This window comes from Thamnophis elegans, chromosome 7, assembly GCF_009769535.1.
Source record: "Thamnophis elegans isolate rThaEle1 chromosome 7, rThaEle1.pri, whole genome shotgun sequence".
Taxonomy (NCBI): Eukaryota; Metazoa; Chordata; class Lepidosauria; order Squamata; family Colubridae; genus Thamnophis; species Thamnophis elegans.
Window position 1 is genome coordinate 7,651,979 of NC_045547.1, and position 71,912 is coordinate 7,723,890.

Here is a 71,912-nt window from a genome sequence, read left to right on the forward strand (position 1 = left end):
CCAGCAAGGGCCACACATCAAAAGTAGGTATTAGCGAGAGGGTGAAAAGAAAGAGGTAAGGAGAGGAGGATGGAAAGGAGAGAAAGAGGAGGAGAGAGGGTAGGAAGGGGAAGAGGAAGAGTAGGAATAGGAGAAAGGTACAGGAAGAAGGAAGGGAAAGGAGAGGAGGAAGGAAGAAAGTAGAGAAGGGAGGGAGGGAGAAAAGAAAGGGAAAATAAGGTGGTTTTACAACAGGAGGAAGGGATGGTAAACAAAGCAACCCAAACAATATATCATAACCTATTAAATGAAATAATAAATGTATAAGAATGATAAATGTTAAAACACCTGTAACCAAACGACATGCTGCATGTGATGATGGTTTTTTTTGTTTTTGTTTTTGTTTTTTTATTGTGTGTATGTGTAGTCTATGTAATAAAAAAAAATTTTTTTTAAAAAAGTAGGTATTAGCCACACCTCCCAGGTTGCCGTGATGCTGGCTGGGGAATTCTGGGAGTTGAACTCCACAAATCTTCAAGTTGCCAAGGATGGACAATCCTGGTTTAAACTTTCTCTTCTTCATTTGCTTCTTCTATAAAAGGGACCTCTGGTTCTTAAATACAGCACCCTACTATATCTAAATTGGAGGGGACAACTTCCAAACAAGCCATGATTTCCAGGCCAACTTGAGACTCTGATTTCACATGTTGACCTGCTGGGCAGCTGTGCCTCGATTTCCTGGCTTAGAAATTACAGGCCTTGCATTGCAGCTTCCTGGAGAGTTTGCCGATTTGCACAAAAGTGGAAAGCAACAGGTGGCATGCGAGATAATCCAACGATCGGGAAGTCACCTCAGAAATACATATTTCATGCACTTTTATGTACGACGGGGGGGGGGGGAGAGAAGGCTTCCCAAAAAGATCTCTGTTTGGTGCCAATAAATTCTTTGGGGAACTGCCAACCTTTCAGGGACAGAGATCTCAGGATATTGATGGCTTTCGATGGAAGGGAATATCTGAAGTTCAGGGTTGAACTGTAGAATCCTTGGTGCTCGCCGAGCTTGGCTGTTTTCTTGCAGACATTTCATTAACAAACTAGGTAACATCATCAGTGCTTGTAGGAGTGGGGTTTGAGAGCGAACTGCACTCCCTACTAGCAGTGATGTTACCTAGTTTGGTAATGAAATGTCTGCAAGAAAACAACCAAGCTCAGAGAGCATCAAGGTACCCATGAAATTGAAACCAACTTTGAGCTGATACAGAGCTGTAAGCTCTCTAAGTCAGGGGTATCAAACTCAGGGCCCGGGGGCCACATTCAGACCACGGGATGCTTAGATCTGGCCCATGGGGCCGCTCCGGAAACAGTGAAGGACTGGCCCACGGTACTTCTGCCAGCAAAAATGGGAGCTCGGGAGCCTGTTTTCACTGGCAAAGCACTTCAGCCACCACCTGCACCCTCAACATGAGTAATGTCAAGCTGGCCATGCCCATCCTGTCCATATCTAACCTGACCCCGAGGTCAAACACAACCTTGATGCAGCCCTCAATGAAATCAAGTTTGACACCGTGCTCTAACGGGTACCTGTTTATTTGAAAGGATGGACTACCAATCCTTTAATCATAGCATCCTCTTATGTCAGAATTGAAAATAATTTATGGTACTTTCAGTGGTGGGATTCAAAAAATTTTACTACTGGTTCTGTGGGTGTGGTTTTGGGGGGGTCATGTGATTGAGTGGGCATGGCCAACTCAACATCACTGATACCAAGAGCGGATGGGCGGGCAGAGCGAGTGGACAACTGGGCGGGCAGGGGCGGGGCCAGCCAGAGGTGGTATTTGCCAGTTCTCCGAACTAGATAAACTAGAACCGGTCCAAACCGGTCCGAAACCAGAACCGGTCCGAACTAGCTAAATACCACCTCTGGGTACTTTTCCTTCAGCTACAATCACTAAACTGGATACCTACAAGAACATTAATAGGATACAACAGGGGCCATTGTAGATTATCTTACGGGCACACTGCTGAACTCTGTACTTCGACATGGAGACAAATATTTCAAAAGCCTGAAGACACTATGGGAGTAGAGATAAGAAAATTATCTACCAAAAACAAATCACACCCAATTTATACTGCAGCAGCTCAAGCTGGGACTAAGCAGTTTCTGTGGGTAGATATTCAGAGGGACCTCATTCTCCCTGTAGCTGATGATCAGAAATAGGAAGCTAGATTGGCAAAGATGTATAAAAACTCCTCCGCCAAATGTTGGAAATGCAACTCGATCCCAGGAACCTACTACCTATATGTGGTGGACATGTAGGAAACCGAGGAATTTCTGGGGTGGAAATCAGAATTGGTTGGAAACGATAACTGAGCAACATATTGAGTTTAAACCAGCAACATGCCTCTTAGGTATACTATCAGCAAGTTATGATAAAGCAAGCATATACTTAGTGTTACATATACTGACGGCAGCAAGAATTATATACGCTAAATATTGGAAAAATGTGAATACCCCATTAGATGAGGATATAATTAGGAAAATTTGGGAAATGAATAGTTTAATCTTAAAAATTAAAGATAAAGAAGACTCAAAATATTATCGGACATGGAATACATTTTATGAATGGATATAGACAAAGAGGTAGAAATGAGAGGGAAAATAAGTTTACGAATGTCAATAATTGTTAGTATGGAAAATAAAGGTATAAAACTAAAACTATAGGGAAAAATTGTAAATAAATTGTAAATTGTAAGTAGAGATTTAGTTAAAGCCCCTTTTCTTTACTCTTTTTGGTCATACTACTATAATTACGGTTATTATCTTATTGTTATAGTTACTGGCTTGTGTGCTAAGATTTACTATTAACTTTTCATTGGCTTTGCTTTATATGTAATTATTAACCTGACATGTCACTCTTGTCTTTTCAATCAAAAAAGAAATAGGAAGCTATGAATGCACACCTCCAACTGCACAGATACACCCGTGTGGTTTTCTTACCCAGAGTATAAAATGATTGTCATTCTCTTTTTTCAGGATCTCTTCTGACTTCCGAGTCCAATCCAAAGTCTGGGATGCATATTCGGCATTCAAATAATAAACAGGCCCGGCACTGCTTAGTTTCTAAGCTCAAGCTTAGAATAAAGTCATAGGCAGGAATTATCACCCACGAGGCATGGCTCTTATTGGTTACATTGATTTGCTCTTTTTCAGCAATTAAAGGGCAAATTGTTTCGCTCTAATCTCATTACAATAAACATAACGCATCTGTGTGTATCAACTAATAAAAACACTATCACTGTTTGTAACAAGAGAATGAGATGTTTCTAGATACGAGCATCGCTAATAAGGATTTGCCACAAAAACAAAATGGAAATGGTTTGTTATCTCTAATATCCTTTAACTAGTTAATTTTTCTCCTAGACCAAAAAAAACAAGGCAATCTTTTTCCAGCCCACTACTTGCTTTGTAATAAGGCAGCCTCATTAATGTCGCTGTATATACTGTATATCTTCCCACAAAATAGGTAGTTTTTAATTGAATAACACAATTAGAATTAAGGTAATTACTGCGGATGGAGCCAGTTTGGGGTACTAATTAAGGCATCAGGCTAGAAACCAGGAGCCCGTGAGTTCTAGTTCCACTTTAAAACACAAAACCAGCCGAGAATTTTTTTTTTCTCAACTCTAGGAAGGAAGCAATGGTAAGCCACTTCTGGAAAACCTTGCCAAGAAAACTACAGGGACCAAGAATCAGACACACTTGAATAACAGCAACAACAAAATGAGGTTAGTGCCAGTTAATTGTTTCATTTCTATGAACATTATTGCTAGGGGTGCTATTTTTTCAAATGAAACAAAAACATAAAACATTGTAGAACTCTACTTTTAATATACGTTTATTACTGGCATATCATGCTGGCTTCTTATAGGTCAGTGATGGCCAACCTTTTTTTGGGGGGGTTACAATGTGCGCGTTACATCATCCCCCCTGCGCCCCGCCCCCTTCCATGTTCTCCCTGCGCATGCGCATGCAACCCCCTCTGCACCCTATTCTGCCCAGCAGGCCTCCCTGAAGCCTCCTGGGACCAAACACAGGGCACAGGGGGGAGAGCACTGCCCCCCGCCCATGCAAGTGCGCCCCTCCCACTCCCTTGTGCATGCACGCACATCTCCCACATGCGCCCTGTCCCCTGCACATGCCTGGCAGAGACCTGAAAATCAGCAGGCCGGCGGGAGTGTTCAAGCTGAGCTGGGTTGACGGCGCGGGTGCCTGCAGAGAGGGTTACATGTGCCACCGGTGGTATGCGTGCCATTGCCATCAAGGTTACAGGTAATATAGGATACCAACAGGCAGCAATATAATCCCAGAGAGCTCCCTTGGTGTTTAAAAGCCTGGTTCAAAGGTTGAACTTTTAAATTCTAATCTTTAAAAGGTTTGATTTTACTGCAAACGGTAAAACTGATGCAAAACACCAGCCGCCAGCATCCCAAAGGTGCTTTTTTCAAGAGGCGACTGGACTTCCTCCTTTTTCTTTGAAGACTTTTTGCTTCCCATCCAAGCAGCTTCTTCAGCTCTTCACTAGCACCCTAGTTATGAGGGCCCCAAAAAGGATGAGAATATGATCGGGCAAGATGTTCACCGTCTAGTCAATGAGTGTTTTGTGACCGTGACCCGTCAAAACTGCGCTTGACTAACCCGCGCCCGATTAAACCGCGTCGCTGGTGTCATCAACAGGGCGACAACAGCGAGCGCGGAGAAAGAAGGGCGCTTTAAATAGCGCTTTGAAAGCAAGTCGATTCAACTTAAGGTAAGGATTAGGGTTAGGGTTAGGGTTAGGTTAAGGGTTAGGGTTAGGTTAAGGGTTAGGATTAGGTTTAGGGTTAGGTTTAGCGTTAGGTTAAGGGTTAGGGTTAGGGTTAGGGTTAGGATTAGGTTTAGGGGGTTAGTTTTAGGGGTTAATTTTAGATTTAGGGTTTACAGCGTGCTTCTGTCTCCGCGCTGTTGTCGCCCTGTTGATGACATCAGCGACGCGGTTTAGTTGAGCGCGGTTTTGTGGGTGAACCTTTTGTGGCTGGTTCGCCTACGATGACAGCCACTTCCTTTCAGGCAAGTCCGCTTTTCTGAATATCTGCTATTGAAAGTCCATTTCTGCCCCAGCTCCTAAACTGGGGGTGTCCGACTTTGGTAACTTCGAGGCTTGTGGACTTCGACACCCAGAATTCCCCAGCCGGCAGATCTTAAAAGTTGCCGTGGTTGGGGGGCCCTGCCCTAAATGATTGCCCACCCTGTTATAAACTCTAACCCACATTCTTTGGATTGTTACAAGGAGAATTTGCAGACAGGGATGAGGCAAAGCTTACTTGTTGTTGCATTATTCAACTCCACTCTAAATGTTTTCAGTTCACATTTTCGGTGTCATCTCCAGCACATTATTAAAAACACCCAAGGAACAATGCTAAATCATTTGTCAAGAGGCTGCCTTTCTGAGTCTGTATCTTAATGGCTGACCTTTCCATGCAGGAACTCTCCCTGCAAACTCCCTAGATTATTTAGAGCGAAGGGGGAGTGGGAGGGCTTAAAAGGAAGGGTGAAATTTTATTTTACTTCGAAAAAAAGTGACCCAACTTTGGCTATTCTGCTTGTGGCCTCCAGCTGCCACAAGAGAACAATACCTCATTGTAACTTTTTTCCCCAATTTTTTCCCCTGCCAAATAAGATGCCCTTTTGCCTGATTTTTTTTCTATAAAGCAACTAAGAAAGAAGCCATAAACTATTCTAGCTTTATTTGGATGGGAAACGCCTTCTGTCATTCTCTAATGATAGCAGGTGTGGGCTGCTACAGGTTCATCCGGGTTCGGGAGAACCTGTAGCTAACGTTAGGGCTGGTTCGAAGAACCTCCAAATCCCACCTCTGGCTGGCCCAGCCCACCCTGCCCATTCCCGTCCCTCCCACCCCACCACACCCCTCCCAGGAGTCTCCACTTGGCCCGTTTTGGATGCAGATAAATGCAGGGCCCGCGGGGAGGCTTAGGGAGGGGAGAAAATGGGCCTCCAGGAAGGCCTCCAGAGCCGGAAACCCTCCCAGAGGCTCGAAGAAAGTCTCCGGAGCCTGCCCATTGCTGAAATTTTTGACCCCTGGATGATAGTAAGCCAAACAGACCGTAATTTATTTACCCTGGTTTCTTCTTAAGTAGTCCTACCCACAAAAAAATAGCATTTATGGAAAGAAATAAGGGAGCCCCTCCTAAGCCAGTATGCCAATCTGGAGACAGAAACAAGCACAGGATGTCAGCTAAACAGCTGTCATTTAGATATCTTGTTCCACCTTGAACATCAAGAGATCCCTGTTTACAAGTTGGAAGCGAAGAGTAAACAACGACAAGGGAAATTATCCCATAATGATAACTTTTAGGAGCACATGGAAACTAGTAAACAGGAAAGTTCCATTTCAAGGCCACGTAGAGCATTATTTCCGGCAGGCAGTCAACAATCTGAAAGGAGCTATATCAAAATCTCCCTGCAGGCCTATACACTCTTAAATTTTTATTAAATTTATATTCTACTTTCCCCCCAGGATTTCTAGGCATTTTCCCCTACAATAATAATCCTGTGACGTAGGAAGGCTGAGAGAGAATGATTGGCCCAAGACACTACGAAACCCTCCACCACTTCGGTTAGATTTGAACCCCAGTCCTCCAATCCTAGCCCAAACACCCTAATCACTAAGCCCCCCTGTTCCTCTGCCTCAGAGAGTTGAGGATCTCATGTTAGGAAGCTGTAGGAAAACTGTGAAATTCCACTTTGACGGTGACCCTCATTCATGCTAGATATTCCCAGTTCAGTTCTCAAGATACTTATATCGATTATGGTTTCACACAGTTCCCAATCGCTTGATGGAGCATGAGCCATTTAGTAACTGGGAGGTAAATAGGAATCTTCTCACTTGTAGTTTCTGTTGCAAGAGGTAATTCCCAAAGACTCTCTGAGATAATGACCGAATGCAGAATGCGCTTTGGGGGACATATATGGTAGAGTCTTTAATGTCATTGTACAAAATAAATACAATGAAATTGCTCCACGTGAATGAGCAACACCCAGAAAGGACTGCAATTAATTGGGTACCATCAGATCAGTGTTGGGTTCCTACTGATTCAGACTGGTTCGGACGAACCGGTAGCGGTTTGGCGGCCTGGGTCACTGGAACTGGCAAAGACCCAGGCCTGCCACGCCCCCAAACCGGTTCTCCTACGGCGGCACCATCTTGATTTTCAGCTCTGCACATTCGCCGAGCAATTTTCATTGCACAATTTCATTGTTCTCATGCGCAAACCTATTTATGTGCAAATGTGCATGTGCGCACCAAATTGGCAGTAATGTCGGCAGCAGCCCACCCCTGCATCAGATGGTCCCGGGGGCGGTGGGGCAGGGAAGAGCAGAGGAAGACCAAAGAAAACCTGGCACCAAACATTTCAGGAAGATCTGAAAAGCATCAACCTTTGATGGAAGGATGTGGTGACTGTAGCGGTGGACTGAAAATTGGGGAGCATGCTTGTAGCCCAATGTGCTTAGCATCAGACCTGGAAGCCATCTTTTTTACATTGGGCCTTCCGGCCTGCCACATTTTCTGTTGTGGGAAAATAGGAGTGGGGATTATATGGAGTATGGGAGATATATAGTCAAAATAACATTCCTTTCTCAGAGAGTCAAGGAGGTCTTGCCCTGCAGCTGTGATGGTGTGACTGGGAGGCATCTCCGGTTTTGGACGGTGCCCGAATAGACCATGTGATGGACATGTGGGTGCTGGGCAGGGACTTGAACTTTCGTTTCGGTGGGGAAAACCTGGAAACTTCGGGTTTTCCCAGATGTGGCAATATGACATCTCTAATAAAATGGAACTTTGAGGAAACTCAAGCATTCTTCTCTTTACAGATTTTGCTATCACAAAGTATGCTAGCTTTGAACAGCTACGAATATTTCCTCTTTAATACTGGACCTTGACAATTCCCTTCCCCGTTTTTTACTCACTCATGACTGGTTGTCTCTTTTCATATAGTTCCAGATAGATATAAAATTAAGGCAGCTTGTCCAAGAAGATCTCTCCGAGGTATACATGTCCTAACCAAGGGGAAACAAAAACAAATGAAAACAGTATTACTTCAAGAGTGAATCCATCTGATTAACGTTAATTCTTTTGGCAAAAATTTAACGGTCGGATCAGACAGTCCTAGAAATTGTTGGACTGAGAGCGCTAGTGCCTAATCAATCCTTCACAGGTGAGTATATTATGTAATCTCAATACATGGATATGACTTTTGGAGTCTTCTTGTTTTGTTCTGAAGGAACTAAGCACATCCAGCAGTAAATGGAACCTCAAGTATACTCTTGATAAATAACCGCGGGGTCTTTGCACAGGTGGTATTCAGCCGGTTCCAGAGGTGGGTTCCTACCAGTTCACACCTATTCGGTAGAACCGGTTTGTCAAATCTACCAAACCGGTTAGAAGAGGTTCCACCAGTGGACCCAGAAAGCAGGCCACACCTACAGAAGAGGTTCCAAACCTTTTTGAAACCCACCAATGGTCCTTAGATATGATTATTCTACACTATCAAGCTCATATTTATAAACTTAGTGCCTCTGTGAAAGGTAAGGATGACTACTGCGTTTGTGGTGCAATCAGAACATTGCGTGTGTTGAAGTTGTTTTAACGCAAACCAAAGATGCCTTTTAAGAAACAAGTTTACATCACATTCTTATGCATGCCAGTGCTGTGTGTGAGGTAGTTTAAGGTGGTTCTGACAAGTGTCATCGGCATCTTCATATCCGGTCACATGGGCGGCAAGCCACTCCCATCCGGTCACATGGGTGGTAAGCCACTCCCACAAAGAAGGCCACACCCACAGAGTAGGTTTGAACAATTTTTGAAACCCACCACTGGCCGGTTCGGACCGGTTCGCCCAAACTGGTAGCGGAAATCGTGGGTGCCCCCATCCCCAGCTCTATGCCGTCCTATTTAAGTATATTTTTTAGGCTGGACGCATGCGTGGAAGGCCGAATGGCCATGTTTAGAAGGGGTGCGTGCGCCTGCAAACCGGTGGTAACAAAATGTGAGACCCACCACTGCTCTCGAGTTTGGTTGTTTTCCTGCAGCTGTTTCATGACCCAATTAGGTAACATCTGCAGGAAAGCAATCAAGTTCAGAGAGCGTCAAGAACTCCACAAATAACCACTTAGCCTTCTCACATGTTTCCTAGGGCACAATGCAGTTTCAAACCTTCTCTTGATTTTTTCAGATTGTATTTGTATCCTGAAAGAGGATGTAGGCAGGATAATTTCAAATTTGGAGCCGAACAATCCTGGCTATTAGATCCACAAGATGTTTATCAGATCCACATGAGGGACGGTGTGATCCCCTTTTGCAACCTTCTGACAAGCAAAGTCAGGGGAGGGGAGCCAGAGCCGCTTACTAACTTAACAGCTGCAGTGATTCACTTAACAACAGTGGCAAAAAAGGTGGTAAAATGAGATAAAAATCACTTAACCGTCTTGCTTAGCAACGTAATTTTGGGCTCAATGAACCTGGACATGTCTGCTGCAGAAGAATGCTACCTATCAAAGGCACAATGAACTATGTACTGTACCATCTCTACCAGGAGTGGGTGCCGGCTGCTCCTACTACCAGTTTGCTCAGGGACCCACTGCACGTATGCACCTGTGCATGCGCAGTACTAAAAAAAAACAAGATGGTGCTGCTGAGAGAACCGGTTCGGGGGCGTGGCAGGCCGAGTTACTACCTACTTGGCCGAACCGGTCCAAACCGGTAGGAACCCACCTCTGATCTCTACTCCAATGTGATAAAACCAGAAAAGGCTTTTTACTCAAAGGGACTGCTCTGTGATTGAATTAACTCTCACACTACAGCATTTTCTGTTACGAACTGTAATTGCTGCTGTAAAGGCAAGTATGTCTTTCATTAGAAAGACACGTTTTTTGCAAATCGAGATTTTAGATAATCTGCTGGCCACTACATAACACCTGCCCTCTGTTTCTGGCATTTATTCTGCTCCAAGGTGTCTGTCTTGAGCTATAATTTTGACACAGACCCGATAAATATCCTGAGAGACTTTAACCAAATTATACGATGCTAAAAATGGGTTCTCCTGCAGAGCTTGGCTACTAAAAGTATTAATTGCAACTCCACCTAACATGAAAGCAAGAGCTATTTTAGTCCAGGTGATGTCTCTTAAGCAAAATGTAAGCTTCCACAGAAGTACTGGACCTTTTATTAAATCAGTAGAGTGCAAGGATGTGTTGGTTTTTTTAAATTACGCACAACAGCGCTTTCTAAAGTTGGGTATAGTGTGCCTTTTAAATTTGGGTTTTCAAAAAGCAAGCATGCCTTTGAAACCTGAGGTGCTCTCCATTGCAAGGAAGAATGTTATATATGTTTGTCCATGATGGCAAAACCTATGGCACGCATGCCAGAAGTGGCACACAGAGTCATCTCTCAGGGCATGCCAGCTGTCACCCGTTGCTCTTCTGGGTTCTGGTGTGCACCTGCGCGCCAGCCAACTGGTCTTCCAGTTTCTGGGGCTCCCATGTGCGCGGGCTCACGTTTCGGCACAGTGCCAAAAAGGTTTGCCAACACTGTTATACATGATAGGTTGGTAGAAAAGCCCGGGATATTTTGAGGGAGACAGTGAGAGAGTTCTTGAGTGTTGTGTTTTGTTTTTAAACCAATTATTGTATTAGATGTTAATGCAGCTCAGCTTCAATTATAACCAGAGTGCCCTGTAAGTCCAGTAAGTTAAATAAAGATAGCTGTGATCCAGCAGATGCAGAAATTATAAATTCAAAGCTGATTAAGGAGATGATTAGAGGACTGATGCCACAAATGGCAGAAGATATGACACTGTTTTGTTACTGGAAAGAAACAGGTTGATAGATGGAAGAGTATAATTTAAAACTAGCTAAACTTAGCGAAATTTAGTGATAATAGGTATAGTTAAATAAATAATTGATAATGATAATAATGTATACAATGTGTAGTGTTATGATAAGCAATAACTGGATATGAATATTGAATGGTATCCATGAAAGGAAGATTAGAAACCCTTTTGGATTATATATAAAGGTTAATAATAATAATAATAATAAAAGAATTAAGTTAGATTCAGTTAAGTCTTGATTACTAGGGGGAAAAATGATATGATAGCAATAGCAGTAGACTTATATACCGCTTCATAGGCCTTTCAGGTCTCTCTAAGCGGTTTACAGAGAGTCAGCATATTGCCCCCAACAATCTGGGTCCTCATTTTACCCACCTCGGAAGGATGGAAGGCTGAGTCAACCCTGAGCCGGTGAGATTTGAACCGCTGACCTGCTGATCTAGCAGTAGCCTGCAGTGCTGCATTTAACCACTGCGCCACCTTGGCTCTTATTGATGATGCAGGATATAGTCAAATAAAGGAGGGATAATGATAGTAACGTATATATATGTATGGGTACAATATAAGGAAATGAGATGTAAATTGTAAACAGTAATTTGGAAAGAAGGATAGAAAACTTTGTTATTAAGTATTATGGATATTTAGCTAGAATAGGACATAAGGATTTAGTGTCATTGGAGGATTTTAGAAATAGTAAATGAAATGCCAGTATGTGGTTATGTATTAAATCTTGGTATATTTTATGATGAAGGACGTTTAAACAACTATAGTCAAATGAAAATGGAGGTATGATGATGGTAACATGTATAAATATCTGAGTTAAAATACTTGAGTTAATATGAACTATGCTTGATGACTGTGGAAGAGATGCACCAAAGTCTTTTGTAATCAACTGATACACTTTCTACAGTATGTAAAAAAGGAAGATTTTATGTATTGTGCTTGTTTTGAAAATAAAAAATAAAAACAACTTTAAAAAAAAAAGAAATTATAAATTCACCTTAGCAATGGACGTAGTGGCTGGAATTCTGGGAAATGTAGTCTCAACGTATCAAGAGGACGAAACAAGTCAGCTTTTGCCCCCCAAAAAGTATTGGATTTTGTAGCCAGTGTAGAATCCATCAGAAAATAAATGAAATCTCTTATCACGCACAACTCCTTTTCACATCCAGGGCCTGAAGTAAATCCTCAACTCCTGTTTTCCCCCCCTTTTCGTACACATTTCCAGGCATCGTCCATTTAAGTACTACTCTCAGAAATACACACTATCTTGAATTGACTAAATCATTGTCATTAACACTTCAAATCTCTAGAGAAACAAACCTCCTTCGTTTCTAAATAAGGATTACTCCTATGTATAGTTCACTGCCCATTAGAGGGCCATAAATAGATTCTGCAGCTAATGATAGATTCTCTGCACTTTGAAAACTGTACCTGCCAAACATAAGAATATAGCAGACAACACCTTTTTTGAGAGAAACATCTGTGCTAATCTAATTCTAATGTGTGTGTTGATGACTTATCCGAAGTTAAATCTATAAAACGAGACCTTTTGCCCAAATTTCAGAGTCAACTGGTTAATCAGCGGGAATACCTTTCTCCAGGTATGTGTGTGGGTCCCATGAACTCTAAAACCTAAGACGTGGCCTTTCTATGGTCACACAGAATAATGTCCCCTCCAAAATTTGCACATTCCCCGAAAGGCCTGAGTAGGCTTCAATCACTGCACATCAGGGTCTGTCATCCCGAGACGGATGCACATCTCTTGCATTTATACGTCTGTGAATGTTCGTGCTGGCTGAGGGACATTCCACCAGCCAGAAGGAACATTCGCAGACATATAAATGCAGCAGGGACAGGAAGTCGGATCAAACAATCAGCACGCAAGATGCGTACAACACAGTTGGGATTTGAGAGAGGTGCGCATAGGCCCATCTGCAATCTACACTTCTCCATCAGTGTAGGTAAATAGCGATGCCTATGCAGTTTCGCACAACTCAAGCTTAATGCTGTCATTTAGGAAAACCTTTAAAACAGAGTTCTTTCTACGGTTCCACCACAAAACCGCGTTCGACTAAACCGCGCTCGACGAAACCGCGTAGCTGACATCATCAACAGCGCGACAACAGCGCGGAGACAGAAGCACGCTGTAAACGCTAAACCTAAAATTAACCCCTAAACCTAAACCTAACCCCCATAAACCTAACCCTAAACCTAACCCTAAACCTAAACCTTAACCTAAACCTAATCCTAACCCTTAACCTAACCCTAAACCTAACCCTTAACCTAACCCTAAAGCTAACCCTAACCCTTAACCTAACCCTAAAGCTAACCCTAAAGCTAACCCTTACCTTAAATTGAATCGGCTTGCTTTCAAAGCGCTATTTAAAGCGCCCTTCTTTCTCCGCGCTCGCTGTTGTCGCCCTGTTGATAACGTCAGCGACGCGGTTTAATCGGGCGCGGCTTAGTCGAGCGCGGTTTTGTCCTGCCACGTCTTTCTACATCAGGGGTGTCAAACTTGATTGACGGCTGCTTTAGGGTTGTTGTTATTGTTGTTGAACATGTGTGTGCGTGCGTGTGTGTGTGTGTGTGTGTGGCCAGAGCAGGCGTGGTCAGCGCAACATCACTTGTCTCAGGGGCGCCTGTAAGTGGATAGAGTGCTCCGCCAGCAAAAATGGGCACCCGAACTCCATTTTCAGCTGCGACGGTCCCCTGCAACCCTCCGCCCTTCTGAGCTCCATTTTTGGCTGCGATGGCCTCCTGCAATCCTCTGCCAGCAAAAATGGAGCTCGGGAGGGCTCTGCGTAGCCCTCCCGAGCTCCGTTTTTGCTGGCAGAGGCACCGCAGGCCAATCCTTTGCTGTTTTCCGGGTGGCCCAAGGGCCAGTTCTAAGCACCCCCCCGTGGGCCGGATCTGAATTCCTCTCTCCTGTTCTACACCATGCAGAACATGGCATAATGCATCCTGTGAAATTCCATCCCCATGGAGGTAAGATTTGCCTCCACTTCTAACACTCTTTCACAAGGCCTTGAAGACTCTGGGCCTGAGGACACCAGAGTGCGACAGAACCCATCAAGCTCATCTGATTGTTGCCAAGGGGTGGTGTGTTATTGCTCTTTCATCGTTCAAACCCTGGGCTTTTAACTTTCTAAGCTGCCTGGAGTCACTGCGAGTGAGTCGGGCGGCCATATAAATGTTCTTAAATAACTAATCCCGAGGCAGGAACTCTGCAAATCTGCGCTCCTTGAGATTGTATTTGCTCAGTTCTGGTATTTCCTCTCTCCCCATACAAGAATATAGCTCTCGGTTGTTAACTCATGCTTTTTATTTGCTGACTGAATTTACACAGCTGTCCATTTTACCGAAGTAAGTGTGGGCAGCTAACAAAACTTGTGGATAGGGATAACAGTACCATAAAAGCCATAAGGCAAACCAGAATGTTTAAAAAAAAGAAGTTGATCAAAGCACCTCACACTGTCTCACAATGTAGTACAGAACACACATTTTGGCCTCCAGTAATAGGGCCCGAGTGCTTGCTGTTATTGTACTTTTTTAAAACTTAGCTTAGCATGTTAATATGATGCTATAGGGCACTGCATAACAGAACAACTGGACACAAGGACAGTTTTTTCCCAATGCCATCACTCTGCTAAACAACCAATTCCCACCACACTGTCAAATCATTTACTAAGACTGTATTACTATTATTCTTCTCATCCTTCCTATTACCTATCTCCTCCCACTTATGACTATAACTTTGTTACTTCTACTCTACGATTTATATTGTTTTGTTTCCTAATATGATTTGATTGATTATAATAACCTATGGCTACCACTAAGTGTTGTATCTTATGGTTCTTGATGAATGTATCTTTTTTTTATGGACACTGAGAGCACCAAAGCACCAAAGACAAATTCCTTGTGTGTCCAATCACATTTGGCCAACAAAGAATTCTATCTATGTATGTTATACATCACCTAGAAGGGCAGGAAAGTTCGAAGCAGCTTAAAAATCAGATAAGAGCAGCCTTAAACAGGTAAAGAACAGAACATAGAAAGCTGTGGAGAAAAACCAACCCCGATCCAGTTCCATTATAATAAATGCAACAGATATTTCAAGTTACAGCTAACGCAATACGCTCGCTAGCCATTCAATAGCCATTTCCAAATACCTTACAAGTGAAACAAGTGCCAAAGATTTCCAAAGACACTCCCTCTTCTCAATTCAGTTTCAATGTATTTACACATCAAAGAGTCACAGGGCAAATCTCCTAACTGCCAGGTCATGAGCTTCAAAGAAAAAAATGAAGATCATCAGGTCTTGGCAGTTAAATTACTAAACTTTCTATTCAAATGGCAGGTGGCGGCTTCTACTAATCTTAGGGTTGAGTTTAGCAAATGACAGAGCAGAGGACACCTGCAATTGGCAGGGGCTTACACCAGGTCAACTTTTTAAGATGTCAGAATTTCAACTCCCAGGATCACCCAAGATGGTATGAGATCGAGAAACACTCCATTGAATTATCTCCAAAATCCCTTCTTATATTCTGACTTAGGACAGGTTGTTTTTGGATGAGACACCACCTGGCAATCCCAAGGCCACAAGCCAGAGCAGAAAAGCTTAAGGGACTTTCAAGAATTCACAAGGAGTCCAGTTCAACTTGAAGGATGCTTTATCTTTACAGACAGTCCTCAATTTACGATGGCCATTTATCAACTGTTCACAATTACCACGGACCTTTCAAAAGCTACTTGCAATCCGATTTCTAAGTTACAATGGCCACACAATGACTCCTATGTTGACAGCAACTGGGTCACCTTTACAACTCTTTGTAGCATCTTTTGACCACAATTTTCAATGTTTTACACCAGTTTCCGGCCAAAAAAGCCATAAAATTAATTTGCTTAACCACAAGTGTTCGCTTAATGACCAGTGTTTCCTTAATAGCCAAAAAACCCAGAGACAGTCCATTCATCAAAAATAGCCTTGTGATACTTCAATTTATGACTACAATGATTTACAACTGTCATTCCAGTTGTAAATCAAGGACCACCTTTATTGTTCAATGGTACAATAATGTGCAGTACTGATCCCATGCATGTTAATCAAAACCAGCTTTTTTTTAATGGAGCTTCCTCTCTCTCCAGGAAACATAGATGAGGCTGCAAGAGCAAAAACTAAAAATCAATCCCTTTCAGGAACACAGAATTAAGCTGAAAGAGTTCTTCAATAAACTTCACACAACGCACTCCTCTCCACTTCATTTAAGGGCGACCTTTCTTGGCAACAGAAGTTGGAAAGGCTGGATTTTTTTAAAGACACGCCAAACTTCAAGAAATGAGGCACTGGTGGCTTCTCATTCCCAAACAGGCAGCAACATATTCAACGGGCCAAATCCCAAAATCCATATAGGAAGGAAGGTCAAAAACATGAACTGTCAGCATCTTTCTAGGTGAAACCAAATAGCACCCAGAGCTAAAATCTCAAATTCTGCTGAGGATTTTGGCTGCTGTTGTTGTTTTTGAAACAGAGCCTCCCCCACCCAAAACTAATAGACAGCTCCCTTCCTAAACAAGAAGGGCATTCAGACGGTGTTAAACACAGCTCTTTTTTTTCATTCTCAGAGCCTTTTAAGATGGGGGGACTTCAACTCCCAGAATTCCCCTTTCCCCCCACCAGCCATGCCCTCTCTTCTTCCACTGACCTGCTGTCAACCCATTCATCAAAGGGCAACTCCCTGCCCATCTTTTGACGGTTTTTCCTTCTTCCTCCTCATGAGGAAGCCTTCTCTCAATAAGAGAATATTTGTAGGGTTGAAATTGGGTGGGTGGGCTTGATACTCCTTGAAATGATCCTTGAAATGGGGGGTTGTCCTTGAGGGGGTGGTTTTCTTGCAGACGTCTCTTGACCCAACTTTGTTGTTGTTAATTGCGAAGTCGTGTTCGACCCATCGCGACCCCATGGACAACCTTCCTCCACGCCTTCCTGTCCTCTACTACTATCCTCCAGAGTCCATTTAAACTTACGCCAACTGCTTCGGTGACTCCATCCAGCTTCCTCATTCTCTGCTGTCCCCTTCTTCTTTTGCCCTCCATCCTTCCCAGCATGAGACTCTTCTCCAGGGAGTCCTTCCTTCACATTAGGTGGCCAAAGCATTTGAGTTTCCTCTTCAGGATTTAGGACCTTCTAAAGAGCAATCAGGGTTGATCTTCTCTAGGACTGACTGATCTTCTCTAGGACTGATTGCCTTGCAGTCCAAGGGTCTCGCAGGAGTCTTCTCCAGCACCAGAGTTCAAAATCCTCCATTCTTTGGCGCTCAGCCTTTCTTATGGTCCAACTTTCACAGCCATCCATTGCAACTGGGAAAACCATAGCCTTGACTACATGCACTTTTGTTAGCTGGGTGAAGTCTCTGCGTTATAGTCTGCTGCCTAGATTTACCATAGCTTTCCTCCCCAGGAGCTAGCCTCTTTTAATTTCTTGGCTGCAGTCCCCATCTTGACCCAACCACCGGTAGGTAACATCATCCATGCTAGATGGGAGTGTATGTTTGTGCTCTCAGTTTTGTATCCATGCCTCAGGGTAGCACGGATGACATTACCTAGTTGGGTTCCGAAACGTCAGTCTAGACTAGTGTTTCTCAACCTTGGCAACTTGAAGATGTCCGGACTTCAACTCCCAGAATTCCCCAGCCAGCATTCGCTGGCTGGGGAATTCTGGGAGTTGAAGTCCGGACATCTTCAAGTTGCCAAGGTTGAGAAACACTGGTCTAGAAAACATCCAAGCTCAGACCTCCCCCCCACAACACCCTTTCCCTTCCCAGGAGGAAAAGGGGGAAGGAAAGCCCCCAGCCCCATCATTCCCTCTCCTCTGCACACACCCCTCCCTTCAGAACCCGACTTCCCTCCCCCCTTCTGCCCAGCCCAGCCTCCCTGTAAGGCAAGCATAGCCCCCTCCCCACTAAGTTGCCGTGGCTCCCCTGTTTGCCCCCCCCCATCCCGCACCCCGATCACCTTTGAGGATCCCCCCTGCCCGCTCCCCTCCCCCAAACCCACCGTGAATGGAGGGCAGGGGCGCCTCCCCCTCCTCAGGGCCGGAGAGAGGGGCAAGCCTCACCCTGCCCCACGCCTCCCTTGAGGGGGAAGGGCCCAATGCCGAAGAAAGGGGGGCTTTCCCCGCCCTCGGCCACGCCCCCCCGGGCCGCCGCGAGGAACCACCACGACCACCCCTCTTTCCAGGAATGGAACGGTCCACTTTGCCTCCTCCGCCCCTCTCCACACTGGCCGGATCCAAAGCACAAAGGGGGGGGGAAGCGGCTCCTCGGGGGGGGGCTTCCTCAGCTCCCCCGTCCTCTCACCTCGCCCGCCTCGGCCTTCACCTTCTCCCCGCGGCTCCGTCTGCCTTCACCGCCGCCCCGCGGTGGTGCTTTTCCCAGCTCAGCGGCCGGGACCTTGGCCTCCAACCAGGAAGTGGCCCGGTGTGACACCTACTCCTCGCTGCCATGACAACGCTCCCCCGCCCGCCGGGGCTCGGGCCAGGGAAAGCCTCGGCTCTTGGCCGCACGCCGCCGCCTGGCAGCGTCGAGGGCGTTCCCAAGCAGGGCGCCATTTTGCATTCCAAGGAGGCTACGGCGGCCGGCAGGGGTGAGACAAGCTCCCGCTTTCTCTCAGCCCCGCTGCCATCTTCGGTCAAAAGCGAGGCGAGGCTCCGCCTCTATGCGCGAAGAGGTGCAGGATTTTATTCGGTGTGGACTCCAATTCCCAGAATTCCTTAGCCTACCATGCTGGATGAGGAAACCTGGGAGTTGAAGTCCACCCGCCTTAAAGTTACCTTGTTTGAAAAAGAGTGAGCTAAATAAATGCCTCTTAAAATAAAGTTAAATAATTCTTACACAGTGATCGGAACAGCATGCAGGAAGAAAAATGATTCTAGCTAATTTTAGAAAAGGCTGGTGTTTCCTTCTGTTTTGAAACCTTATTTTATTTTTATTTATCTGATTTGTCAAGCATGTAGGAGAAAACAAGTACAAGTATGAATATAACGTATACACATATAAGCAGCAGGTATACATAAGAAATGAGTACCTTGCCTGAATGTTAATCTTTGTCTTGAGCAAAGATTAATATAATCATGGTCTTATTTAACCCACTATATCTGATATTGCATGATACACTCAGCCATCAATGGGAGCACAGTGTAAATCAGTGATGGCGAACCTATGACACGCGTGTCAGTGCTGACACGCGTAGCCATTTGGGGTGACACGCACAGGATTTCATGCGATTCATCCTCGGCTCCTGCACGGCCGCCGAGGATGAAAGAATCTGTGCTGGAGGAACGGGGGGGGGGGGGGGGACGGGTGATCTCCCCCACCCACACTCACTTACTGTATCGCCGCCGCCCCTTTCTGAGCGCAGGGGCTGCTGGTAAGGCGTGCGTGCCGTGAGCACACACGTCATCAGCGCGGCGAGGGAGGACCCGCAGGAGAGGAGCATGGGAACAGTGCACGCCTCTCTCCAGTCAGGCCGGCACAGAGAGTCTACTCCTGCTTCCAGCTCCACGTCCTCATCAACATGCCGCTCCGGCCCACCCCCGCTATGAATATTCATATTCTTCGCCCTCGCGTCACTAGGAATATTCATAGCAGGGGCGGGCTGGAGCGGCATGTTGATGAGGACGTGGAGCTGGAAGCAGCCGACTCCACAGCCCTGGTTCACGGCACCCCAAACAAGTTCAATAATATCAAGGGCAACATACGAAATCGACTGATGAACAAAGAAGTTACTAAGCAGGTATGTTAAATAATTTGTTTTTGGTTTATTAAATACAATTATATATTGCAATTATACATTTTTGTAGTTTAAACTATAAATTGCGCAAAATTATGTTTTTGTCGAAGTGACACACAACGCGAGTTATGCTCGATTTTTTGCCGATTTTTGACACACCACGCCAAAAAGGTTGCCCATCACTGGTGTAAATACAGGGGTCTCCAACCTTGGCAACTTTTAAGATTTGTGGACTTCAATTCTGGGAATTGAAGTCCACAAGTCTTAAAGTTGCCAAGGTTGGAGATCCCTAGTGTAAAACACAACTTTGGATATGGACATTTACACACTGAGCCTGGCAATAGGTAACCCCCAGAGGGGTCTATGACAATTCGCCGCGGCCAACTCCCCATAGCCAACTTGTCACTGTTGTCCCCAAAACTGGGCTCTTGCTAGGTGTCCAAGCAGATATGTCACCCGGTCACAAGGTGTGATGTAGAATTATACTTTTATTTTGGTACCAAGATATAAGGACTCCAGTTTGAAAAGCTAACCAAGGGCCAAGATTAGGATCTTCCAGCAGTTTTTATAGTCAAGGGATGGTCACATTCAACCCTTCGCCCTTCCCCTTAATATAATGCATGCATAACAGATAATATTGATTGGTTATTTGGATTTCAGCAAAGCTCCTTAATTGCCTGTAGGAAGTTATCACCCAGCCCTCTCCCAGAAAAATGAAATATCCTAGGAAATATTGAAAAGGCAGAATATTTCTCTGGATGTGAAAAGAAAGAAACATGTTTTAAAAGACAGAATAGCTGCCTGTAGCTTCCTGCCTCCACCCACTTTGTCAATGGGCCATTAAGAAGGCCAAGCTAGTCCACTTTACATAATAAAGGCTTCTCCACTGCAGCTCCAGGGAGATGGGATTAAGGCATGATAATATTGGCCCTTTACTCAACTGACCACATTGCATCTGAGAACTCAACCAAACCTGGATTCAAAACACAGCCCAGAGAGTTGCCCCTGCATGGCCCTATGGGAGTCTGACAACCAATCAGAATACATTTCTTACACAGGAACAGGAAACAGAGAGGTGGGACTGAACAGGTTATAAAAAGCCTAGCAAGCCCCTCCCTCAGCCCTTCTCTTCTTCTCCACCAACATTGAAGCATGAGATCACCTTTTCTGTCCAGGGCTCAAGCCATGTGGTCTTGTCCACCAATAAACCATCTTTCCAAGCAGCCTCCATGTGTCCAGTGTCTTTTTCCCCACTTGGAGCCGAACCCAGAAGGACATTTCTTTCATCATGCCAAAGCAAATAAATGAAGACAAGAGAAAATGTCTTATCAGAATTCATATGCCTCACTCTCACGTCCATTCCATCCACACCGGGGTCCTATCTCCTCTGCTCCCCAGGGCCTCATCAGTGCATGCATTCCATCATCTGATCCTTCACCACTGTCAACTCAATGCGGGATAACTCGCCACAGCCCACCCGCCATGCGACAACTCACCCCGGGACACAAGGGACACTAATATCGACGAAAGCATGGAATAGAATCATTAAAGAAAGCATGCAAAAGGAGGGACAGAACGAAATGTGAATGGCAAAAAAGAAACTAATTTTTATTTATTTTAAATTGTAGGAAGTTATCACCCGGCCCTCTCCCAGAAAAATGAAATATCCTAGGAAATATTGAAAAGGCAGAATATTTCTCTGGATGTGAAAAGAAAGAAACATGTTTTAAAAGACAGAATAGCTGCCTGTAGCTTCCTGCCCACTTTGTTAATGGGCCATTTAAGAAGGCCAAGCTAGTACACTTTACATAATAAAGATTTCTCCACTTCAGCTACAGGAAAGCATGATAATATTGGCCCCAACTGACCACATGGCATCTGAGAACTCAACCAAACCTGGGTACAAAACACATCCTAGAGAGTTGCCCCTGCATGGCCCCATGAGAATCTGACAACCAATCAGAATACATTTCTTACACAGGAACAGGAAACAGAGAGGTGGGACTGAACAGGTTATAAAAAGCCTAGCAAAGGCAAAGCCTATAAAAAGCCTTCTCTTCTTCTCCACCAACATCGAAGCATGTGATCACCTTTTCTGTTCAGGACTCAAGCCATGTGGTCCTGTCCACCAATAAACCATCTTTCCAAGCAGCCTCCATGTCTCCAGTGTCTTTCTCCCCACTTGGAGCCGAACCCAGAAGGACATTTCTTGTATCAAAATAATTAAGAGTGTTGTTGCCCCGTGGTGAGTTTGCCGTGGTACGTTGGCCCATTCCGGCCCCAGAGAAAGGCAATTTCTCTGCTAAGCTCCTACATCACGCTCGCAATGTTCAATCTGGAAGAGAGAGAGAGCGCACTCTAACAGTGGTTGGGGTGATGCATGTGTGAATGCAAACCAAGAGATCTGGTAGGTAGGGCGAACAGATTTCAAAGCAGCTGGAATTTGGAGTGACTGACAATGAGCAGCGCCCAGATTCAATCGGGGAGCCCAGAATGGGGGAAGCATTTTCAAGAGTAGAAATGGAGCCCCTTGCCCCTCCCATAGGGAAGGAATCCACTGAAATAAAGTCTTATCTCTTATGGAATTGCTGGAGTCCACCTGCATTAGAACATAGCAGGGCACAAAAACAGGAGGGAAACAGAAACTCCACTGACCTCTATGGATCGGTGAGTCAGTGGCAGCTAAACCTGTATAACCGAAAGGAAACAATACACCTCTGGCCGAAACTTCTGGCACCTTCCCTTGGGTATCTAAGAGCACATTCCAGAAGAAGGCGATGGCAAACCACGATTGACATATTGTTTATTTATTTGCTAGCTCATAACCCAGCGTTGCCCGGGTATTTATTTATAGGGGGAAAATATGTCCGGACCAAACATAATTTCTAATGATGGATTTTCTCCCTTACCAGAGGGAGCCCCCTTGTGGAGTACTGGGAAGCCATTACCATGATAACTCCACTGCGCTGTGCAGTAGAAGCCATTTTACGGCAGTACAGTAGAAGCCATTTTAAGGCACAACAGGCTGTATCTTAACAGAACACACTCTCCGAGGGGAGTTAGGGGTGTCTTACGCCCCACAGCATTTGTATCAAAAGAGTAAGTCATCTGCGTACCAAGTTTGGTTGAAATTGCTTGAAGCGTTCCAGAGTTGGAACGTACACACACACACACACACACACACACACACACACACACACACACTTACTTATATATGTATATAGAAGAAGATTACATTCATATGCTGTCCATTTCTCTACTCAAAGCAACTCTGGGTGGATGATAAAAAATAATTTTCATTTTTTTAAATGATAAATAATTAAAATAAAATTTATTTATATTTATATATCAAATTTGGACACCGCCCATCGCACTCACAGAGCCACTATGAGTTTGGTCTGACGGTAGAAATACTGGGGTAAAATTCATATTTAAGATTCTTAAAGTGAACATAACAAATACAAGTAGTCCTCAACTTACGACAATAACGAAGCCCAAAATTTATGTTGCTAAGCGACACATCTATTAAGTGAGCTTTGTTCCATTTTGCAACCTTTCCTGGCCCAGTTGTTAAGGGAATCATTGCAGTTGTTAAGTTAGTAACACGGTTGTTAAGTGAATCTGGCTTCTCCGTTGACTTTGCTTGTCAGGAGGTCCTCAAAAATTGATCCAGTGACCCCAGGACACTGCAACCGTCATAAAACATGAACCAGTTGCCAAGTGTCTGAATTTTGATCATGTGACCATGGGGATGCTGCAAACAGTCATAAGTGTGAAAAACAGTCATGAGTCACTCTTTGCTGCAGTGCCATTGAACTTTGAACAGTCACTAAATGAATTGTTGTAAGTTGAGGACTACTCGTAAAGACTTTTCTTTTGCTTTTTTATCTTAACTTTTTATTTTCCATTTTCATAACATAGAATCACATGTACACTATTACATAGCCAATATCATGTTGTGTTAATTAATAATTACATCAGTTCATCTTGCCATCAACTCCCGGAAAAAAAATAAAAATAAAAAGAGAGCTGAGGTGGCGCAGTGGTTAAATGCAGCACTGCAGGCTACTTCAGCTGACTGCAGTTCTGCAGTTCGGCTGTTCAAATCTCACCGGCTCAGAGTTGATTCATCCTTCCATCCTTCCTAGGTGGGTAAAATGAGGACCCGGATTGTTGGGGGCAATATGCTGACTCTGTAAACCGCTTAGAGAGGGCTGAAAGCCCTATGAAGCGGTATATAAGTCTAACTGCTATTGCTAAAAAAGAAAAACCAATTATTGGCTCTTCTGCTCTCCATACACCATATTTATACCTTATCCAACACTTTCTTCTGCCTCTCTCCTCCCCCTCCCTACCTCCTTTCTTCCCTCCATCATCCTTTTCTACTCTACTTCCCCTTCCTTTCTCCTTCTTCTCTCTCCCCTTTCCACTCCTCCTTATTCTCATCTCCCCCCCCCTTGCCCTCTCTCCTATCCCTCTCTTCCTATCTTTCTTCTCTCCTCTGCTTCCCACTCTTCCTCTCATTCACTTGGTGTATTTCAGCTTCTGAGCAAACTCCATTCTGTGTTGATGGTATTTATACTTCCATTTCAATATACGTAACATATCTTTGTTTAAAGAAAATAACAGAAGACAATATACATGTACAATCATATTACTTTAAAACCTAATACCCCTCCTCAAGCCTAATATACTTCCCTCCCTCCCACCTTCCCCCCCCAACCCCCCTCCCCAACCTTCCCTCCCCTGATTTCCCAGAACCAATACAAGGTATAAGTCTTCCTAGTCTTTTCTTTTAGGCTTAGTGTAGAAAGAACTTGGAAAAATAATGAGACTTTGTTCTTTATATGTTTTGGCAGCAGTGAGAATGCTATATGTACAAAAATGTACATTTAATTCCCAAAACGGCAAATGAGCTGCGCTCCTGAATTTTGTCCTTGTGATTGGGGGGGGGGGGGGGGAATGAAACACTGACTTTTTGATCGGATAAGTTTGTTGTTATAGAAATCGCTAGCACATTTTTAGTATGTAATAGTAAAAAGCTGAGGCTATTATGTTATTATCTTATAATTCTACTGCAATAAAAAAAAGTTGGAAGTGAACATTTTTTTCTTTTTTCCTCTTTACTTTCCCCTTTTTTTTCTCTTTACTAGTTTCATTTGAAGTCACCAGAATTTTATATCTTGGATAAACTTAGTAAAATGATTCAAGGAGCAGAATTTGGTTCGGTGGTTAAAGCATCAGGCTGGAAATCAAGAGACTGCGATTTCTACTTTCGCTTTAGCCATGAAAGCAAGGCCGCTGGGTGACCTTGGGCCATTGTCTTTGAAAGTGCGTGGCTCATTCTTCCACGCGTGATGCAAAAAACCGCGCACGTGCGCAAAGAAACACGCATCTGGCTCACGCGCCCCCTTCTGCCCGATCGGACTGGATTCCTCAACACAAGCTTCCCTTGCAACCACGGCTAGCAGGGCGGGAATCACCCAACAAAGAGCAAACCCTGCGCGAGTTTTTCCCCCCGCGCGGAGTGAACCCTGCCAGAAACGCGGCTCTTTTCCTCCACGCGCCGTTCCGCGTCTGGCCGGCAGGGGTCCCCATTGAGCAGCTCCCTCTCTACGAGCCATGGCCGCTGCAGCCGCCCGCGGAGGGCTTTGCGGGGCGAAGCTGGCGCGGCTCGTCCTGGGCAGCCGGGCTGCTTCGACCGGCACCCCCGCAGCTCCAGCGCCCGATGGGCAGCGCCAGCAGGAGCAGCAAGGGAAGCTCACCCGCGTGTGGCAGAGCGAAGGCATCAGGTTGGGCAGAGAATGCAAAGCCCCGGAACTTCCGGGTTAGAATAGAATAATAGAATGATTCGGCTAGGATCGGATCGGATAGGATAATAGGATAGGAGATAGGAGATAAGATAGGATAATAGGATAGGATAAGATAAGATAGGATATAGAATAGGATGATAGGATAGGATATAGGATAGATAATAGAATAGGATGATAGGATAGAATAGGATATAGCATATAGGATAGGATATAGAATAGGATAAAGAATAGGATAGAATAATAGGATAGGATAGGATAATAGGATAATAGGATAGGATATAGCATAGGATAATAGGATAATAGGATAGGATAATAGGATAGGAGATAGGCGATAGAATAATAGGATAGGATAAGATAGGATATAGAATAGGATGATAGGATAGGATATAGGATAGATAATAGAGTAGCATGATAGGATAGGATAGAATAGGAGATAGCATATAGGATAGTGTTGTAGAATAATAGGATAGGAGATAGGATAGGATAATAGGATAGGATAAGATAAGATAGGATATAGAATGGGATAATAGGATAGGATAGGGTGTAGGATAGGATATAGAATAGGATAATAGGATAGAATAGGATAATAGAATAGGATAGGATAATAAGATAGGATAGGATAATAGGATAGGATATAGGATAGGGTAATAGGATAATATGATAGGATATAGGATAGGATAATAGGATAGAATAGATAGTAGGATAGGATAATAGGATGTAGGATAGAATAGGATATAGCATATATGATAGGATATAGAATAGGATAATAGCAATAGCAATAGCAGTAGACTTATATACCGCTTCATAGGGCTTTCAGCCCTCTCTAAGCGGTTTACAGAGAGTCAGCATATTGCCTCCAACAATCTGGGTCCTCATTTTACCCACCTCGGAAGGATGGAAGGCTGAGTCAACCCTGAGCCGGTGAGATTTGAACCGCTGAACTGCTGATCTAGCAGTAGCCTGCAGTGCTGCATTTAACCACTGCGCCACCTTGGCTCTTCAGATTCATAATAGAATAGGATAGGATAATAAGATATGATATAGGATATAATAATAGGATATAGGATGGATAATAGTATATATAGGATAGGATAATAGGATAATAGGATAATAGGATAGGAAAGAATAGAACTGGAACAGGAGCAGGAACGGAATAGGAATAGAATAGGGCAGGACTGCCCTTCTCCCTGTAGCCCCCACTTGCCTTGGGGATACCCCTCCCTTGGCAAGCCCGAGACTTGGGTTTTGCAACTACGGGTTGCAAACCTGGAGGATCTCCAGCACCAGCGAGTGTTTGGGATGGGATGAAGCTGGAGAAGGAGGAGGAGGCGTGCGTGAATTCGCAGATGTGTGAAAGCACAGCAGAACTCGGTACCAGCTGTTCCATTCTAAGCTAGGATGTCCAAGTTGGGCTGCCATTGTGGGGGGGCACAAATGAAAGAGCGTCCTGCTCAGATATATAGAAGTGATCGGGGGGGGGTGGGGGTGTTCCCCTCTTGCTTCCCCGAGAAAAGTTATAAAGCGGTGTTTTTCAAAGCCGTCCCCTTTTAGAGGGCCTGGACTTCAAATCCCAGAATCCCTCAGCCAGCTTTAAAGCCAGGCTGCTTTAAAGGGGAAACGCTCGCAATGATTTATTTATTTATTTATTTATTGCCCCGATGGTAAGTAACATTGCCTTACTTACTCACTGGGTCCAAGGTCCTGCAACTAGACACAAATCCGGAATCCGGAGAGGGCTTGGCATACCCTTGGCAAATGAAATAGATTTTGTGTTTCTATAATTCTGGAACGTTGCTGCAATGGATCTGAGTTTTCACAATGGGCGTATATACCCATAACTTGTCTACATCTGAAAGAGGAATTATAATTATGATCGGTTTTAGTACAATTCAAGACGGTGTACATATGTTTTCCCCTCTTATTTCCCCACAATAACAACAACCCTGTGAGGTGGGCTGGGCTGAGATCAGGACCAACCCAAAATCACCCAGTGGGCTTTAATAGCCAAGGGAAGGCTAGAAGCATTCTGACAGACACACAACACACACACCACCTGATAGCACCTTTTAAACTTGGAGTGAGCAACTAGGTTAATGGGGTGACCTGTGGCCTTCGGTTCCCAGAATTCCAGAGCCAGCACGGCATTCTGGGAGTTGAATGGAATTCTGGGAGCTGAAAGTTCATTGCTAGTAAGTTGTCTTAATTGCGTAAAGGTAAAGGTTTCCCTTGCATATATGTGCTAGTCATTCCCGACTCTAGGGGGCAGTGCTCATCTTCGTTTCAAAGCCAAAGAGCCAGCACTGTCCAAAGACGTCTCTGTGGTCATGTGGCTAACATGACTAAACACTGAAGATGCATGGAACGCTGTTCCCTTCCCACCAAAGGTGCTCCCTATTTTTCTACTTGCATTTTTACATGCTTTCGAACTGCTAGGTTGGCAGAAGCTGGGACAAGGAACAGGAGCTCACTCCATTACACGGCACTAGGGATTCAAACTATTGAACTGCCGACCTTTCTGATGGACAAGCTCAATGTTTTAGCCATTGTGTCCCTATGTAAGCTACTAAATTAATTAAACTACTAGACATACCCCTGAAACCGTTTTTCATATATTTTAGCCTTCAATTCCCTAATCATCTTTGTTGCCCTTCCAATCATTTTGTTGCTTGAAAAAATAACTGCTCTGCATAAGTGTCATTTAAAATCCATATTCTTAGGTTGGCAGAAGCTGGGACAAGTAATGGGGGCTCACTCTGTTACGCAGCTCTAGGGATTTGAACCGCTGAACTGCTGACCTTTCTGATTGACTTAGCCACTGAGCCACTGCCTCCCTTCTTAGTTGCCTACTCCTGTTTTATACCAATGCATCTTTTTCACATGCTGTAATGACTGGGTCTACACCATGTACCGTGTTTTCCCGAAAATAAGACAGGGTCTTATTTTCTTTTGAAACTCCCCCCCCCCCCGAAAAAATAAGCACTTGGCCTTATTTGCAGGGAGGTCTTATTATTTTTGAGGTGCAAATTGTCTCTGCTTTTTAGTATGCTGAGGTCAAGTTCACCTACTGCAAATTAAGCAAGCAGCTTTTTTCAAAAACAGCTTCTCCCCCGCAGCACAATTAATTAATAACTAACAGTGCCTAAACAAGAAATTCCTTTTTGGGAAATGTGAAGATAAGGATCAGTTTCTAAATCAGTGAGCAAAGTGAACTGGGCACAAGGGAAGGTAAGCAGGAAAAGAGATGAATTAATAGTGGATTAAATTTAGAGTGGAGGAAACTGTTGAAAAAGTGATTCAGAAGGGAGACCCAATTTCTGGCTCTCTTTTTGAGATGACCTCAAAATCAGTAAAATCCACTTGGCGAAGTCCATTTGCAAACCATGCCTTGATTTGGTTGGGGTGGGGGGGGGGCAAATCACTTCCTAGGCCTCTCATTCAGAAAAAAAAATGTTCTCAGCTTGCAAATCTATTTGATCTCAATCAGCGAACAGCAAATACAAGAGCAATTATCAGTTATTCAGTCCAGGAACCAAATTGTTTTCCTCTAAAGTGCTTTTGTGCCTTATGTAGGCCAGGGGCATCAAACTTGATTTCATTGAGAGCCGCATCAGAGTTGTGTTTGACCTGGAGGGCGTGGCCATGGTGGCCGTGGCCATGGTGGGTGTGATGGGCGTGACACAGGACTCGGGTCTGGGTCACCTGTGGTGGCCAAGTGCTAAGGGAGGACATCCCTGAGACCCTTCCTCACATTATAATCTCCTTCCTTTCTTCCTCCCTCCCTCCCTCCCTCCCTCCCTTCCTTCCTTCCTTCCTTCCTTCCTTCCTTCTTTTGGAAGAAATGTCCTCCTGGGTTCAGTTCCAAGTAGGGAGAAAGATACTGAAACATCCTCTGCTACCAAGTGTTAGGTAAGCTCCCCGTTGGGAGAGCGAGTACGTTCAGCGAAGCATTGTGAGAGTTGTGTTGGAGAACACACAAACCAGCATACAGAGACACTGCAGTTTAAATAGGCTTTTATTTTCATGGAAATAGAGGTATCAGAGTCCATCAAACAGCCCAAGTCATACACGGATAAGACAGTCAGTCATCAATGTCTTTCAGTTAAAGGATAATCCAAATAACATAGTTCAGAATCATATAAACAGTCTGGTACCTAAAGTTTGCTAGCACTTGCAAAACTTACAATAGCTCACGGCACTTTCTAACAGCCAGCTTCCAAAACACTCAGATCAGATCAGCCCAGCATCTAATGAACAGAGAGCTAACAGTCGTTCTGGCTCCCTCTTATGGCCGATTGAGGAAAACAGCAACCAATCACATTTTACAGTATGATTTAAAGAAACAGGTGCAACATTGTTACATGATTTATATATTGCCAACCCAACCGTTAGAATTATATTCCTAACAGTAGCTATTTGGAAAGATGGTTTTAATGGTGGACAGGATCGCATGCCTTGAAGATGGGAAAAAAGTGGGGGAAGAGATGCTGAGAGTTCCTGGGTTTTTATACCTTCTCTGGGCTTTTGAATTTGAGCTTGTGTTCTGATTGGTTGTCAGACTCCCATGGGGCCATGCAGGGGCAACTCTGTAGCCTATCCTGAGTCCTAGGCTTGGTTGAGCCTTGCTGGGTGATGTAATCTTCCCAGGTGCCATGGGGTGAGATGGGTAGAGGGCTAATCCTACCTCTGTTGGATCTTGGGTGAGGGCATTTGCCTATGAATAGACCTAGCTATCTCTTTATCTCTTAAGTGTGGGCATCTGCTGTGAGCTATTGAGGAGGGTGAGGGCTATTAAGAGTGAGTCTCTTTCCTGCCTAAAAACATGTTTCTCCATTTCTCATCCAGGGAAATATAATATTCTGTCTTTTCAATATTTCCTAGAATATTTCATTTTTCTGGGAGAGGGGTGGGCGCTAACTTCCTACACATCCTTCCTTACTTTTCTTCTTTTTCCTTCCCTCTTCATTCTCTTCTCTTCTTCCTTCCCCTCTTTCCTTATTTTTCCTTCCTTGCTCTCTTCCCTTCTTTTTCTTTGCCTTTCCCTTTCTCCTCCCCTCTCCCTTCTTGCAGGCTCAAATGCAAAAGGGGAAACCTTTTTCCTTTCCGATGCCCCCTGTGCCTCTGGTCAGCAGGCACTGCGCCCAAAAGCCAGAAGGGTCACAGACGCGTTTAATCATCCTACAGGAGGGGTGGGGGAAATCGGCCGTGAAGATTTATGTCGCGGGGCAACACCCACGACTTGGCAGAGGAGGAGAAATGGTGGCATACAGATAGAGGCAACTGGACTTTCTGGTTTTTCTTTGAAGATGTTTCGCTTCTCATCCAAGAAGCTTCTTCAGCTCTGAGAGGATGGTGGGGAATGGAAGGATTTACAGTATATTCCTTGCAAACAGCTGATCCTTTGCATACTTTTGGATCACGGACAGCCATGACTAGGGATGACTGAGAATCTCTACAGATGTTTAGCTTTACAATTTGGGATGGGCACCCTTGGAATGGTATGGGAGGAGGAATGGATTTCCAGAGGGGAAAAAATTGCAGACTACAGGAACCATTTGCACCACTCAGGTGACCCTGAGGACAGAGATAAACCCCCAAGTGCTTCAAGGACCCTCTAAAAGGATGCAAATGGTCAGCTGTCTGCAAGGAGTACAAATCCTTCCATTCCCCACCATCCAGTCAGAACTGAAGAAGCTTCTTGCATGAGAAGCAAAACGTCTTCAAAAGACGGGAAAAAAAACAAGAAAGTCCAGTTGCCTCCTGAAAAAGCACCTTAGGGACAACCATGGTCTGGATGACGGAGGATCTCTACAGATTCTCATTCATACTAAACTGCTTTCCATGACAGCTTATAAGCATTCATTTTTCTTTACAGGAATATTGTCCTGAGCAACCCTGGGAAAAGGAATGCGCTCTCTCTCGCCATGCTGAAGTCCCTCCGTCAGGATATTTTGCAGGATATTGAGAGCATGGATCTGCGCGTCATTATCATTTCAGGTAGGTTGTTCATTCACAGCCGAAAATGAATGAAGGTGGAATTTGGCAGAGGCGTCTTCTCAATCATTTGCGTCTAACTATCATGGGTTATCCTTTGTTAGGGATGCGGGGACTTCCTGGGCGGGACCTTGCTGATGGTGGCAGCTTAACTGAGCTGCCCCCCGGGTTTCTGGTCGCGTTATCTGCCTAGACATCTGGTAGATACCTCACTCTTCAGGCAAAGAAGAGCGAGAGAGAGATCCAGCTGGTAAGAGCTTTTCCTTTGAAGTTTGCAGCTTTTTTGGCTGCGAAGAGAAGGGGGGCCAGCCGAGGCTGAATCACTCTCTCCGTGCTGGAAATCCCTAGCTGTTTTTATCACGGCTCAAAGTAAGGCACCTCCACTTAGGACAATATTTGAACTATTTATCTGAAATTAATACAAGCAGAGTCCGTATCTGAGAACCTTATCTGCTTTTTTAAAAAAATCCTAGCTTCATTTTCTACAAGAGCTTCCTTCGTATACTTTGGGTTTTTTTTCTTAAAAAATAAGCTCCTAAAATGGCGATTGTGCATTCTCCGTAACAATGCCACATTCCTAATTCTTCTGCAAAGAACAGTGATAAAAAAGATCAAAGGGGAACAGCCGGCCAGCAGTTTCTTACTAATTAGTTTCACTTCTCTGAAGAGTTTACAAGACTTTCTTCTTCGTTAGGGACGCGGTAGCTCAGTGGCTAAGGCGCTGAGCTTGTTCATGAGAAAGGTCAGCAGTTTGGTGGTTCAAATCCCAAAGAAGAAAACAAAATGGAGCCTAAAGTGGATGGGCTTTCAATTGATGTGGTTTTTTCCCCCCTTCTTTCTTGAAAACAAGAATATGGATTTTAAATGACACTTATGCAGAGCAGTTTTCCTCGAGCAACAAAATGATTAGAAGAGCAACAAAGATGATTAGGGAACTGAAGGATAAAAGATATGAAGAATGGTTTCAGAAATTGGGTATGTCTAGTAGTTTAATTAATTTAGTAGTTTACATAGGGTGGCTCAGTGGCTAAGACGTTGAGCTTGTCGATCAGAAAGGTTGGCAGTCCAGCGGGTTGAATCCCTAGCGCCGCGTAACAGAGTGAGCTACTTGTCCCAGCTTCTGCCAATCTAGGAGCACCAAGGACCCCACAATCCAACCATGATGGCTTGTGAATCATGTTTCAGCGTGTCATGCAAACGGAATACTGGTCTATTTTTCTATAGGACATGGTCAAGCATGTTCTAGTTCAGTGTGTGTTGTGTGAGCTAGGTCTTTGTGGCATCCTGTGCAAATATCTCCTCCTCCTTTTTCCAAACTTCCCTGAAGCTGAAGGTCCTGTGTTCTCCTCTGGGCATGACTTGAAGGAACTGACTCCAAAGGAAGACACAAAACAGCACATGGACATCTTCCAAACCTGTTCAGAGGTGAGTTTCCACGTTGATTTGGTGCCAAAATGTTAACTTTAAATCAAGGGTGTTCAAACTTGGCGCAGTGGTTAAATGCAGCACTGCAGGCTACTTCAGCTGACTGCAGTTCTGCAGTTCGGCTGTTCAAATGTCACCGGCTCAGGGTTGACTCAGCCTTCCATCCTTCTGAGGTGGGTAAAATGAGGACCCGGATTGTTGTTGGGGACAATATGCTGACTCTGTAAACCGCTTAGAGAGGGCTGAAAGCCCTATGAAGCGGTATATAAGTCTAACTGCTATTGCTATTGCTAACTTTAAGACTTGTGGATTTCCACTCTCAGAATTTGAAGCCCACAACTCCAAGACCCCTGATGTATCACTGCACGCAACAGCATGACCCTTGAACACACTTTTTATACAAGAAGGACTTATTTTTCGGAGTATAAGACACACCAAGATTTTGAAGAGACAATTTTTTTAAAAAAAATTGCACTCTGCAGACCTACAAAAAACGGGCCGTTTTTCACAAAAATGGGCCTGGTTTTTTTAAAGGGTATGAGGAGCCTTTAGGAGGCTTGTAGAGTGCTCTTGGGGGGCACAAAAACGAGCAAAAAATGGCCTACTTTTCTCTTTTTTCTGCCCTCCCCAGCCCCCAGGAGCACTCTGTAAGCCTCCTAAAGGCTATGACCGGCCATTTTTGTGAGGGGGGACGAGGTTTCAGGAGGCAAAAAAAATGCTGTATTCAGTGTATAAGATGCACTCAGATTATCAGCCTCTTTTTTGAGGGAAAAAGGTCTGTCTTATACTCCGAAAAATACGGTAATATTAATCTAAATACTGACATCATAAAGGACTAATTAGCCAAATCTGTCCATTTCCCCCCATTTTCTTTTAAGGTTTATTGGGTTTTTATTTTTAAACATATATTAACATCAATATATGAGCAGCCTCTAGTTGAAAAATGGTTCATGTTAATACAAATAACAACAATCAATTGTTACATTAATCAAACTTATATAATCCTAATATTAATTAACAGTGTCCCTGAAAATAAGACAGGGTCTTATTTTCTTTTGACCCCTGAAATATGGCCTTGGCTTTATTATTGGGGGAGGGGGCTTATTATTTTGGAGCCAGGCTCTTTGAGAGCCCGCTCACAAGAGAGCAGCCACCCAGCAACCCCCCCTCCGGCCTGGCAGAGTGCGACTCACCGACCCAGCGGTATCCCAAAGACACCAAGCTGTGCGAGCGGCGGAGGGGGGGAGGAGGGATTGGCGCTCAGGCAGCTTGGTGCCTTTGGGATACCGCTGGGTCAGTGAGTCGCACTCTGCCAGGCCGGAGGGGGGTTGCACAAGTGCCTGTCCATCTGTCCCCTCGCCCCGCTAGCGCACCTCACAGTCCTCACCACAACCTGGCCCAGCTCTCCCTGCATGGCCAGGGCCAGGGCTGCCACCGCTGCCCTCCCAACACTGAGGATGGCTTATTCCGAGAGGCCAGTCTTCCAGGAGCTGGGGCAGAGAGTTTTCCAGCAGCCGGGCCACAACCATAGAACGGGAAGCGCGCACCCAAAGCGGCCACTGCCAGGAGGCTCCGAGCTGCCCGAAGGCACAAACAATTAAGAAAACAGAGTCTACTCGGGAGTAAGGCTGGGAGATGATTGGCCCCTCCCATAAGACATAAAAGAGGAGCGAACAGGACGTGAGTCTTTTCAGGAAGCAATTAGTTCATCTGGTCAGTTCAAGCTTTGAGAAGTCCTGTTTGACTCTGTGTTAAGTTTGGCCTTGCTCTGCATTTGGCAATTAGGTCTCTGGCTGCCTTCCAAGGGAGATAAGGTGGGTGTTTATCAACATTCCCCTGAAAGACTGTGGCAACTCAAGCAGACGTCTGTCGGAATCTTCACAGGCTGTTTGTGAAGCCTTGCGGGCTCTGAATGACCATAATTCACAGCCGTATAAATAAAAGAGGGGTTTTGGGACTAAGATTGTGATTTATGCTTTCTCAGGAAGCCTAGGTCAGAACACTGTATTCCAGATGTGATCTAACCAGGGGTGGGTTCCTGCCAGTTCTAACCTCTTCTATAGAAGAGGTTCCACAAATCTACAGTGCCATTTAGAACCGGTTCCAGCTCCCTCCCCCCCCCGCCCGTCCACACATCATCAAGATGAAGAACGAGAGGAGGAATTCTGGGAGTTGAAGTCCACAAGTCTTAAAGCTGTCAAGTTTGAACACCCCTGGGGTTTTTTTTCTAAAGGGTTAGGAGTTCAAGGGTCTTGTAACTTGACAGCTTTAAGACTTGCGTGCTTCAAATGCCAGAGTTTCTGAGCCAACATTTTGGTTGCTAAGCAAGAGCGTTGTTAAGTGAGTTTCAGCACATTTTACAAGTTGGCCATGCCCACCCAGTCACATGACTGCCAAGCCATGCCCACTCGGTCACGTGGCTGGCAAGCCACTCTCACCCGGTCACATGGCTGGCAAGCCACTCCCACAAAGCAGGCCACACCTACAGAAGAGGTTCTAAAAAAATTGGAAACCCACCACTGGATCTAACATCGGGTAAAGTGGAACTATCATTTCTTCTGATCTCCACGCATGTTTTCTTTCTTTTTAAACCACTTCCTGACAGGTCATGACCTTGCTTCCAAAGCTACCCGTGCCCGTGATTGCCAAAGTAAATGGCCTCGCCACAGCCGCCGGTTGCCAGCTGGTGGCCAGCTGTGACATTGCCGTGGCCAGCGAGAAGTCCAAGTTCGCCACGCCTGGAGTGAACGTGGGCCTCTTCTGTTCGACGCCCGCAGTAGCCATTGGAAGATCCCTGCCTAAAAAGGTAGACCTTACCCACCAGTGGTCCGTGGTCCTTGGTGGGCCCTTCTCTTTTGCTCCCATGTCCATCGCTTGAATGGGGTCAACAGTTCTGCAAGGATAAAGCCAACCGATTTCACATGGGCAAAATTGAGCTGTGGAACTTCTGGCCACAAGGTGGCCGTGGCTGGCCACCACAGTTGATTTGAAAAAGGAGCGACGGCATGCAGACATTGCTTGGCTTACAATCCCAATCGAGTACAAAATCTCCTTTGCTAAGCACGACGTTAAATGAGTTTCACCCCACTTGATGACCTTCCTTTGCCCCTCATTACAAATTAGCTAAGGTTAAATGAGCCACGGTGGCACAGTGGTTAGGGTGCAGTAGTGCAGGCAACTTCTGCTGCCTGCAAGTCAGTTTGATTCTGACCGGCTCAAGGTTGACTCAGCCTTCCATCCTTCCCAGGTCAGTAAAATGAGGAGCCAGATTGTTGGGGACAAGAGGCTGACTCTGTAAACCGCTTAGAGAGGTCTGTAAAGCAGTGTGTAAGTCTAAGTCTATTGCTAAGTGGGAGGGAGGGAGGGAGGGAGGGAGGGAGGGAGGGAGGGAAGGAAGGAAGGAAGGAAGGAAGGAAGGAAGGAAGGAAGGAAGGAAGGAAGGAAGATCTCTGATGGTGCTGTAGTTAGAATGCAGTTCTGCAGGCTCCCTCTGCTGACTGTTGGCTGCCTGCAAGTTCGGCAGTTCGATTCTGACTGGCTCAAGGTTGAGTCATCCTTCCAAGGTTAGTAAAAAGAGGATTGTTGGGGGCAATAGACTGACACTGTAAGCCGCTTAGAGAGGGCTGTAAAGCACTGTGGAGTGATACAGTATATAAGTCTAAGTGCTATTGCTATTGCTATAAGCTATGAGTTGCCACCTAATTCCAAAATCAAAGGAAAGGTCCTACCAGCATCTCCTTAAAGCCAGGCGTTTGCTTCTGAAAGCAGAGGTAGCTGGACAGGGGTGGGTTTCAAAAATTGTTCAAACCTACTCTGTGGGCGTGGCCTCCTTTGTGGGAGTGGCTTGCTACCCATGTGACTGGATGGGAGTGGCTTGCTAATGCCGCCGCCGCTACTGCCGCCCCCACCCCCCTTCGGCCGCGTAGTGCACGCGAGCCCTCGTGAAAGCTAGGCCGCCGCCCCCCAACTTCAGCCGCTACCGCCGCCGCTAATGCCGCCGCCGCTAACGCTGCCACCAACGCCGCCGCCCCCCCCCAGCTTCGGCCGCGTAGTGCACGTGAGCCTAGCTTGCGAAAGCTAGGCCGCCCCCCCCCCTTTTAAATATTTGCCTGGTGGGATTTCCTAGCCTGAACTTGCCCATCAGACGGGCATCAGGATCTTGAAAGGAGCCAGATGTTGAACATCCAAAGTCTCCAGCTCAGGTGTTTTCTTCCAGGTGGCACTGGAGCTCCTCTTCACCGGAGCACCCATGACAGCCCAGGATGCCCTTCTCCATGGACTCATCAGCCGAGTTGTACCCGAGGACCAGCTGGAAAGCGAGACCCTGAAAATCGCCCACAAGATTTGCCAAAGCAGCCGGGCCGTGTTAGCTCTGGGGAAGGCCACATTTTACAAGCAGATGGAACACGATATTAGCACGGCCTATCAGATAGCTTCCCAGGTCATGGTGGACAACCTGGCTATGAAGGACGGACAGGAAGGAATCGAGGCTTTCATCTCTAAACGCAAACCCAACTGGTTCCATTCTTGAAAGAAACATTTCCAAGAAACATCTAGGCCAGTGTTTTTCAACATGAAGATGTGTGGACTTCAACTCCCAGAATCCCCCGGCCAGACAGACAGAGAGAATTCTGGGAGCTGAAGTCCACACATCTTCACGTAGCCATGGTTGAAAAACATTTGATTTAAGATCTCTAAGAGCCTTTTATTTGGTCAATAAAACCAGTTTTGGGTTTCCCAAACCTGCTTTGAATGTCCCAGGACTTTCAGCTTGTTTTACGGAATCCCTTATTGGCCTATGAATATTGGTTTAAAAAGATGGTTATGAATTTAATGGTTACACGTTACTCTATAACAGACTCTGATTGAGGGTGCTAAGCCATTGTTTGCCTAACCACAATGTAATAAATAAACCACCATATCTGAATGTACTAGTATATTAAATCAAAACCAAAGCCTACTGCCACACTCCTCCCAACAGCCGGTAAGATCCCACAGGGTGGGCCTCCTCCAGATGCCGTGAGCCAGACAATGTCGGCTGGCGGCTCCCCGGAGGAGAGCCTTCTCTGTGGCTGCCCCGACCCTTTGGAACGAACTACCCCCAGAAATCCGGACCTCACCCACTCTCATGGCCTTCAGAAAAGCTGTCAAGACCTGGCTATTCCGGCAGGCCTGGGGCTGTTGACCGCATTGTTGAGGTCCAGCCCCGACTGAAATGAATGTATCTGTGTTGTTTTTAACTTGTCTATTTTATTTTTACTTTCTTTTATTTGCTTCCTTTCCCCTCTCTGTAAGCCGCCCGGAGTCCTCCGGGATTGGGCGGCCTATAAATAGATGATAGATAGATAGATAGATAGATAGATAGATAGATAGATAGATAGATAGATAGATAGATAGATAGATAGATATTTTATTTGTATGCCGCCCTTTTATAGCAATAGTAATAGCAATAGCAGTAGACTTATATACCGCTTCATAGGGCTTTCAGCCCTCTCTAAGCGGTTTACAGGGAGTCAGCATATTGCCCCCAACAATAATCCGGGTCCTCATTTTACCCACCTCGGAAGGATGGAAGGCTGAGTCAACCCTGAGCCGGTGAGATTTGAACCGCTGAACTGCTGATCTAGCAGTAGCCTGCAGTGCTGCATTTAACCACTGCGCCACCTCGGCTCCTTTTCCCTGGGGGAACTCAGGGCGGCTCACAGTTCAGGGGGAGGGAGGACAAACCATGTTAAACACATAAAACAATACATCGTTAAAAGCACAACATTCATACAATTCGGGTGGGGTCAATATCTTCAACCCCAGGCCTGTCGGGACAGCCAGGTTTTAAGGGCTGTGCGGAAGGTCTGGAGGGTGGTGAGGGTACGAATCTCCATGGGGAGTTCGTTCCATAGGGTCGGAGCTGCCACCGAGAAGGCTCTCCTCCGCGTGGTGGCCAGTCAGCATTGGCCAGCGGATGGAAGTCGGAAATAGCAATAGCAATAGCAGTAGACTTATATACCGCTTCATAGGGCTTTCAGCCCTCTCTAAGCGGTTTACAGAGAGTCAGCATATTGCCCCCAACAATCTGGGTCCTCATTTTACCCACCTCGGAAGGATGGAAGGCTGAGTCAACCCTGAGCCGGTGAGATTTGAACCGCTGAACTGCTGATCTAGCAGTAGCCTGCAGTGCTGCATTTAACCACTGCGCCACCTTGGCTCTTATTTTCCACCTTGGAAAATTAACCATTAACCATTAACTTGGCCAAACATATATTGGCTTAATTGAATTCCTCCAGTAACTAGGCTTATAAGTTGTGATTTCCTTGGTTTATGACTTCAGATGTCAGGCTGGGGGAAAAAACAGGACCTTTCTTGTGGGTTATGCCAATTGCCTGGGAAATTAGGAGATTCCAGCAGCTCAAATAGGTACAAAGATTTCTTGTAACCTTAAGCTCTCTACAAGAATCTGAGCTACTAACGTTCAAAGCAATTTGATGGTAGATAAACAATTTACAGTGGGCTGGACGTACGATCTCTTGTGGGCGCTCAGGTACTCGTGACTTACGACGTGTTTGACCCTTCACTGGTCACCTCCTACAGCAGGGGCGTCAAACTCGATTTCATTTGAGGGCCGCATCGGGACTGTGTTTGACCTCAGAGGGCTGGGCGGAAGGAGCATGGCCTTGGTGAGCGTGGCACAGGGTTCATGTCGCGGGGCGCCTGTGTTTTGATAGCCCTCTGCCAGCAGAAACGGAGCCCAGGGGTCCCCCGCACCCCATTTTCAGCCCTCCTGCAGCCCCCTGTCAGTGAAAATGGAGCTCGGGGGGGGCTGTGTGTACCACCCTACACCCCATTTTTACTGGTAGAGAGCTACAGGAGGGTAACATTGGGGCAGTCACCAGGAGAAGGTGATATCTAGAAACACTATACTATCAAGCAAATTCAGCCGGAATTTATCCTTTGCATTGATGATTTCTGAATTACCGTATTTTTCGGAGTATAGGACGCACCTTTTCCCCTCAAAAAAGAGGGTGAAAAACTGGGTGCGTCTTATATAATAAATACACCATTTTTGGCCTCCTGAAACCCCAGCCCCCCCCCTGCAAAAATGGACCTGAGGGCTGGGGAGGGCAAAAACAAGCAAAATATGGACCGTTTCCCCCCCCCCCAGCCCCCAGGAGCACTCTACAAGCCTCCCAAAGCCTCTGCATGCCCCCCCTTTTTTGTGCAAATAACGGTACATTTTTGCAAAAAATGGACCGGTTTTTGCTCGTTTTTGCCCCCCCCCCCAGCTCCAGGAGCACTCTAAGAGCCTCCCAAAGCTTTTTATTTTTGCAAAAAATGAGGCGTGCAGAGGGTTTGGGAGGCCTGCAAAGTGCAAAAACTTTTTTTATACATATAAAATTGCCTCTTCAAAATCATGGTGTGTCTTATAGTCTGAAAAATACGATATGTCTCCCAAGCTAGAGGCATCTGGTGTAGAAATATTTCTATATGTATATGGAGAAATGCTGCCCCTTCAAAATGTCCCTGAATGACAATTCCCTACTTCTTTAGCATCCCTTCCTTCTAGATCAGGAGTGTCAAACTCAAGTCTCAAACTTGAACGGGCCCGCAGGGTGCTTAGATCTGGCCTATGGGGCCGCCCTGGAAACAGCGGACTGGCTCGTGGTGCCTTTGCCAGCAAAATCAGAGTTCAGGAGAGCCGCACACGGCCCTCCTGACCTTCGTTTTCGCTGGCAGGGTGCTGCAGAAGCCATCACGCGGCCCTCCGGAGCTGCATTTTTGCTGTCAGAGCCCTGCAAGAGGTCGTTGCAGCTGAAAACAGAGCTCGGGAGGGCCGTGCGCATTCCTCGGCACCCTCGCCATGCCTACCCGGCCCCCTTGAGGTCAAACACAACCCTGATGCGGCCCTTAATGAAATCGAGTTTGACATCCCTGTTCTAGGTGGGTTTGAATATTGTTCAGGAAGTATCGAGCTATTCTAAAGGATGAACACCAGGGGGCGATGTTCACATTCTAAAAACTGCCAGCATCTTTCTTAATTCTCTGCAGCAAGAAGCATTCAGGGTTTTTTTTCCCAGAATCAGGCAGGAGCAAAATAAGGCAGAAGAATTCAGAAATTCATTTTCATTGTCCAGTTTTCAACATCTCTAAACACAATTCATCATTTATTCACCCGCAAACAGGCCCTTCACTAGATCAGAGGCATCTTGAGGAAGTCCAACATTGTCAGGATTTTGCTGTTAATTCAGTTAATTTTCAGTGCATTACTCAAACTCCAAAGTATTCAAACTATGTTATCTGGAGCCCGGGGGGGTTCTATTAGAGGCATCCTGGGGTTGCACAGGACAGTTTTTGCTTACAGGTGATCCTCCACCTGTATCCAACAACTGTAATGTTGGAATCACTGATTCCAACACCAAAGTTGGAACCAGAATCTCAAAGTCATTGAGCAAAATGGCCAATTAAGTAAGATATCACTGCTTCATCCAACGACTGCAATCCCAGCACTTCTGGTTGCGGTTGTTAAAGGGATGGAGTTGGTGGCTGGTGGGGGGCAGCGTCCCTCCACAACAGACCCAGTCTCACGCCACCCCTTAGGAATATTGGAAGAAATGTCCTTCTGGGTTCAGTTCCAAGTGGGGGAAAAGACACTGGAGACCTGGAGGCTGCTTGGAAAGATGGTTTAATGGTGGACAGGAACACGTGGCTTGAGTTCCTGAGCAGAAAAGGGGGATCAGATGCTTCCAGATGTTGGGTGAAGAAGAAAAGAGAGCAAGATGCTGAAAGTTTTCTGGCTTTACACTCTCTGTTTCCTGTTCCTATGTAAGAAATGTATTCTGATTGGTTGTCAGACTCCCATGGGGCCATGCAGGGGCAACTCTCTAGGCTGTGTTTTGAGTCCAAGTTTGGTTGGGTTCCCAGATGCCATGTGGTGAGTTTCTGTAGAAGGCTAATCCTATCTATGTTATGTAGAGTAAACTAGCTTAGGGCCCTAATGGCCCATTGAGAAAGGTGGGGGCTTTTAAGAGTGAGTCTGTTTCCTGCCTAAAAAACATGTTCCTCCATTTCTGATCCAGGGAAATATAATATTCTGCTTTTTCAATATTTCGGAGGATATTTCATTTTTCTAGGAGAGTGGTGGGTGCTAACTTCCTGCAAGGAAAATTAATTCCTAACCTCTACTCTACTGTAAATGAAACTGTAATTTCTTTCCTTTGTACCAGATAAATAAATGAGGATAGGATATTTTCTTAGTCCTTTTGTGCCTTGAATATTAACTTAGGCTTCACTATAAAAATATAAGGAGTAAAAAATGTAATAACATAATGTAAAAATATAAGGAGAATTTAGGCTTCATTATAAAAAGGGGCCTGATGGCTCAGTGGTTAAAGAGGCTGAGCTTGTCAGATGGAAAACTGACAGACCGGGTTCAAGACCTGAGTGCTGTGGGATGGGCGCCCGTTCCTTCCTCCAGCTCCTTCCCACCCAGCAGTTCGAAAGCATCCGAATCATCATCATCTCCATTTAACGATCCCATAATCCCTTGCAGTGTGGAGTCTGGGCAGCTGAATGAAGGTAGCAGAGTGTTTTAATGGCCATATGCCCTTCCTGTCACCAATCCAGAGGTTTGTTCAGCAGATATATTCTCCTTGTGCCCAGAGAGAGAAATATCTGCCTCTACTTAAGATCAACTCACACAAGCATACAAATGCAAGTAGATAAATAGGTACCACTTTGGTGGGAAAATAACAGCGCTCCATCTGCCTTTGATACAGGGATGGGTTCCTGCCAGTTCTAAGCTCTTCTATAGAAGAGGTTCCACAAATCTTCAGTGCCGTTTAGAACCGGTTCCAACTCCCTGATCCCGCCCGTCTACACATCACCAAGATGAAGAGCGAGAGGAGGAATTCTGGGAGTTGAAGTCCACAAGTCTTAAAGCTGTCAAGTTTGAACACCCCTGGGGTTTGTTTTTCTAAAGGGTTAGGGGTACAAGGGTCTTGTAACTTGACAGCTTTAAGACTTGCGTGCTTCAAATGCCAGAGTTTCTGAGCCAACATTTTGGTTGCTAAGCAAGAGCGTTGTTAAGTGAGTTTCACCACATTTTACAAGTCGGCCATGCCCACCCAGTCACATGACTGCCAAGCCACTCCTACTCAGTCACATGGCTGGCAAACCACTCCCACTCAGTCACGTGGCCGGCAAGCAGGAGTGGGTTTCTCGCCCCGTTCCAACCGGTTCGGTTGGAACGGGGCCAGCGGCGTCCTCGTGCACGCGCGCAGTGCACGCATGCATACTAGCATCTGTGCGATGCTCCAGCTGCTCCTGGAGGATCACGCAGGCGCTGTATGCGTCCGCATGCGTGGAAGCGTAGAACTCATCAAAACCGGGTAAGAAACGCGGGCGGGCGGGTGGACCCTTCGGCGTTCTTGGAAGTTACTTACTTCCGGGTTCGCCGACCAAACGGTTCGCGGGGAAAGCCACCCCTGCCGGCAAGCCACTCCCACAAAGCAGGCCACACCTACAGAATAGGTTCTAAAATTTTTTGAAACCCACCACTGCTTTGATATATAATCATGCTAGCCACATGACTACGGAAACATCTTTGGAGGGTGCTGGCTCTCAGGCTTAACAAACTGAGATAAGCACCACACCCTTACAGTCAGACACGAATGGACAGGGAAATCCAAGGTGGCGCAGTGGTTAAATGTAGCACTGCAGGCTACTGCTAGATCAGCAGGTCAGCGGTTCAAATCTCACTGGCTCAGGGTTGACTCAGCCTTCCATCCTTCCGAGGTGGGTAAAATGAGGGCCCAGATTGTTGGGGGCAATATGCTGACTCTCTGTAAACCGCTTAGAGAGGCCTGAAAGGCCTATGAAGCGGTATATAAGTCTACTGCTATTGCTATTGCTATTGCTTTCCCTTTATTAAAAAAAAAAAAAAAAACAGTTCACAAAGCTTTTTCTTTCAAGGCTTCACATTTCGGACTTTACAAAATCGATACCTGAAACTTCTCTTGCAAACTGCCCTTTTGGTAACATTTTTTCACAATTCTCCCATCGATAGGAGGAGAAAGGAACGGATGATTTAAGTTTCTACTACAGTCTTGGGGTGAGGCTACAACGTTGCTGTTGAGTTTGCCGTTTGGTGTGACCCAGATACCTAGTTGGCTTGCAATCCATGCGTTGCACAAATCCAGAAAACCGGTAAACCCAATTTCAGTTAGTGATCACGGGAATTGTTCACTTGCCATGACACACAGCGATACAAAGGGTACTGATTGCTGTTGTGTGAATGACAATATCTAAGGGTGATTATATTAGATGGTTTTCCACAAAAAAAAATGCTAATCTTTTATTCAGATGGGAGGGAGGGGAAAATCTCACATATGTATGTAGGTACGTACCAGGGGTGGGTTTCTCGCCCCGTTCCAACCGGTTCGGTTGGAACGAGGCCGGTGTCGTCCTTGCGCACGCGTGCGGCGCGTGCGTGCACGTGCGTGGTGCACGCATGCGTACTAGCGTCTGTGCAATGCTCCAGCTGCTCCTGGAGGATCGTGCAGGTGCTGTATGCGTCCTGCGCATGCGTGGAAGCGCAGAATTCGTCAAAACCGGGTAAGGAGCGGGCGCGGGTTCGGCGACCAACCGGTTCACAGGGACCGCCGCGAACCAGTTGAAACCCACCCCTGGTACGTACGTACGTATGTACATTCTCTCTCTCTCTCTCACACACACACACACACACACACACACACATATATATCCCATATATAACTCACAATATAGCTATTCACCAAAGCGATTGCATTTACAAAGGGAATAATAGTATCTAATCTCCCCAACCAATTTATACCACAGTTCTTGAGAACTCCAATATGTTAAATGCTTAAAGCATCCAATCTTTAGAAAACAAAGGTGTGTCTAATTGCTTTTTGCACTTAGCAAAACAAATCTTGCCACTGGACTGTTTGCTAGGTAGTAAAAACGAAATCAAACTTTTCAAAGGAGCAGTTTAGAAAAGAAAAACCAAGCATGATCTTTTAATAGAATCATGGGCTTGACGAGGGATGCTTTTTCCATGAAAATGTAAAGGTTTTCCTGTCCAGTCGTGTCCCACTCTAGGGCACGCTGCTCATCTCCATTTATTGGCTGAAGGAGCCTGCATTGTCCAAAGACAATTTCCGTGATTATGTGGCCAGCACGACTATATGCAAAGACACACGGAAAGCTGTTACCTTCCCACTGTAGTGGTACCTATTTATCTACTCGCATTTGCAGGCTTTCGAACTGCTGGGTCGGCAGGAGCTAGAGCAAGGAACGGAAGCTTACCCATTGCGCAGCACTTGGGTCTCAAACCTGGGCTGTTAGCTCTCCATCTGACAAACTCAGCATGTTAAAACACTAAGCCATCATGGCCCTCCGCTTTGCATCTTCGTTTTAATTTTTATTTATTTATTTAGTTTGTCACTCATGTACAAGATAACAGGAAGAAGAATAAACAGATCAGTTTACAGCCTATTGCCGCAATAATCTGGGTCCTTGTTTTACCGACCTTGGAAGGATGGAAGGCTGAATCAACCTTGAACCTGGTGAGAATCGAACTGCTGGCATTCAGCCGAATCAGCCTGCAATACTACATTCTGACCACTGCGCCACCACGGCTCTTATCATCACCGTTGCCTTGCAAGACGCACTTTGCAAATTCTCATGGCTGGCTGGGGAATTCTGGGAGTTGAAATCCGTGCATCTTCAAATTGCTGTGGCTGAGAAACACTGAACCACACCATTGTTTAACGTGTCCCTCCAAGGAGCCTCTTTACAGACTAGCTGGGCAATGTTTGCTAAGCTGGACTATTCTAAGCCTGGATTGTTCTCTGGCTGAAAGTAGGCGCTGTTCCTTTTAGATGAAAACTCCATTTTTTAGAAAACGGGGGTATAAAGATCTTCTTCATTCTGCAGAAAAGATTCGATCAGGAACAAGCGGTGCTTGGCGTTTCTTTCCCGACTGTTTAACACCAGTTCTATCAGAAAAGGCTGGGGCGTCTTTATTCCTTTTGTTAAGAGACAGAATGCAGAAGACGGTGAGGAGGCTTAGAAGTTGGTAAAACAACCTTTATTGTCATTTTTTTTCCCTTGAAGCCACACTGGCACACATTAAAAAATGAAATTGTTTCCTGCTCTCAAAAGTGTACACGTAGATAACACACATACAGATATGCCCTATTTTTCGGAGTATAAGATGCACCTTTTTTCCTCAAAAAAGAGGCTGAAAATCTGGGTGCGTCTTATACACTGAATACAGCATTTTTTGTCTCTCGAAACCCCGTCCCTTCACCAAAATGGCCGTGCATAGCCTTTAGGAGGCTTTCAGAGTGCTCCTGGGGGCTGGGGAGGGGGCAAAATTGAGCAAAAAAAAAGGCCATTTCCTGGGGGCTGGGAAAGGCAGAAATGAGCAAAAAATGGCCGTTTTTTTTTTGCTCAATTTTGCCCCCTCCCCAGCCCCCAGGAGAACTCTATAAGCCTCCTAAAGGCTATCCATGCCCTTTTTGCGGGGGGAAAAGGGCCCGTTTTCATGAAAAAGGGCCGTTTTGGGGAGGTTTGCAGAACGCAAAAACTTTTTTTTAAAATTTGCCTCTTCAAAACCTTGGTGCCTCTTATACTCTGGTGCGTCTTATACTCCAAAAAATATGGTACATACATGTGTAAATACTGACCCCCTGACATAGAAACAGATATATATTTTAATCACTCCATCTTGAATACATAGCAGAAAGAGGAAGCTTGAGAATTCCTAAGGCAGATACTATATGGAACAGAACTGGAAGAATCTGGAAGTTCTTCAGATACCACGAAGGCCCTCCCAGAAGGTAACAAGGAAAACAGGTTGTGAAGAGGATGTGTAGCATCCCAGACAATCCTGCGGACTCTATCAAGCACGGCTTACATGCTACGTCCTCGATAGAAAGAAGTGAACTACCAATAATCTTTTCTGCTGTCCTCACCACTCTCTGCATCGCCTTCCTCTCCAAAGCAGTAATGCTTCCAAGCCGGACAATAATGCAATATGACAGGATGCCATCCCTCTATAGCAGTGATGGTGAACCTTTTCGACACTGAGTGCCCAAACCAGAATGTGCATGCATGCGCATGCATGCGCTGGAGCGCCCGAAACCCAAAGACCAGCTGGACTTCAGGCTGTTTTCAGGCCATTTTCAGGCCATTTTTCAGGCCATCTTTGGGGCTGTTTTCAGGTTGGGGTTTTGGCCATTTTCAGCTCATTTTTTTGCCTGAAAACAGTCTGGAAAAATGGCCTGAAAACAGCCTGAAAAACAGCCCCCAAAAGGCCTGCAAACGGCCCCAAAATATTTTTTAAACCAGAAGAGCAGCTGGTGACGGCACCTGTGCCCACGGAGAGGGCTCTGCATGCCACCTCTGGCACACATGCCATAGGTTTGCCATCATGGCTCTATAGAAAGTGGTAAGGACAGGTGGAGGAAGATGTACTTTTCCCACGTGACGCAGAGCAGAGTCTCTCCTCTCTAGACTTTGCTACAAAACCAGAAAATGGGAGTGCTAAAAACACTGGGGAATCCTGGGAACCAGAAGTCCCCACATCGTGAAGTTGCTGAGGTCGAATGTCTGTGGAGATGGCCAGTCATTCAGGTCATAGTTGCCTCAAAGGTGCCTTTTCAAAAGGCAACTGGACTTTCTTTGGGGGAAGAGGAAAGAAACTGGATTTTTTCCCCCTTCTTCCTCACGTAAAAACAGTCCGCCTGCCCTTTGAAAAAGCATCTTTGAGATTTCTGAGGTTGAGAAACATTGCTGTGGTGAAGATGAGCAAACGGTCAGCAAAATCAGATGCCCTTCATTCTGTCCTTCCGTTAACGGGCATGGCCTTAAAATCAAATGTCGTCCAGCTTTTTGAGCGCCTTCTTCTTCTTGGAATGTTTTCACAACAGTAGCCCGTCCGACTTTCATGTGTTGTGACTTGTAAATCGCCTTGAGGCTCAGCAGTCTAAATTTACATTGTTTCCTGATTCCAGCAATTGGCTCCAATCCAGAGCCTTCAAATCGATCATCCGTGGAGCCTGTAGATCCCGTAACTCGTACATGATCTAGAAAGTCAAACTACGTGTCTTCCTTTCCTCCACTATTTGTCTTGCTTTCCAATTGTCCATCTCCTACTTTGCATGTTCAGATACCTGGTAACCGTAGGTGGAGTTGACATCCATGTGCATATTTTGGTTCAATCTGCAATGTGTGATTTTCTCCAGTGGTGAAATTCAAATTTCTTTACTACCGGTTCTGTGGGTATGACTTGGCAGGTGTGGCAGGGGAAGGATATTGCAAAATCTCCATTCCCTCTTCACTCCTGGGGGAAGGATATTGCAAAATCTCTATTTCCTCCTCACTCCTGGGGGAAGGATACTGCAAAATCTCCATTCCCTCCTCACTCCTGGGGGAAGGATACTGCAAAATCTCCATTCCCTCCTGGGAGAAGGATACTGCAAAATTCCCATTCCCTCCTCACCCCTGGGGGAAGGATTTTGCAAAATCTCCATTCCCTCCTGGGGGAAGGATACTGCAAAATCTCCATTCCCTCTTCACTCCTGGGGGAAGAATATTGCAAAATCCCCATTCCCTCCCCACTCCTGGGGGAAGGATACTGCAAAATCTCCATTCCCTATTCACTCCTGGGGGAAGGATATTGCAAAATCTTCATTCCCTCCTCATTCCTGGGGGAAGGATACTGCAAAATCTTCATTCCCTCCTCACTCCTTGGGGAAGGATACTGCAAAATCTCCATTCCCTCCTCACTCCTGGGGGAAGAATATTGCAAAATCTCCATTCCCTCCTCACTCCTGGGGGAAGGATACTGAAACATCTCCATTCCCTCCTCACTCCTGGGGGAAGGATACTGCAAAATCTCCATTCCCTATTCACTCCTGGGGGAAGAATATTGCAAAATCCCCATTCCCTCCTCACTCCTGGGAGAAGGATACTGAAACATCTCCATTCCCTCCTCACTCCTGGGGGAAGGATACTGAAACATCTCAATTCCCTCCTCACTCCTGGGGCAAGGATACTGCAAAATCTTCATTCCCACTCCACTCTGCGGCCAGCCAGAGGTGATATTTGCCAGTTCTCCAAACTACTCAAAATTTCCACTACCGATTCTCCAGAACCTGTCAGAACCTGCTGAATTTCACTCCTGATTGTCTCCCAACTTCTTAAAGAAACCATGATGGTTGGTGGGTGAGTGGAGATTAGATCATCTAGGCAATTAGAAAGCTACCATTCATCCTTCATGGACTCCCATAATCATGGTGGGATTTTGAAGGACATTTCAAGTTAATTTCCATATTGTGTTTATCCATGGATAAAATTGGAACCTTCTCCCTCAATGTTTCTCAACCTTAGCAATTTTAAGAGGTGTGGACTTCAAGCCCTAGAATTCCTCAGCCCGCTTTATTGAAGTCCATCAACATCTTCAAGTTGCCAAGATTGAGAAACAGTGTTGTAAGGTCCTCACCATCTTCTAAACTCTTCTCCACAGTCCTTTGAGTTCTTGATTTGTGTTGACCAAAGCTGGAGCACTGAATTCCATGTTTAAACCAGGAGTGTCCAAAAGTTGTTGGCAACTTTTAAGACTTGTGGACTTCAACTCCCAGAATTTCTCAGCCAGGAGTTGAAGTCCACACTGCTTAAAGTTATTAAGGTTGAGAAACTCTGTCCGGTACATACACCTGGAATTATAATACGAGATCTCTTAATAACAGGATGCTCACTGCTTCACTATTTCCTGAGTTTAAAACTACTGTTGTACTTGATAGTCACAACCTAAAAGCATATTTATCTTGGATTCGTGATCAGTGCTATTAGATTCATGTTACCGCACGAAACCCCAAGAATAGAACGGTCCTTTTAGCAAATCCAACTGAAATAGAAGCTGGGTTATTGTGTTTTATTTTATAGCGGTTTTTCTCAAGCTTGGCCACTAGAAGATGTGTGGACTTAAATTCCCAGAATCCCGCAGCCAGACATGCTAGCAGAGGAATTCTGGGAGCTGAAGTCCCCACATTTTCAAATGGCCAAGCTTAACAGAATAGCAGAGTTGGAAGAGACCTTAGAGGTTTTCTAGTCCAGCCCCCTGTTCCAGCGGGAAACCCTATATCATTTCAGACAAATCGTTTTCCAGTCTCTTCTTTAAAACTTCCAGTATTGGAGCATCCACAACTTCTGGAGGCAAGTCGTTCCACTGATTAATTGTTCTGTCAAGAAATTTCTCCTTATTTCTAAGTTGGATCTCTCCTTGATTACTTTCCATCCATTGCTTCTCGTTCTGCCTTCAGGTGCTTTGGAGAATAAGTTGACCCCCTTCTTCTTTGTGGCAGCCTCTCAAATATTGGAACACTGCTATCATGTCACCCCAGTCCTTCTTTTCATTAAACTACTAAAAAGATAAAGATTCCCCTCGCACATATGTGCTAGTCGTTCCTGACTCTAGGGGGTGGTGCTCGTCTCTGTTTCAAAGCCGAAGAGCCAGCGCTGTCCGAAGATGTCTCTGTGGTCATGTGGCCGGCATCACTAAATGCCGAAGGCGCACGGAACGCTGTTCCCTTCCCACCAAAGGTGGTTCCTATTTTTCTATTTGCATTTTTATGTGCTTTCGAATTGCTAGGTTGGCAGAAGCTGGGACAAATCACGGGAGCTCACGCCATTATGCGGCGCTAGGGATTCAAACCGCTGAACTGCCGACCTTTCTGATCGACTAGCTCAATGTCTTAGCCATTGAGCCACCCTATGTAAATTACTAAATTAATTAAACTACTAGACATATCCAATTTCTGAAACCATTCTTCATATCTTTTATCCTTCAGTTCCCTAATCATCTTAGTTGCTCTTCTAATCATTTTGTTGCTTGAGAAAAACTGCTCTGCATAAGTGTCATTTAAAATCCATGTTTTCAAGAAAGAAGGGGGAAAAAAACCACATTAATTGAAAGCCCATCCACTTTAGGCTCCATTTTGTTTTCTTCTTTGTCCGAATGTACCAGGATGATTTAAAAGTTTTTCCACTTCTTCAAACAATTCCTGGTTGCTAAGACCTGCTTTCAGAAAGAGAGCTGTCTTGGTGTGCTCACTGTAATCCTTTTCAGTTTTCCTCTTAATTAGACCAATCAGGCTGTTTTTATCAAAATAAATAATCCACAAAGAGAGGGGAAAAAAGTCAGATAGAAACCTTAAAAGATAAGGGATCAAACATGTCAGTCAACCATAAATAAACCATCATTTTATGGCAAAAAGTCCACATTCCGTAGATTTCTCCAGTAATTGTGTTTCTCAAACCTAACATTTCAGCAACACTCAATATAATAGAACAGAAATTTTAAATCGGCAACCCTGGGAAAAGGAATGCGCTCTCTCTCGCCATGCTGAAGTCCCTCCGTCAGGATATTTTGCAGGATATTGAGAGCATGGATCTGCGCGTCATTATCATTTCAGGTAGGTTGTTCATTCACAGCCGAAAATGAATGAAGGTGGAATTTGGCAGAGGCGTCTTCTCAATCATTTGCGTCTAACTATCATGGGTTATCCTTTGTTAGGGATGCGGGGACTTCCTGGGCGGGACCTTGCTGATGGTGGCAGCTTAACTGAGCTGCCCCCCGGGTTTCTGGTCGCGTTATCTGCCTAGACATCTGGTAGATACCTCACTCTTCAGGCAAAGAAGAGCGAGAGAGAGATCCAGCTGGTAAGAGCTTTTCCTTTGAAGTTTGCAGCTTTTTTGGCTGCGAAGAGAAGGGGGGCCAGCCGAGGCTGAATCACTCTCTCCGTGCTGGAAATCCCTAGCTGTTTTTATCACGGCTCAAAGTAAGGCACCTCCACTTAGGACAATATTTGAACTATTTATCTGAAATTAATACAAGCAGAGTCCGTATCTGAGAACCTTATCTGCTTTTTTAAAAAAATCCTAGCTTCATTTTCTACAAGAGCTTCCTTCGTATACTTTGGGTTTTTTTTCTTAAAAAATAAGCTCCTAAAATGGCGATTGTGCATTCTCCGTAACAATGCCACATTCCTAATTCTTCTGCAAAGAACAGTGATAAAAAAGATCAAAGGGGAACAGCCGGCCAGCAGTTTCTTACTAATTAGTTTCACTTCTCTGAAGAGTTTACAAGACTTTCTTCTTCGTTAGGGACGCGGTAGCTCAGTGGCTAAGGCGCTGAGCTTGTTCATGAGAAAGGTCAGCAGTTTGGTGGTTCAAATCCCAAAGAAGAAAACAAAATGGAGCCTAAAGTGGATGGGCTTTCAATTGATGTGGTTTTTTCCCCCCTTCTTTCTTGAAAACAAGAATATGGATTTTAAATGACACTTATGCAGAGCAGTTTTCCTCGAGCAACAAAATGATTAGAAGAGCAACAAAGATGATTAGGGAACTGAAGGATAAAAGATATGAAGAATGGTTTCAGAAATTGGGTATGTCTAGTAGTTTAATTAATTTAGTAGTTTACATAGGGTGGCTCAGTGGCTAAGACGTTGAGCTTGTCGATCAGAAAGGTTGGCAGTCCAGCGGGTTGAATCCCTAGCGCCGCGTAACAGAGTGAGCTACTTGTCCCAGCTTCTGCCAATCTAGGAGCACCAAGGACCCCACAATCCAACCATGATGGCTTGTGAATCATGTTTCAGCGTGTCATGCAAACGGAATACTGGTCTATTTTTCTATAGGACATGGTCAAGCATGTTCTAGTTCAGTGTGTGTTGTGTGAGCTAGGTCTTTGTGGCATCCTGTGCAAATATCTCCTCCTCCTTTTTCCAAACTTCCCTGAAGCTGAAGGTCCTGTGTTCTCCTCTGGGCATGACTTGAAGGAACTGACTCCAAAGGAAGACACAAAACAGCACATGGACATCTTCCAAACCTGTTCAGAGGTGAGTTTCCACGTTGATTTGGTGCCAAAATGTTAACTTTAAATCAAGGGTGTTCAAACTTGGCGCAGTGGTTAAATGCAGCACTGCAGGCTACTTCAGCTGACTGCAGTTCTGCAGTTCGGCTGTTCAAATGTCACCGGCTCAGGGTTGACTCAGCCTTCCATCCTTCTGAGGTGGGTAAAATGAGGACCCGGATTGTTGTTGGGGACAATATGCTGACTCTGTAAACCGCTTAGAGAGGGCTGAAAGCCCTATGAAGCGGTATATAAGTCTAACTGCTATTGCTATTGCTAACTTTAAGACTTGTGGATTTCCACTCTCAGAATTTGAAGCCCACAACTCCAAGACCCCTGATGTATCACTGCACGCAACAGCATGACCCTTGAACACACTTTTTATACAAGAAGGACTTATTTTTCGGAGTATAAGACACACCAAGATTTTGAAGAGACAATTTTTTAAAAAAAAATTGCACTCTGCAGACCTACAAAAAACGGGCCGTTTTTTGCAAAAAAAGGGGCCGTTTTTTTTAAAGGGTATGAATAGCCTTTAAGAGGCTTGTAGAGTGCTCTTGGGGGGCACAAAAACGAGCAAAAAATGGCCTACTTTTCTCTTTTTTCTGCCCTCCCCAGCCCCCAGGAGCACTCTGTAAGCCTCCTAAAGGCTATGACCGGCCATTTTTGTGAGGGGGGACGAGGTTTCAGGAGGCAAAAAAAATGCTGTATTCAGTGTATAAGATGCACTCAGATTATCAGCCTCTTTTTTGAGGGAAAAAGGTCTGTCTTATACTCCGAAAAATACGGTAATATTAATCTAAATACTGACATCATAAAGGACTAATTAGCCAAATCTGTCCATTTCCCCCCATTTTCTTTTAAGGTTTATTGGGTTTTTATTTTAAACATATATTAACATCAATATATGAGCAGCCTCTAGTTGAAAAATGGTTCATGTTAATACAAATAACAACAATCAATTGTTACATTAATCAAACTTATATAATCCTAATATTAATGAACAGTGTCCCTGAAAATAAGACAGGGTCTTATTTTCTTTTGACCCCTGAAATATGGCCTTGGCTTTATTATTGGGGGAGGGGGCTTATTATTTTGGAGCCAGGCTCTTTGAGAGCCCGCTCACAAGAGAGCAGCCACCCAGCAACCCCCCGTCCGGCCTGGCAGAGTGCGACTCACCGACCCAGCGGTATCCCAAAGACACCAAGCTGTGCGAGCGGCGGAGGGGGGGAGGAGGGATTGGCGCTCAGGCAGCTTGGTGCCTTTGGGATACCGCTGGGTCAGTGAGTCGCACTCTGCCAGGCCGGAGGGGGGTTGCACAAGTGCCTGTCCATCTGTCCCCTCGCCCCGCTAGCGCACCTCACAGTCCTCACCACAACCTGGCCCAGCTCTCCCTGCATGGCCAGGGCCAGGGCTGCCACCGCTGCCCTCCCAACACTGAGGATGGCTTATTCCGAGAGGCCAGTCTTCCAGGAGCTGGGGCAGAGAGTTTTCCAGCAGCCGGGCCACAACCATAGAACGGGAAGCGCGCACCCAAAGCGGCCACTGCCAGGAGGCTCCGAGCTGCCCGAAGGCACAAACAATTAAGAAAACAGAGTCTACTCGGGAGTAAGGCTGGGAGATGATTGGCCCCTCCCATAAGACATAAAAGAGGAGCGAACAGGACGTGAGTCTTTTCAGGAAGCAATTAGTTCATCTGGTCAGTTCAAGCTTTGAGAAGTCCTGTTTGACTCTGTGTTAAGTTTGGCCTTGCTCTGCATTTGGCAATTAGGTCTCTGGCTGCCTTCCAAGGGAGATAAGGTGGGTGTTTATCAACATTCCCCTGAAAGACTGTGGCAACTCAAGCAGACGTCTGTCGGAATCTTCACAGGCTGTTTGTGAAGCCTTGCGGGCTCTGAATGACCATAATTCACAGCCGTATAAATAAAAGAGGGGTTTTGGGACTAAGATTGTGATTTATGCTTTCTCAGGAAGCCTAGGTCAGAACACTGTATTCCAGATGTGATCTAACCAGGGGTGGGTTCCTGCCAGTTCTAACCTCTTCTATAGAAGAGGTTCCACAAATCTACAGTGCCATTTAGAACCGGTTCCAGCTCCCTCCCCCCCCCGCCCGTCCACACATCATCAAGATGAAGAACGAGAGGAGGAATTCTGGGAGTTGAAGTCCACAAGTCTTAAAGCTGTCAAGTTTGAACACCCCTGGGGTTTTTTTTCTAAAGGGTTAGGAGTTCAAGGGTCTTGTAACTTGACAGCTTTAAGACTTGCGTGCTTCAAATGCCAGAGTTTCTGAGCCAACATTTTGGTTGCTAAGCAAGAGCGTTGTTAAGTGAGTTTCAGCACATTTTACAAGTTGGCCATGCCCACCCAGTCACATGACTGCCAAGCCATGCCCACTCGGTCACGTGGCTGGCAAGCCACTCTCACCCGGTCACATGGCTGGCAAGCCACTCCCACAAAGCAGGCCACACCTACAGAAGAGGTTCTAAAAAAATTGGAAACCCACCACTGGATCTAACATCGGGTAAAGTGGAACTATCATTTCTTCTGATCTCCACGCATGTTTTCTTTCTTTTTAAACCACTTCCTGACAGGTCATGACCTTGCTTCCAAAGCTACCCGTGCCCGTGATTGCCAAAGTAAATGGCCTCGCCACAGCCGCCGGTTGCCAGCTGGTGGCCAGCTGTGACATTGCCGTGGCCAGCGAGAAGTCCAAGTTCGCCACGCCTGGAGTGAACGTGGGCCTCTTCTGTTCGACGCCCGCAGTAGCCATTGGAAGATCCCTGCCTAAAAAGGTAGACCTTACCCACCAGTGGTCCGTGGTCCTTGGTGGGCCCTTCTCTTTTGCTCCCATGTCCATCGCTTGAATGGGGTCAACAGTTCTGCAAGGATAAAGCCAACCGATTTCACATGGGCAAAATTGAGCTGTGGAACTTCTGGCCACAAGGTGGCCGTGGCTGGCCACCACAGTTGATTTGAAAAAGGAGCGACGGCATGCAGACATTGCTTGGCTTACAATCCCAATCGAGTACAAAATCTCCTTTGCTAAGCACGACGTTAAATGAGTTTCACCCCACTTGATGACCTTCCTTTGCCCCTCATTACAAATTAGCTAAGGTTAAATGAGCCACGGTGGCACAGTGGTTAGGGTGCAGTAGTGCAGGCAACTTCTGCTGCCTGCAAGTCAGTTTGATTCTGACCGGCTCAAGGTTGACTCAGCCTTCCATCCTTCCCAGGTCAGTAAAATGAGGAGCCAGATTGTTGGGGACAAGAGGCTGACTCTGTAAACCGCTTAGAGAGGTCTGTAAAGCAGTGTGTAAGTCTAAGTCTATTGCTAAGTGGGAGGGAGGGAGGGAGGGAGGGAGGGAGGGAGGGAAGGAAGGAAGGAAGGAAGGAAGGAAGGAAGGAAGGAAGGAAGGAAGGAAGGAAGGAAGGAAGGAAGGAAGGAAGGAAGATCTCTGATGGTGCTGTAGTTAGAATGCAGTTCTGCAGGCTCCCTCTGCTGACTGTTGGCTGCCTGCAAGTTCGGCAGTTCGATTCTGACTGGCTCAAGGTTGAGTCATCCTTCCAAGGTTAGTAAAAAGAGGATTGTTGGGGGCAATAGACTGACACTGTAAGCCGCTTAGAGAGGGCTGTAAAGCACTGTGGAGTGATACAGTATATAAGTCTAAGTGCTATTGCTATTGCTATAAGCTATGAGTTGCCACCTAATTCCAAAATCAAAGGAAAGGTCCTACCAGCATCTCCTTAAAGCCAGGCGTTTGCTTCTGAAAGCAGAGGTAGCTGGACAGGGGTGGGTTTCAAAAATTGTTCAAACCTACTCTGTGGGCGTGGCCTCCTTTGTGGGAGTGGCTTGCTACCCATGTGACTGGATGGGAGTGGCTTGCTAATGCCGCCGCCGCTACTGCCGCCCCCACCCCCCTTCGGCCGCGTAGTGCACGCGAGCCCTCGTGAAAGCTAGGCCGCCGCCCCCCAACTTCAGCCGCTACCGCCGCCGCTAATGCCGCCGCCGCTAACGCTGCCACCAACGCCGCCGCCCCCCCCCCAGCTTCGGCCGCGTAGTGCACGTGAGCCTAGCTTGCGAAAGCTAGGCCGCCCCCCCCCCTTTTAAATATTTGCCTGGTGGGATTTCCTAGCCTGAACTTGCCCATCAGACGGGCATCAGGATCTTGAAAGGAGCCAGATGTTGAACATCCAAAGTCTCCAGCTCAGGTGTTTTCTTCCAGGTGGCACTGGAGCTCCTCTTCACCGGAGCACCCATGACAGCCCAGGATGCCCTTCTCCATGGACTCATCAGCCGAGTTGTACCCGAGGACCAGCTGGAAAGCGAGACCCTGAAAATCGCCCACAAGATTTGCCAAAGCAGCCGGGCCGTGTTAGCTCTGGGGAAGGCCACATTTTACAAGCAGATGGAACACGATATTAGCACGGCCTATCAGATAGCTTCCCAGGTCATGGTGGACAACCTGGCTATGAAGGACGGACAGGAAGGAATCGAGGCTTTCATCTCTAAACGCAAACCCAACTGGTTCCATTCTTGAAAGAAACATTTCCAAGAAACATCTAGGCCAGTGTTTTTCAACATGAAGATGTGTGGACTTCAACTCCCAGAATCCCCCGGCCAGACAGACAGAGAGAATTCTGGGAGCTGAAGTCCACACATCTTCACGTAGCCATGGTTGAAAAACATTTGATTTAAGATCTCTAAGAGCCTTTTATTTGGTCAATAAAACCAGTTTTGGGTTTCCCAAACCTGCTTTGAATGTCCCAGGACTTTCAGCTTGTTTTACGGAATCCCTTATTGGCCTATGAATATTGGTTTAAAAAGATGGTTATGAATTTAATGGTTACACGTTACTCTATAACAGACTCTGATTGAGGGTGCTAAGCCATTGTTTGCCTAACCACAATGTAATAAATAAACCACCATATCTGAATGTACTAGTATATTAAATCAAAACCAAAGCCTACTGCCACACTCCTCCCAACAGCCGGTAAGATCCCACAGGGTGGGCCTCCTCCAGATGCCGTGAGCCAGACAATGTCGGCTGGCGGCTCCCCGGAGGAGAGCCTTCTCTGTGGCTGCCCCGACCCTTTGGAACGAACTACCCCCAGAAATCCGGACCTCACCCACTCTCATGGCCTTCAGAAAAGCTGTCAAGACCTGGCTATTCCGGCAGGCCTGGGGCTGTTGACCGCATTGTTGAGGTCCAGCCCCGACTGAAATGAATGTATCTGTGTTGTTTTTAACTTGTCTATTTTATTTTTACTTTCTTTTATTTGCTTCCTTTCCCCTCTCTGTAAGCCGCCCGGAGTCCTCCGGGATTGGGCGGCCTATAAATAGATGATAGATAGATAGATAGATAGATAGATAGATAGATAGATAGATAGATAGATAGATAGATAGATAGATATTTTATTTGTATGCCGCCCTTTTATAGCAATAGTAATAGCAATAGCAGTAGACTTATATACCGCTTCATAGGGCTTTCAGCCCTCTCTAAGCGGTTTACAGGGAGTCAGCATATTGCCCCCAACAATAATCCGGGTCCTCATTTTACCCACCTCGGAAGGATGGAAGGCTGAGTCAACCCTGAGCCGGTGAGATTTGAACCGCTGAACTGCTGATCTAGCAGTAGCCTGCAGTGCTGCATTTAACCACTGCGCCACCTCGGCTCCTTTTCCCTGGGGGAACTCAGGGCGGCTCACAGTTCAGGGGGAGGGAGGACAAACCATGTTAAACACATAAAACAATACATCGTTAAAAGCACAACATTCATACAATTCGGGTGGGGTCAATATCTTCAACCCCAGGCCTGTCGGGACAGCCAGGTTTTAAGGGCTGTGCGGAAGGTCTGGAGGGTGGTGAGGGTACGAATCTCCATGGGGAGTTCGTTCCATAGGGTCGGAGCTGCCACCGAGAAGGCTCTCCTCCGCGTGGTGGCCAGTCAGCATTGGCCAGCGGATGGAAGTCGGAAATAGCAATAGCAATAGCAGTAGACTTATATACCGCTTCATAGGGCTTTCAGCCCTCTCTAAGCGGTTTACAGAGAGTCAGCATATTGCCCCCAACAATCTGGGTCCTCATTTTACCCACCTCGGAAGGATGGAAGGCTGAGTCAACCCTGAGCCGGTGAGATTTGAACCGCTGAACTGCTGATCTAGCAGTAGCCTGCAGTGCTGCATTTAACCACTGCGCCACCTTGGCTCTTATTTTCCACCTTGGAAAATTAACCATTAACCATTAACTTGGCCAAACATATATTGGCTTAATTGAATTCCTCCAGTAACTAGGCTTATAAGTTGTGATTTCCTTGGTTTATGACTTCAGATGTCAGGCTGGGGGAAAAAAACAGGACCTTTCTTGTGGGTTATGCCAATTGCCTGGGAAATTAGGAGATTCCAGCAGCTCAAATAGGTACAAAGATTTCTTGTAACCTTAAGCTCTCTACAAGAATCTGAGCTACTAACGTTCAAAGCAATTTGATGGTAGATAAACAATTTACAGTGGGCTGGACGTACGATCTCTTGTGGGCGCTCAGGTACTCGTGACTTACGACGTGTTTGACCCTTCACTGGTCACCTCCTACAGCAGGGGCGTCAAACTCGATTTCATTTGAGGGCCGCATCGGGACTGTGTTTGACCTCAGAGGGCTGGGCGGAAGGAGCATGGCCTTGGTGAGCGTGGCACAGGGTTCATGTCGCGGGGCGCCTGTGTTTTGATAGCCCTCTGCCAGCAGAAACGGAGCCCAGGGGTCCCCCGCACCCCATTTTCAGCCCTCCTGCAGCCCCCTGTCAGTGAAAATGGAGCTCGGGGGGGGCTGTGTGTACCACCCTACACCCCATTTTTACTGGTAGAGAGCTACAGGAGGGTAACATTGGGGCAGTCACCAGGAGAAGGTGATATCTAGAAACACTATACTATCAAGCAAATTCAGCCGGAATTTATCCTTTGCATTGATGATTTCTGAATTACCGTATTTTTCGGAGTATAGGACGCACCTTTTCCCCTCAAAAAAGAGGGTGAAAAACTGGGTGCGTCTTATATAATAAATACACCATTTTGGCCTCCTGAAACCCCAGCCCCCCCCCTGCAAAAATGGACCTGAGGGCTGGGGAGGGCAAAAACAAGCAAAATATGGACCGTTTCCCCCCCCCCAGCCCCCAGGAGCACTCTACAAGCCTCCCAAAGCCTCTGCATGCCCCCCCTTTTTTGTGCAAATAACGGTACATTTTTGCAAAAAATGGACCGGTTTTTGCTCGTTTTTGCCCCCCCCCCCAGCTCCAGGAGCACTCTAAGAGCCTCCCAAAGCTTTTTATTTTTGCAAAAAATGAGGCGTGCAGAGGGTTTGGGAGGCCTGCAAAGTGCAAAAAACTTTTTTATACATATAAAATTGCCTCTTCAAAATCATGGTGTGTCTTATAGTCTGAAAAATACGATATGTCTCCCAAGCTAGAGGCATCTGGTGTAGAAATATTTCTATATGTATATGGAGAAATGCTGCCCCTTCAAAATGTCCCTGAATGACAATTCCCTACTTCTTTAGCATCCCTTCCTTCTAGATCAGGAGTGTCAAACTCAAGTCTCAAACTTGAACGGGCCCGCAGGGTGCTTAGATCTGGCCTATGGGGCCGCCCTGGAAACAGCGGACTGGCTCGTGGTGCCTTTGCCAGCAAAATCAGAGTTCAGGAGAGCCGCACACGGCCCTCCTGACCTTCGTTTTCGCTGGCAGGGTGCTGCAGAAGCCATCACGCGGCCCTCCGGAGCTGCATTTTTGCTGTCAGAGCCCTGCAAGAGGTCGTTGCAGCTGAAAACAGAGCTCGGGAGGGCCGTGCGCATTCCTCGGCACCCTCGCCATGCCTACCCGGCCCCCTTGAGGTCAAACACAACCCTGATGCGGCCCTTAATGAAATCGAGTTTGACATCCCTGTTCTAGGTGGGTTTGAATATTGTTCAGGAAGTATCGAGCTATTCTAAAGGATGAACACCAGGGGGCGATGTTCACATTCTAAAAACTGCCAGCATCTTTCTTAATTCTCTGCAGCAAGAAGCATTCAGGGTTTTTTTTCCCAGAATCAGGCAGGAGCAAAATAAGGCAGAAGAATTCAGAAATTCATTTTCATTGTCCAGTTTTCAACATCTCTAAACACAATTCATCATTTATTCACCCGCAAACAGGCCCTTCACTAGATCAGAGGCATCTTGAGGAAGTCCAACATTGTCAGGATTTTGCTGTTAATTCAGTTAATTTTCAGTGCATTACTCAAACTCCAAAGTATTCAAACTATGTTATCTGGAGCCCGGGGGGGTTCTATTAGAGGCATCCTGGGGTTGCACAGGACAGTTTTTGCTTACAGGTGATCCTCCACCTGTATCCAACAACTGTAATGTTGGAATCACTGATTCCAACACCAAAGTTGGAACCAGAATCTCAAAGTCATTGAGCAAAATGGCCAATTAAGTAAGATATCACTGCTTCATCCAACGACTGCAATCCCAGCACTTCTGGTTGCGGTTGTTAAAGGGATGGAGTTGGTGGCTGGTGGGGGGCAGCGTCCCTCCACAACAGACCCAGTCTCACGCCACCCCTTAGGAATATTGGAAGAAATGTCCTTCTGGGTTCAGTTCCAAGTGGGGGAAAAGACACTGGAGACCTGGAGGCTGCTTGGAAAGATGGTTTAATGGTGGACAGGAACACGTGGCTTGAGTTCCTGAGCAGAAAAGGGGGATCAGATGCTTCCAGATGTTGGGTGAAGAAGAAAAGAGAGCAAGATGCTGAAAGTTTTCTGGCTTTACACTCTCTGTTTCCTGTTCCTATGTAAGAAATGTATTCTGATTGGTTGTCAGACTCCCATGGGGCCATGCAGGGGCAACTCTCTAGGCTGTGTTTTGAGTCCAAGTTTGGTTGGGTTCCCAGATGCCATGTGGTGAGTTTCTGTAGAAGGCTAATCCTATCTATGTTATGTAGAGTAAACTAGCTTAGGGCCCTAATGGCCCATTGAGAAAGGTGGGGGCTTTTAAGAGTGAGTCTGTTTCCTGCCTAAAAAACATGTTCCTCCATTTCTGATCCAGGGAAATATAATATTCTGCTTTTTCAATATTTCGGAGGATATTTCATTTTTCTAGGAGAGTGGTGGGTGCTAACTTCCTGCAAGGAAAATTAATTCCTAACCTCTACTCTACTGTAAATGAAACTGTAATTTCTTTCCTTTGTACCAGATAAATAAATGAGGATAGGATATTTTCTTAGTCCTTTTGTGCCTTGAATATTAACTTAGGCTTCACTATAAAAATATAAGGAGTAAAAAATGTAATAACATAATGTAAAAATATAAGGAGAATTTAGGCTTCATTATAAAAAGGGGCCTGATGGCTCAGTGGTTAAAGAGGCTGAGCTTGTCAGATGGAAAACTGACAGACCGGGTTCAAGACCTGAGTGCTGTGGGATGGGCGCCCGTTCCTTCCTCCAGCTCCTTCCCACCCAGCAGTTCGAAAGCATCCGAATCATCATCATCTCCATTTAACGATCCCATAATCCCTTGCAGTGTGGAGTCTGGGCAGCTGAATGAAGGTAGCAGAGTGTTTTAATGGCCATATGCCCTTCCTGTCACCAATCCAGAGGTTTGTTCAGCAGATATATTCTCCTTGTGCCCAGAGAGAGAAATATCTGCCTCTACTTAAGATCAACTCACACAAGCATACAAATGCAAGTAGATAAATAGGTACCACTTTGGTGGGAAAATAACAGCGCTCCATCTGCCTTTGATACAGGGATGGGTTCCTGCCAGTTCTAAGCTCTTCTATAGAAGAGGTTCCACAAATCTTCAGTGCCGTTTAGAACCGGTTCCAACTCCCTGATCCCGCCCGTCTACACATCACCAAGATGAAGAGCGAGAGGAGGAATTCTGGGAGTTGAAGTCCACAAGTCTTAAAGCTGTCAAGTTTGAACACCCCTGGGGTTTGTTTTTCTAAAGGGTTAGGGGTACAAGGGTCTTGTAACTTGACAGCTTTAAGACTTGCGTGCTTCAAATGCCAGAGTTTCTGAGCCAACATTTTGGTTGCTAAGCAAGAGCGTTGTTAAGTGAGTTTCACCACATTTACAAGTCGGCCATGCCCACCCAGTCACATGACTGCCAAGCCACTCCTACTCAGTCACATGGCTGGCAAACCACTCCCACTCAGTCACGTGGCCGGCAAGCAGGAGTGGGTTTCTCGCCCCGTTCCAACCGGTTCGGTTGGAACGGGGCCAGCGGCGTCCTCGTGCACGCGCGCAGTGCACGCATGCATACTAGCATCTGTGCGATGCTCCAGCTGCTCCTGGAGGATCACGCAGGCGCTGTATGCGTCCGCATGCGTGGAAGCGTAGAACTCATCAAAACCGGGTAAGAAACGCGGGCGGGCGGGTGGACCCTTCGGCGTTCTTGGAAGTTACTTACTTCCGGGTTCGCCGACCAAACGGTTCGCGGGGAAAGCCACCCCTGCCGGCAAGCCACTCCCACAAAGCAGGCCACACCTACAGAATAGGTTCTAAAATTTTTTGAAACCCACCACTGCTTTGATATATAATCATGCTAGCCACATGACTACGGAAACATCTTTGGAGGGTGCTGGCTCTCAGGCTTAACAAACTGAGATAAGCACCACACCCTTACAGTCAGACACGAATGGACAGGGAAATCCAAGGTGGCGCAGTGGTTAAATGTAGCACTGCAGGCTACTGCTAGATCAGCAGGTCAGCGGTTCAAATCTCACTGGCTCAGGGTTGACTCAGCCTTCCATCCTTCCGAGGTGGGTAAAATGAGGGCCCAGATTGTTGGGGGCAATATGCTGACTCTCTGTAAACCGCTTAGAGAGGCCTGAAAGGCCTATGAAGCGGTATATAAGTCTACTGCTATTGCTATTGCTATTGCTTTCCCTTTATTAAAAAAAAAAAAAAAAAACAGTTCACAAAGCTTTTTCTTTCAAGGCTTCACATTTCGGACTTTACAAAATCGATACCTGAAACTTCTCTTGCAAACTGCCCTTTTGGTAACATTTTTTCACAATTCTCCCATCGATAGGAGGAGAAAGGAACGGATGATTTAAGTTTCTACTACAGTCTTGGGGTGAGGCTACAACGTTGCTGTTGAGTTTGCCGTTTGGTGTGACCCAGATACCTAGTTGGCTTGCAATCCATGCGTTGCACAAATCCAGAAAACCGGTAAACCCAATTTCAGTTAGTGATCACGGGAATTGTTCACTTGCCATGACACACAGCGATACAAAGGGTACTGATTGCTGTTGTGTGAATGACAATATCTAAGGGTGATTATATTAGATGGTTTTCCACAAAAAAAAATGCTAATCTTTTATTCAGATGGGAGGGAGGGGAAAATCTCACATATGTATGTAGGTACGTACCAGGGGTGGGTTTCTCGCCCCGTTCCAACCGGTTCGGTTGGAACGAGGCCGGTGTCGTCCTTGCGCACGCGTGCGGCGCGTGCGTGCACGTGCGTGGTGCACGCATGCGTACTAGCGTCTGTGCAATGCTCCAGCTGCTCCTGGAGGATCGTGCAGGTGCTGTATGCGTCCTGCGCATGCGTGGAAGCGCAGAATTCGTCAAAACCGGGTAAGGAGCGGGCGCGGGTTCGGCGACCAACCGGTTCACAGGGACCGCCGCGAACCAGTTGAAACCCACCCCTGGTACGTACGTACGTATGTACATTCTCTCTCTCTCTCTCTCACACACACACACACACACACACACACATATATATCCCATATATAACTCACAATATAGCTATTCACCAAAGCGATTGCATTTACAAAGGGAATAATAGTATCTAATCTCCCCAACCAATTTATACCACAGTTCTTGAGAACTCCAATATGTTAAATGCTTAAAGCATCCAATCTTTAGAAAACAAAGGTGTGTCTAATTGCTTTTTGCACTTAGCAAAACAAATCTTGCCACTGGACTGTTTGCTAGGTAGTAAAAACGAAATCAAACTTTTCAAAGGAGCAGTTTAGAAAAGAAAAACCAAGCATGATCTTTTAATAGAATCATGGGCTTGACGAGGGATGCTTTTTCCATGAAAATGTAAAGGTTTTCCTGTCCAGTCGTGTCCCACTCTAGGGCACGCTGCTCATCTCCATTTATTGGCTGAAGGAGCCTGCATTGTCCAAAGACAATTTCCGTGATTATGTGGCCAGCACGACTATATGCAAAGACACACGGAAAGCTGTTACCTTCCCACTGTAGTGGTACCTATTTATCTACTCGCATTTGCAGGCTTTCGAACTGCTGGGTCGGCAGGAGCTAGAGCAAGGAACGGAAGCTTACCCATTGCGCAGCACTTGGGTCTCAAACCTGGGCTGTTAGCTCTCCATCTGACAAACTCAGCATGTTAAAACACTAAGCCATCATGGCCCTCCGCTTTGCATCTTCGTTTTAATTTTTATTTATTTATTTAGTTTGTCACTCATGTACAAGATAACAGGAAGAAGAATAAACAGATCAGTTTACAGCCTATTGCCGCAATAATCTGGGTCCTTGTTTTACCGACCTTGGAAGGATGGAAGGCTGAATCAACCTTGAACCTGGTGAGAATCGAACTGCTGGCATTCAGCCGAATCAGCCTGCAATACTACATTCTGACCACTGCGCCACCACGGCTCTTATCATCACCGTTGCCTTGCAAGACGCACTTTGCAAATTCTCATGGCTGGCTGGGGAATTCTGGGAGTTGAAATCCGTGCATCTTCAAATTGCTGTGGCTGAGAAACACTGAACCACACCATTGTTTAACGTGTCCCTCCAAGGAGCCTCTTTACAGACTAGCTGGGCAATGTTTGCTAAGCTGGACTATTCTAAGCCTGGATTGTTCTCTGGCTGAAAGTAGGCGCTGTTCCTTTTAGATGAAAACTCCATTTTTTAGAAAACGGGGGTATAAAGATCTTCTTCATTCTGCAGAAAAGATTCGATCAGGAACAAGCGGTGCTTGGCGTTTCTTTCCCGACTGTTTAACACCAGTTCTATCAGAAAAGGCTGGGGCGTCTTTATTCCTTTTGTTAAGAGACAGAATGCAGAAGACGGTGAGGAGGCTTAGAAGTTGGTAAAACAACCTTTATTGTCATTTTTTTTCCCTTGAAGCCACACTGGCACACATTAAAAAATGAAATTGTTTCCTGCTCTCAAAAGTGTACACGTAGATAACACACATACAGATATGCTACATACCCTATTTTTCGGAGTATAAGATGCACCTTTTTTCCTCAAAAAAGAGGCTGAAAATCTGGGTGCGTCTTATACACTGAATACAGCATTTTTTGTCTCTCGAAACCCCGTCCCTTCACCAAAATGGCCGTGCATAGCCTTTAGGAGGCTTTCAGAGTGCTCCTGGGGGCTGGGGAGGGGGCAAAATTGAGCAAAAAAAAAGGCCATTTCCTGGGGGCTGGGAAAGGCAGAAATGAGCAAAAAATGGCCGTTTTTTTTTTGCTCAATTTTGCCCCCTCCCCAGCCCCCAGGAGAACTCTATAAGCCTCCTAAAGGCTATCCATGCCCTTTTTGCGGGGGGAAAAGGGCCCGTTTTCATGAAAAAGGGCCGTTTTGGGGAGGTTTGCAGAACGCAAAAACTTTTTTTAAAATTTGCCTCTTCAAAACCTTGGTGCCTCTTATACTCTGGTGCGTCTTATACTCCAAAAAATATGGTACATACATGTGTAAATACTGACCCCCTGACATAGAAACAGATATATATTTTAATCACTCCATCTTGAATACATAGCAGAAAGAGGAAGCTTGAGAATTCCTAAGGCAGATACTATATGGAACAGAACTGGAAGAATCTGGAAGTTCTTCAGATACCACGAAGGCCCTCCCAGAAGGTAACAAGGAAAACAGGTTGTGAAGAGGATGTGTAGCATCCCAGACAATCCTGCGGACTCTATCAAGCACGGCTTACATGCTACGTCCTCGATAGAAAGAAGTGAACTACCAATAATCTTTTCTGCTGTCCTCACCACTCTCTGCATCGCCTTCCTCTCCAAAGCAGTAATGCTTCCAAGCCGGACAATAATGCAATATGACAGGATGCCATCCCTCTATAGCAGTGATGGTGAACCTTTTCGACACTGAGTGCCCAAACCAGAATGTGCATGCATGCGCATGCATGCGCTGGAGCGCCCGAAACCCAAAGACCAGCTGGACTTCAGGCTGTTTTCAGGCCATTTTCAGGCCATTTTTCAGGCCATCTTTGGGGCTGTTTTCAGGTTGGGGTTTTGGCCATTTTCAGCTCATTTTTTTGCCTGAAAACAGTCTGGAAAAATGGCCTGAAAACAGCCTGAAAAACAGCCCCCAAAAGGCCTGCAAACGGCCCCAAAATATTTTTTAAACCAGAAGAGCAGCTGGTGACGGCACCTGTGCCCACGGAGAGGGCTCTGCATGCCACCTCTGGCACACATGCCATAGGTTTGCCATCATGGCTCTATAGAAAGTGGTAAGGACAGGTGGAGGAAGATGTACTTTTCCCACGTGACGCAGAGCAGAGTCTCTCCTCTCTAGACTTTGCTACAAAACCAGAAAATGGGAGTGCTAAAAACACTGGGGAATCCTGGGAACCAGAAGTCCCCACATCGTGAAGTTGCTGAGGTCGAATGTCTGTGGAGATGGCCAGTCATTCAGGTCATAGTTGCCTCAAAGGTGCCTTTTCAAAAGGCAACTGGACTTTCTTTGGGGGAAGAGGAAAGAAACTGGATTTTTTCCCCCTTCTTCCTCACGTAAAAACAGTCCGCCTGCCCTTTGAAAAAGCATCTTTGAGATTTCTGAGGTTGAGAAACATTGCTGTGGTGAAGATGAGCAAACGGTCAGCAAAATCAGATGCCCTTCATTCTGTCCTTCCGTTAACGGGCATGGCCTTAAAATCAAATGTCGTCCAGCTTTTTGAGCGCCTTCTTCTTCTTGGAATGTTTTCACAACAGTAGCCCGTCCGACTTTCATGTGTTGTGACTTGTAAATCGCCTTGAGGCTCAGCAGTCTAAATTTACATTGTTTCCTGATTCCAGCAATTGGCTCCAATCCAGAGCCTTCAAATCGATCATCCGTGGAGCCTGTAGATCCCGTAACTCGTACATGATCTAGAAAGTCAAACTACGTGTCTTCCTTTCCTCCACTATTTGTCTTGCTTTCCAATTGTCCATCTCCTACTTTGCATGTTCAGATACCTGGTAACCGTAGGTGGAGTTGACATCCATGTGCATATTTTGGTTCAATCTGCAATGTGTGATTTTCTCCAGTGGTGAAATTCAAATTTCTTTACTACCGGTTCTGTGGGTATGACTTGGCAGGTGTGGCAGGGGAAGGATATTGCAAAATCTCCATTCCCTCTTCACTCCTGGGGGAAGGATATTGCAAAATCTCTATTTCCTCCTCACTCCTGGGGGAAGGATACTGCAAAATCTCCATTCCCTCCTCACTCCTGGGGGAAGGATACTGCAAAATCTCCATTCCCTCCTGGGAGAAGGATACTGCAAAATTCCCATTCCCTCCTCACCCCTGGGGGAAGGATTTTGCAAAATCTCCATTCCCTCCTGGGGGAAGGATACTGCAAAATCTCCATTCCCTCTTCACTCCTGGGGGAAGAATATTGCAAAATCCCCATTCCCTCCCCACTCCTGGGGGAAGGATACTGCAAAATCTCCATTCCCTATTCACTCCTGGGGGAAGGATATTGCAAAATCTTCATTCCCTCCTCATTCCTGGGGGAAGGATACTGCAAAATCTTCATTCCCTCCTCACTCCTTGGGGAAGGATACTGCAAAATCTCCATTCCCTCCTCACTCCTGGGGGAAGAATATTGCAAAATCTCCATTCCCTCCTCACTCCTGGGGGAAGGATACTGAAACATCTCCATTCCCTCCTCACTCCTGGGGGAAGGATACTGCAAAATCTCCATTCCCTATTCACTCCTGGGGGAAGAATATTGCAAAATCCCCATTCCCTCCTCACTCCTGGGAGAAGGATACTGAAACATCTCCATTCCCTCCTCACTCCTGGGGGAAGGATACTGAAACATCTCAATTCCCTCCTCACTCCTGGGGCAAGGATACTGCAAAATCTTCATTCCCACTCCACTCTGCGGCCAGCCAGAGGTGATATTTGCCAGTTCTCCAAACTACTCAAAATTTCCACTACCGATTCTCCAGAACCTGTCAGAACCTGCTGAATTTCACTCCTGATTGTCTCCCAACTTCTTAAAGAAACCATGATGGTTGGTGGGTGAGTGGAGATTAGATCATCTAGGCAATTAGAAAGCTACCATTCATCCTTCATGGACTCCCATAATCATGGTGGGATTTTGAAGGACATTTCAAGTTAATTTCCATATTGTGTTTATCCATGGATAAAATTGGAACCTTCTCCCTCAATGTTTCTCAACCTTAGCAATTTTAAGAGGTGTGGACTTCAAGCCCTAGAATTCCTCAGCCCGCTTTATTGAAGTCCATCAACATCTTCAAGTTGCCAAGATTGAGAAACAGTGTTGTAAGGTCCTCACCATCTTCTAAACTCTTCTCCACAGTCCTTTGAGTTCTTGATTTGTGTTGACCAAAGCTGGAGCACTGAATTCCATGTTTAAACCAGGAGTGTCCAAAAGTTGTTGGCAACTTTTAAGACTTGTGGACTTCAACTCCCAGAATTTCTCAGCCAGGAGTTGAAGTCCACACTGCTTAAAGTTATTAAGGTTGAGAAACTCTGTCCGGTACATACACCTGGAATTATAATACGAGATCTCTTAATAACAGGATGCTCACTGCTTCACTATTTCCTGAGTTTAAAACTACTGTTGTACTTGATAGTCACAACCTAAAAGCATATTTATCTTGGATTCGTGATCAGTGCTATTAGATTCATGTTACCGCACGAAACCCCAAGAATAGAACGGTCCTTTTAGCAAATCCAACTGAAATAGAAGCTGGGTTATTGTGTTTTATTTTATAGCGGTTTTTCTCAAGCTTGGCCACTAGAAGATGTGTGGACTTAAATTCCCAGAATCCCGCAGCCAGACATGCTAGCAGAGGAATTCTGGGAGCTGAAGTCCCCACATTTTCAAATGGCCAAGCTTAACAGAATAGCAGAGTTGGAAGAGACCTTAGAGGTTTTCTAGTCCAGCCCCCTGTTCCAGCGGGAAACCCTATATCATTTCAGACAAATCGTTTTCCAGTCTCTTCTTTAAAACTTCCAGTATTGGAGCATCCACAACTTCTGGAGGCAAGTCGTTCCACTGATTAATTGTTCTGTCAAGAAATTTCTCCTTATTTCTAAGTTGGATCTCTCCTTGATTACTTTCCATCCATTGCTTCTCGTTCTGCCTTCAGGTGCTTTGGAGAATAAGTTGACCCCCTTCTTCTTTGTGGCAGCCTCTCAAATATTGGAACACTGCTATCATGTCACCCCAGTCCTTCTTTTCATTAAACTACTAAAAAGATAAAGATTCCCCTCGCACATATGTGCTAGTCGTTCCTGACTCTAGGGGGTGGTGCTCGTCTCTGTTTCAAAGCCGAAGAGCCAGCGCTGTCCGAAGATGTCTCTGTGGTCATGTGGCCGGCATCACTAAATGCCGAAGGCGCACGGAACGCTGTTCCCTTCCCACCAAAGGTGGTTCCTATTTTTCTATTTGCATTTTTATGTGCTTTCGAATTGCTAGGTTGGCAGAAGCTGGGACAAATCACGGGAGCTCACGCCATTATGCGGCGCTAGGGATTCAAACCGCTGAACTGCCGACCTTTCTGATCGACTAGCTCAATGTCTTAGCCATTGAGCCACCCTATGTAAATTACTAAATTAATTAAACTACTAGACATATCCAATTTCTGAAACCATTCTTCATATCTTTTATCCTTCAGTTCCCTAATCATCTTAGTTGCTCTTCTAATCATTTTGTTGCTTGAGAAAAACTGCTCTGCATAAGTGTCATTTAAAATCCATGTTTTCAAGAAAGAAGGGGGAAAAAAAACCACATTAATTGAAAGCCCATCCACTTTAGGCTCCATTTTGTTTTCTTCTTTGTCCGAATGTACCAGGATGATTTAAAAGTTTTTCCACTTCTTCAAACAATTCCTGGTTGCTAAGACCTGCTTTCAGAAAGAGAGCTGTCTTGGTGTGCTCACTGTAATCCTTTTCAGTTTTCCTCTTAATTAGACCAATCAGGCTGTTTTTATCAAAATAAATAATCCACAAAGAGAGGGGAAAAAAGTCAGATAGAAACCTTAAAAGATAAGGGATCAAACATGTCAGTCAACCATAAATAAACCATCATTTTATGGCAAAAAGTCCACATTCCGTAGATTTCTCCAGTAATTGTGTTTCTCAAACCTAACATTTCAGCAACACTCAATATAATAGAACAGAAATTTTAAATCGGCCATTTCTTGAACAACTTTAGCCTCGCTGAACTTTAGTGAAAGCCTTTTGAGGAAACATTTGACAGTGATTGATAAAGGTGCTAAATCTAATAATTAGGCCGCTTGGCTCTTCATGGAGCTATATTTAGGTTTAGCTCTGGAAAGTGTCTGGCCTTCATTTTTCAGCCAGGAATAAAAATGTAGCACATCACTATTATTCTCATTTCTTCTCTTGCATGGGAAAAAAATAAAAATCATAGCTCAGTTTCAGCAATGTATATTTAACAGGCGAACCAAGCACGTTTCGAAAAGCAGATGCTGTCCAATCGCTCATCCTTTCCAGAATTGGAGACGTGGACGATGGGCTCAGGAACCCAGAGGAAAATTGCAAATGAAGTGCCGTCAAATCTTTTTTTTTTTTTCGATCGAGGTGTCCTACCTCAACTACTTTTAAGGCTTGTGGACTTCAACTCCCAGAATTCCGCAGCCATTATGGCTGAGGCAGTGGTGGGTTTCAAAAAAATTTCGAACCTACTCTGTGGGTGTGGCCTCCTTTGTGGGAGTGGCTTGCCGGCCGTGTGACCTGGTGGGAGTGGCTTGCCAACCATGTGTTTTCTCTCTCTCTCTCTCTCCTCTCTCTCTCCTCTCTCTCTCTCTCTCT

The 71,912-nt window shown here is 45.7% G+C and overlaps 1 protein-coding gene across 2 annotated transcripts; it reads left to right on the plus strand.

Moving 5' to 3' along the window:
• The first annotated feature begins 25,309 nt into the window (after nt 1-25,309).
• LOC116511362 (enoyl-CoA hydratase domain-containing protein 3, mitochondrial-like) lies at nt 25,310-57,819 on the plus strand. Of its 2 annotated transcripts, XM_032221316.1 has the most exons (6): nt 25,310-25,508; nt 31,402-31,431; nt 51,348-51,439; nt 52,764-52,861; nt 55,467-55,667; nt 57,099-57,819. In XM_032221316.1, the coding sequence occupies exons 1-6, from the start codon at nt 25,339-25,341 to the stop codon at nt 57,411-57,413; spliced, it is 906 nt and encodes a 301-aa protein (XP_032077207.1). In that variant the 5' UTR covers nt 25,310-25,338; the 3' UTR covers nt 57,414-57,819. The 2 variants fall into 2 exon arrangements, with proteins under 2 accessions (XP_032077207.1, XP_032077206.1); XM_032221315.1 differs by lacking the exons at nt 51,348-51,439; nt 52,764-52,861; nt 55,467-55,667; nt 57,099-57,819 and adding exons at nt 32,848-32,945; nt 35,551-35,751; nt 37,162-37,882 and having other exon boundaries at nt 25,311-25,508; nt 31,402-31,523.
• The last annotated feature ends 14,093 nt before the right edge of the window (nt 57,820-71,912 follow it).

Coding starts and splice junctions, on each gene's coding strand:
- LOC116511362 (XM_032221316.1), top strand. CDS start 25,339: ATGGCCGCTGCAGCCGCCCGCGGAGGGCTTTGCGGGGCGAAGCTGGCG. Junction 52,862..55,466: donor TCTTCCAAACCTGTTCAGAG/GTGAGTTTCCAC, acceptor ACTTCCTGACAG/GTCATGACCTTGCTTCCAAA. Junction 55,668..57,098: donor GAAGATCCCTGCCTAAAAAG/GTAGACCTTACC, acceptor GTTTTCTTCCAG/GTGGCACTGGAGCTCCTCTT.